This window comes from Bos indicus x Bos taurus, chromosome 10 (assembly GCF_003369695.1).
Source record: "Bos indicus x Bos taurus breed Angus x Brahman F1 hybrid chromosome 10, Bos_hybrid_MaternalHap_v2.0, whole genome shotgun sequence".
NCBI lineage: Eukaryota > Metazoa > Chordata > Mammalia > Artiodactyla > Bovidae > Bos > Bos indicus x Bos taurus.
Genome location: NC_040085.1, coordinates 4657177 through 4729265, shown reverse-complemented (window position 1 = coordinate 4729265; position 72089 = coordinate 4657177). Strand labels below are relative to the sequence as shown.

Here is a 72089-nt window from a genome sequence, read left to right as displayed (position 1 = left end):
TTTACCACAGTTGCAGAATGCTAAAAGTTGCCACTTTGCCCCAGTGGGGGGAAACACTTCCTTCAACTTTAGTCTACTTGTCCATCTTCAGGTTTTTCTGAATTTCTAAATCAAATCCACAAACCACAGAGAAGGGAAAACTCTAGCAGCTAAGAAGCAAGAAGGGTCCAACTCGACGTCCTCGAAGGCCCAGCTAGCAGGATGGGTCTGGCAGGACTTTGGAACTGTGTCTCAGGAAGGAAGGCCCAGGGACGCTGGGTCACCAGGAGGCACGGGGTCCTGGCTTCCCCAGGCCAGTCGAGTGCAGTGCTGATCCCACGTACAGAGCGACCAGTGTCATTCACACGTCATAGTCATCATTCTAAAATGGATAATCTAAATTTTTTCTATTTTCTCCTCTTGGGGAAAAACATAAACATTTAAGGCAACCCTGAAGGACACTTTCAGTTCCAGCTCAGTTATTGCTGCTCGGGTTCCTTGTGAAAGTGACCTGCCGAGGGGAGAAAATCAGGAAACTGAACTGGGCAGTTTTCAAAGTCCTTCTAGCTCTAAGCTTGCCTTCCCTCTACCTTCACCTCTCTGGCCCTGATTCATTTTTGCCACTCCGGGAGAGCCCCGAGTATGAGTGACCCACCTCTAATTCCTATCACCTACTTACTTCCATGTACTCGGCTGCACTTTTAACTTTTAAAGAAACAGACTTGTAGAGGAATGCTTAAAACCCACAATATAGGAAGAGCTTCTCCAGACTCTCTCCCCAATCTGTTTCTGATGATAAATACCAGATGCTTTGGAGGAAGATGAACTGTACAGACAACTTGCATGTAAACTATGCAGTCATGGTAAGACAGGGTCTGGAAGGGAAATGGGGTTTCATTTTGAACTTGGCCATGGCGTCTGCTTCTGCCCCCAAAGGGGAGCAGTTTTGAGGTGCTGTAGGTTCATTCATATATGTGTGTGCATTGTTTCTCTTTTCTTCGTGAGGGAACTGTATAAGCTCTTTTCTTCTTCCCTTTTCCTCTTGGAAGTTCAGCTGTTGTATCTGGTTTGTAGAGATCAGAACTGCCACGGGCAGTTGCTTGAGCCTCCTGTGTGGTGAGAAGGGGTTGGAGAGCTTACTCAGGGCAAATCACTAGTAAACAGCAGGGTGTGACCACTAACCTAACCCTTCAGCAAGCTCTCTAGGTTCAAAACCACCCCTCCCCTCTCTTTCGAGCTCCCCTTACTTGCTCCTCTTCTTGGTCTAATCTCCTTGCTCCCTGATCCCTTTCTTGCTCCCTCTCTCCTTTCCCTAAATATTTCCTGCATCTCCAGTTTGTTCTTTAAAAGTCTATGAAATGCTTTGACATAAAAAACAAATATAAGGAATAATATAACAAATATTTGTTCCTACTACTCAGCTAAGTTTGTTACTACAAATTATTATAGCCAATTCTATCTCTCTCTCCTGATATATCCATCCTCCATTCTCTGTCCCAGGAGTTAAACATAATGCTTAACTTGCAACTCATTTATCTGTAACAGATTATACTATGGAACTTAAAAAAACTTGCTCTCACTGGAAACAGTCTTTGTTCTTGTGATAAGAATCAGGGCATTTAAAACTAATACATTTATAGGGACTTGTCTGGTGCTCCAGTGGTTGAGAATCCACCTTCCAATGCAGGGGACACGGGTTTGACCACTAGCTGGGGATCTAAGATCCCATGTGTACTGATACTACTGAGCCTGCACGTCACAGTGAAAATCCCTGCACCCCAACTAAGACCCAGTGCAGCAAGATAAACAAATAAAATATATTTTAAAAAACCCATATATATAGAATAGATAAACGACATCCTACTGTACAGCACAGAGAACTATATTCAACATCCTGTGACAGACCATAATGGAACAAACAGGGAAAAGTGTGTGTATGTGTATATACACATACATCAAACAGGTCAATCTTAAAGGAAATCAACCCTGAATATTCATTGGAAGGACTGATGCTGAAGCTCCAATACTTGGGCCACCTGATATGAACAGCTGACTCATTGGAAAAGACCCTGATGCTGGGAAAGATTAAAGGCAGGAAGAGAAGGGGACAAAAGAGAATAAAATGGGTGGATGGCATCACTGACTCAACAGACAGGAGTTTGAGCAAGTTCCAGGAGTCAGTGAAGACAGGGAAGCCTAGCATGCTGCAGTCCATGGGGTCACAAAGAGTCGGACATGACTGAGCGACTGAACAACAATGTATACATTATATATAACATATACATTTTATATATATATACATTATATATATATATATTATATATACATATATTATGAATATATGTACATTCTTATATGTCCATATGGACATCACCAGATGGTCAATACCGAAATCAGATTGATTATATTCTTTGCAACTGAAGATGGAGAAGTCTTATACAGTCAGCAAAAACAAGACCATGAGCTGACTGTGGCTCAGATCATGAACTCCTTTTGCGAAATTCAGACCTAAATTGAAGAAAGTAGGGAAAACCAATAGGCCATTCAGGTATGACCTAAATCAAATCCCTTAGGGTTATACAGTAGAAGTGAAAAATAGATTCAAGGGATTAGATCTGATAAGAGTGCCTGAAGAACTATAGATAGAAGTTCACGACACTCGACAGGAAGCAGAGATCAAGACCATCCCCAAGAGAAAGAAGTGCAAAAAGACAAAATGGTTGTCTGAGGAGGCCTTACAAATAGCTGAGAAAAGAAGAGAAGCAAAAGGCAAAAGAGAAGGGGAAAGATATACCCACCTGAATGCAGAGTTTCAAAGAACAGCAAGGAGAGAGAAGAAAGCCTTTTTAAGTAAACAGTGCAAAGAAAGAGAGGAAAACAACAGAATGGGAAAGACTAGATCTCTCTTCAAGGAAATTAGAGACACCAAGGGAACATTTCATGCAAAGATGGGCTCAATAAAGGACAGAAATGGTATGGACCTAACAGAAGCAGACGATATTAAGAAGGGGTGGCAACAATACACAGAAGAAGTGTACAAAAAAGATTTGATGATGGCATGATCACTCACCTAGAGCCAGATATCCCTGAGTGTGAAGTCAAATGGGCCTTAGGAAGCATCACTACAAACAAAGCTAGTGGAGGTGATGGAATTCCAGTTGAGCTATTTCAAATCCTCAAAGATGATGCTGTGAAACTGCTGCACTCAAGATGCCAGCAAATTTGGAAGACTCAGCAGTGGCCACAGGACTGGAAAAGGTCAGTTTTCATTCCAATCCTATAGAAAGGCAATTTCAAAGAATGTTCAAACTACCACACAATTGCACTCATCTCACATGCTAGCTAAGTAATGCTCAAAATCCTCCAAGCTAGGTTTCAACAGTACATGAACTGGGAACTTCCAGATGTTAAAGCTAGATTTAGAAAAAGCAGAGGAACCAGAGATCAAATTGCCAACATCTGTTGGATCATAGAAAAAGCAAGAGAATTCTAGAAAAATATCTACTTCTGCTATATTGACTATGCTAAAGCCTTTGACTGTGTGGATCACAACAAACTGGAACATTCTTAAAGAGATGGGAATACCAGACCACTTTACCTACCTCCTGCGAAACCTGTATGCAGGTCAAGAAGCAACAATTAGAACCGGACATGGAACAACAGACTGTCAAAATTGGGAAAGGAGTGCATCAAGGCTATACATTGTCATCTTGTTTATTTAACTTATATGCAGAGTACATCATGTGAAGTGCCAGGCTGGATGAATCACAAGCTGGAATCAAGACTGCCAGGAGAAATATCAATAACTGCAGATACGCAGATGACACCACCCTTATGGCAGAAAGCCAAGAACTAAAGAGCCTCTTGATGAAAGTGAAAGAGGAGAGTGAAAAAGCTGGCTGAAAACTCAACAGTCAGAAAACTAAGATCATGGCATCCAGTCCCATTACTCAATGGCATATAGATGGGGAAATAGTGGAAACAGTGACAGATCTTTTTTTCCTTGGGCTCCAAAATCATTGCAGACGGTGACTGCAGCCATGAAATTAAAAGATGCTTGCTCCTTGGAAGAAAAGCTCTGACAAACCTAGACAGCGTATTAGAAAGCAGAGACATTACTTTGCTGACAAAGGTCCATCTAGTTAAAGCTGTAGTTTTTCCAGTAATCATGTACGGATGTGAAAAGAAGGCTGAGTGTTGAAGAATTGATGCTTTTGAATTGTGGTTGTTGGAGAAGACTCTTCAGAGTCCTTGGATGGCAAGATCAAACCAGTCAATCCTAAAGGAAATCCGTCCTGAATATTCATTGGAGGGACTGATGCTGAAGTTGAAACTCCAATACTTTGGTCACTTGATACAAAGAGCCAACTCACTGGAGAAGACTCTGATGCTGGGAAATAATTGAGGGCAGGAGAAGGGGATGACAGAGGATGAGATGGTTGGATGGCATCACCGACTCAATGGACATGAGTTTGAGCAGGCTAGGGAGATAGTGAAAGACAGAAAAGCCTGGTGTGCTGTAGTCCATGGGGTTGCAAAGAGTCAGACACATAACTGAGCGACTGAACAACAACACATATATTCATCAGTATATATGTATAACTGAATCACTTTATAGTACAGCAGAAACCAATGCAACATTGTAAATCAACATACTTCAATAAAACAAACTGAAAAAAGAACCAGGGCATTTAATTACATTTTAAAAGAGAAAAATGAAATGAAGTTTTTCAAGGGAATGTACATTGAAATAACATTTCCTCCAGCTACCTCCTGCTGCAGGGGCATGCACTAAAGTCCCCAGCACCATCAACACAGCCGTGTTCAGAAGTCTTTTTTTGAATCTCTGTAATTTTAATACTCTTTTGTTTAGTTCTCAGTCTTTGCTTTTTTTTTTTCTCTTTCGGAATTTCCCCAACTGTCCAAATGTTTCTCGCCTGTCTCGTTATGGGATTCAACCCAGTGACATTTACTGCTTAGACAATTTAATCTCGAATATAAAATTTTCTCTCTGCTCTGCCCTAAACGAATATACTTGACTTTCTTGGCACCTTTCTATTTAAGTCATTTGGTGAAAAAGAATGAAGGCCATTCACATTAGGATGGAGCAGGAGGTCACCGAGAGGGGTGCTTCCAGCCCTCCGGAAGCGGGGTGACTATTAAACATGGCAGAGGTCACAGTCCTTGGGCCCCTGTTCCTTTTTGGGAAATGCTAATGGTTTAGGGGCAGCAGAGTCATCCTTGGCATCTGGGCCTTCCTGACATCCACTGAGGGGATGTCCGTCCCCGATGCCAGCACTGAGAGAGGCCTCTGCTTCCAGCAGTCCCAGCAGAAGTGCCTGGGTAGAGGTGCTCTTGCTGTCAAGTTCTGGTCTCAGATCCAGATTCACCTCTGTCTTGGGCAGCTACTGAAGGCAGTGGCTGGGTGCCCAAATAGCAGAGTGATGGCTGTGGGGTACCCACCAAGGGTAAGCCCAGAATTTTAATGCTAATTACAATTAACAAAAGAGAGTGCATGGTATGGTATAAAATATGAGGGTAAAAGATAGCTAACCAATAGACTCAAAATACAAAAAATATTGGAAGTAGGGTTGTATAACACGGGCTTTTTCCAAGTAATGCTATTTAACTGTTTTCCACTTTTTTTCTCTCATTCTTACCATATGATTTATTGTCATCTTTGGCTAACAGTTAATTTCAAGAATGTCTATGAAGTAAATATGGCTTAGTATAAAAAGCTCAGGCTTTGGAGACAAACAGAACTGGGTAAAAACCCTCACGTAATCACTTTTTAGGACAAGATATTTACCCTTGGTTCCACCGAGTCTGAATTCCTTAGCATGACTACATAGACCTCTGACTAGGCCTGCAGTCTTAATTCTCATTATCATCTACTGCTCACTTCATCCTCCTAAAATGTTGGGTTACACGTCCTCAGATCACAGAATACTGTTTCTTTCCTCCCTGTCTTTACTGGAGTCATTATCTCTGCTAGGAACTACTCCCTGGCCATAAGGGTGTCTGCCTGACCCTGCTTCATCTTCAAGTGCTTTGCAGATGGTGACTGATTCCCTCCCATGCAATTTCATAATACCCTGAACTTATCCCTGTTAGCACGAAACACACGAATGGGTGTTACATGTTTGTCTCCTCCAATATAAGCCATTCAGAAACAAGAATCACGTCTTATTTATCTTGGTATCATTGGTAACAGCCTTAAGTAAACTCAATAAATATTTGCTGGATTAGAAGGGATATATCTGTAAAATGAGTATAATACCAACCCTAGGATTATTGTAAGGAGAAATACTAAAATGCTGGCTGCTAATTCTGTTACCCAGCCTTCTTCCAATGTATTTCTAAAACACAGAAACAAATATATCATACATGCAAATAAAATATATATTGACAGTCACTTCTAGATGTCATTTTTATACTCACATTTTCCATAGAAAAGTATGTGCAACAGAGTTACAACTATATTTGCTAATTTTAAGATACCACTTGGCTTATGAAATCCAATAGCAGGAAGATGCTTATGGACCAGATGAACAGTTTAATTGAAAGTCAACTGGTCTCTCTTAATTTATATAAACCGTTGGCCATATCTGCAAGTAGACATTATCTTGAAGAAGAATAAATGTAAAAATACATTGGCTTTCAAACAGATCCACATACACAGTGAATACATCTGTACTTGAGAAGATCAGGGAGAAGAGAATTTTCCTTCAAGATGGAGATCATTGGGGATATTTCTTTTGTTTGAAAACGTTTCTTCAACAAATTCTGCCATGTAATGCTTCTTTCACCCATCATTGCACACACACACACACACACACACACACACACACACAAGATCTTGGTGTACCACCCCTGGATATTGATGCTGAGCCACTGTTACACACTGGAAGATATACCCAAGAGAACCCCTTCTGCACTTGCCTCACTCACCCTCGTTATCCTGTAGGTTTTCAGTATTTAGTTAGCCTTAGACGAGAGTTCAAGGTCACTTAATTACCTCCTCCAACAAAGAGGGGGAAAGGCACAGAAATTGTGTTTATTCACACAATAGTCTTATTCTCCCATCCTTATAATGGGAATCACAGGTACAGGGTGGAAGGTGGTGGTGGCAGTAACAGAAGACATAAAGTATTTAGAAGCCAGAGAATAGATATGCCTTGTAGAGGCGTGGTCAGCAAAAGGAGGGAGTTTCCAGAACTGGGGATAAGATGCAATTGAAAGATAGAACACAAAAAGCAGAGGAAATCACTATAAGGACAGATAGACATTGTGATACAAGGACAGATAGACATTGTGACAAAAAACAAAGTGTAAGACTGAGATGTTAGAAAAACTGAAGGGCCAGTAAAAACTCTGCTCCTTTAACAGCTGAGCATATTCTGTGTCCCCCTCTCCCCTTTAAGGGAGCCCCCATCAACCGTGTGCATCTATTATCCACTTGCTGGATGCTCTGGGGGATATATTAATAAGACTTAGCTTTTGCACTTGAGGGCTTCCCTGATGGCTCAGACAGTAAGAAAATCTGCCTGCAGTGCCAGAGACCCAGGTTCGATTCCTGGGTCAGGAAGATCCCCTGGAGAAGGAAATGGTTACCCACTCCAGTATTCTTTTTTATTATTATTATAGTAGGCTTTATTTATTTATTTATTTCTATTTTTTTAACTTTACAATATTGTATTGGTTTTGCCATACATCAACATGCATCTGCCACGGGTTACACTGCTCCTCATCCTGAACCCCCCTCCCACCTCCCTCCCCATACCATCCCTCTGGGTCATCCCAGTGCACCAGCCCCAAGCTTCCTGTATCCTGCATCGAACCTGGACTGGTGATTCGTTTCTTATATGATATTATACATGTTTTAATGCCATTCTCCCAAATCATCCCCCCCTCCCTCTCCCACAGAGTCCAAAAGACTGTTCTATACATCTGTGTCTTTTTTGCTGTCTCGCATACAGGGTTGTTGTTACCATCTTTCTAAATTCCATATATATGCGTTAGTATACTGTATTGGTGTTTTTCTTTCTGGCTTACTTCACTCTGTATAATAGGCTCCAGTTTCATCCACCTCATTAGAACTGATTCAAATGTATTCTTTTTAATGGCTGAGTAATACTCCATTGTGTATATGTACTACAGCTTTCTTATCCATTCATCTGCTGATGGACATCTAGGTTGCTTCCATGTCCTGGCTATTATAAACAGTGCTGCGATGAACATTAGGGTACACATGTCTCTTTCAATTCTGGTTTCCTCGGTGTGTATGCCCAGCAGTGGGATTGCTGCTGAAACTCCAGTACTTTGGCCACCTCATGCGAAGAGTTGACTCATTGGAAAAGACTCTAATGCTGAGAGGGATTGGGGGCAAGAGGAGAAGGGAACAACAGAGGATGAGATGGCTGGATGGCATCACTTACTCGATGGACGTGAGTCTCAGTGAACTCCAGGAGTTGGTGATGGACAGGGAGGCCTGGCATGCTGCGATTCACGGGGTCGCAAAGAGTCGGACACGACTGAGCGACTGATCTGATCTGATCTGATGGCAATTCTATTTCCAGTTTTTAAAGGAATTTCCACACTGTTCTCCATAGTGGCTGTACTAGTTTGCATTCCCACCTACAGTGTAAGAGGGTTCTCTTTTCTCCACATTCTCTCCAGCATTTATTGCTTGTAGACTTTTGGATCGCAGCCATTCTGACTGGCGTGAAATAGTACCTCATTGTGGTTTTGATTTTCATTTCTCTGATAATGAGTGATGTTGAGCATCTTTTCATGTGTTTGTTAGCCATCTGTATGTCTTCTTTGGAGAAATGTCTATTTAGTTCTTTGGCCCATTTTTTGATTGGGTCATTTATTTTTCTGGAATTGAGCTGCAGGCCACTCCAGTATTCTTGCCTGGAGAATTCCATGGGCAGAGGAGCCTGGTGGGCTACAGTCTATGGGGTCATAAAGACTCAGAAACGACTGAGCCACTAACACTTTCACACTTACATATGAAGTAGAAAACCAGGACAGAACTTTATGTGTGGGAAACATATGGTGTGAATAGATACTGTTGTACAAAATTAATAATATTAACCAGTATTCATATACAAAGATATTTTGCCAAGTAGTCAACACATAGTCCATTCTTTTATATGTGTTTTGGCTTGATTTTAGTTGCCTTATTTTACGAAGGTAACATCAACATCTAGTTTGATGTTGCCTTAGTAACAAGAGCTGTGAAAAATACAAAGTGCAAAACTGTCCCGTGACACCATTTCAAACTCACTGGACCCTGTCATCACTGGACTCTTCCTAACTCACACCCATTCCTTAAAATATGCACTAAGTAAAATATATGCTTAGTCTGCAAAGCATACATTAACATTAAAACATTGATGTGAGTAATGGTTGACATTTCAAGAAGAGATTTCAGTAAAGTGGGGTATCAGACCAGAAAAAGTATGTTATTTACACAACTGATATGATTGTGCACATAGATATAATTTATGGATATGGAATATTTTTAAATGCTGCTTGCTTAACACAATTTGTGTATAAAGCAAAGAACCCCTGAGTAATGAATCCCTACTGATCCAAATGGCAGGACTTCACAAGACAGAGCTTAGTTGTTCTTCACCATGAAGGGTAGATTATTAATCTGGAAAAGCTAACACAGCTCCCCAAAACTTAACAATATCATGGAATGACTTAAGTTTTGGAAATAACTAAAATTATTTTACATATTCATTTTAAATATTTTATAAAATAGTACTTTTTAACTTTTGAATTATTGCCATTAAAAAATGAGGCAAATGAGGCATTGTGAAAGTCACTCGGTTTTGTCTCTTTGTGATCCCCATGGACGCAACAGAAGCAACTTAGCATGCATGCATATAGTATACACAGATGTATCAGAGTTGCTAATCCCAGACAGCCCGAGTTGTCAGTTCTGCTTGGGGCTTCCCAGGTGGTGATAGCGTAAAGGACCTGCCTGCCAATGCAGGAGACATGAGATGCAGGTTTTATCCCTGGGTGGGGAAGATCCCCTGGAGGAGGGCATGGCAGTCCACTCTAGTATTCTTGCCTGGAGAATCCCATGCACAGAGAAGCCTGGTGGGCTATGGTCCAGATCAGATCAGATCAGATTAGTCGCTCAGTCGTGTCCGACTCTTTTCGACCCCATGAATCGCAGCACGCCAGGCTTCCCTGTCCATTACCAATTCCCGGAGTTCACTGAGACTCACGTCCATCGAGTCAGTGATGCCATCCAGCCATCTCATCCTCTGTCGTCCCCTTCTCCTCCTGCCCCCAATCCCTCCCAGCATCAGAGTCTTTTCCAATGAGTCAACTCTTCACATGAGGTGGCCAAAGTACTGGAGTTTCAGCTTTAGCATCATTCCCTCCAAAGAAATCCCAGGGCTGATCTCCTTCAGAATGGACTGGTTGGATCTCCTTGCAGTCCAAGGGACTCTCAAGAGTCTTCTCCAACACCACAGTTTAAAAGCATCAATTCTTTGGCGCTCAGTCTTCTTCACAGTCCAACTCTCACATCCATACGTGACCACAGCAAAAACCATAGCCTTGACTAGACAGACCTTTGTTGGCAAAGTAATGTCTCTGCTTTTGAATATGCTATCTAGGTTGGTCATAACTTTCCTTCCAAGGAGTAAGCATCTTTTAATTTCATGGCTGCAGTCACCATCTGCAGTGATTTGGGAGCCCCCCAAAATAAAGTCTGACACTGTTTCCACTGTTTCCCCATCTATTTTCCATGAAGTGATGGGACCGGATGCCATGATCCTCGTTTTCTAAATGTTGAGCTTTAAGCCAACTTTTTCACTCTCCATTTTCACTTTCATCAAGAGGCTTTTGAGTTCCTCTTCACTTTCTGCCATAAGGGTGGTGTCATCTGCATATCTGAGGTTATTGATATTTCTGCCAGCAATGTTGATTCCAGCTTGTGCTTCATCCAGTCCAGCATTTCTCATGATGTACTCTGCATATAAGTTAAATAAACAGGGTGACAATATACAGCCTTGACGTACTCCTTTAAGAGTCAGACACGACTGCAATGACTGAGCACAGCACAGCACCTCTGGAATACAGCTTTATCAGTAGTGCAGTGCCGCGTGCAGTTCTTTTTGCCTTTAGTCATACAGATTACACGCATTTCCAAAGCTGCTTAGATGAGGACAGCCCTCCATCCCCTTCAGTGTGGTTGTTCCATACATTTGTAAGAAAGATTCTTTTGTCACAGTCTACATCTCATGGTGGGATCCTCTGAGCCCCTAAATACTTTTTAAAATTTCATATATTAAGGGTCACTTTTTGTGCTATAAAATTCTATGGATTTAAACTAATGGATCATGTTATATACGCACCATTAAAGTATCACACACAATCGTTTCATCTCCCTGAGTAATCCCCAGTGCTCATCTATTCAGCCTTTTCTCCCTCCATCTAAACTCCTGGTGACCATCAATCTTTCTACTGTATCTTTATTTCTACCTATTCCAGAATGTCATGTAATTGGAATCATATAATTTTTCAGATTCACTTTTTTCATTTAGCGGTATGCGTTGTAAGTTCATCCATGTCTTTCAGGGGTTTGATAGGTCATTTATTTTTATAGCTGAATAATATTCCATTGTATGGATATCTCACAGTTTATTTATCTACTCAGCTGTTGAAGGACATTGGTTCTCCCGGTTTTGGGTGATTATAAATAAAGCTACTATAAACATTCCTGTGCAGATTTTTGTGTGGACACAGGTTTTCAAATCAGCTGAATATATACTTAGGGGAACAAATGCCAGATTGTATGATATATTAGTTTCCTAGATCTGCTTAACAAATTACCATAAACAACATAAACTTATTCTCTCACAGTTTGGAGTTTAGAAATGAAGTGAAAATTGAGTGTCAATAGGGCCAAGTTCCCCTGAAGACTCTATGGAAGAAAACTTTCTTGCTTCTTCCTAGATTCTTATGGCTGCCAGAAATCCTTGGTACTCCTTGGCCTCTTGATACATCAATCCAACCTCTGCCAGTCCTTCCACAACCATCTTCCCTCTCTGTGGGTCTGTGTCTCTGTGTCTCTATGTCTCCATCTCATAAGAACATCAGTTATTGGATTTGGGGTCCATCCTAATTCAGTATGTGTGCATGCTAACTTGCTTAGTTGTATCTCTTTGCAACCCTATGGACCATAGCCCCCCAGGCTTCTTTGTCCATGGGATTCTCCAGGCAAGAATACTGGAATGTGTTGCCATTTCCTCTTCCCGATTCAGGGATTGAACCCACGTTTCTTATGTCTCCTGCATTGGCAGGCTGGTTCTTTACCACTAGAGGCACCTGGGAAGCCCCTAATTCTGTACGATCTCATCTTCATTTGTCTGCATCTGCAAACCCTCTATCTCCAAATAAGGTCACATCACAGGTACTAGGGGTTAAGACTTCAACATAATTTGGGGGAAGTGGAAAAATTCAACCCACAATATATGGTAAGAGAGTCTTTAGTTTTGGGAGAAGTTGCCTCGCCAAGTTTGCATTCCTACAAGCAATGAATAAGCGTTTCTGTTGTTCCACAGCCTTGCAAAACATTTGGGATCATCAGCTTTCTGGGTTTTAGCCATTCTAATAGGTGTATAGTGATATCTCCTTGTTGTATTAATTTGCAATTCCCTAGTGACACCCCACTCCAGTACTCTTGCCTGGAGAATCCCATGGACGTAGGCGCCTGGAAGGCTGCAGTCCATGGGGTGGCTGAGGGTCCGACACGACTGAGCGACTTCACTTTCACTTTTCACTTTTCACTTTCATGCATTGGAGAAGGAAATGGCAACCCACTCCAGTGTTCTTGCCTGGAGAATCCCAGGGACGGGGGAGCCTGGTGGGCTGCCGTCTATGGGGTCGCACAGAGTCGGACACGACTGAAGTGACTTAGCAGCAGCAGCAGCAGTGACAAATGATGTGGAGCATCTTTTTATATGCTTATTTCCATCTGTATATTCTCTTTGATGAGGTATCTGTTAACATCTTTTCCCCATTTTTAAACTGGATTGTTTGTTCTCTTGTTGAGTTTCAAGAGTTCTTTGTATATTTTGGATACAAATCCATTAACAGATAGGTGTTTTGTAAATATTTTATCTGTTCATTCACCTAACAGGATATTTTGTATTTTTACTATTAAATTTTATGTATTTTTTCCTTTGAGACTTCCTCTTTGACTCATTGATTATTTACGAGTGTGTTATTTAATTTCCAAGAGTTTGGAGATTTTATTGTTGTCCTTCTATTTCTTATTTCTAGCTTGATTCTAGTATGGTCAAAAAATACTTCCTGTGTGAGTTCATCAATTTTTTTGTTGTTGATATTTGCTGTATGACTTAGGATATGGTCTATCTTGGTGAGTATTCTGAATGTTCCATGGGCTCTTGGAAAGAATGTGTGTTCTGTTGTTGATTGGTGTGTTCTATAAATGTGAATTAAAGCCTGTGTTTAATTCATTGAGATAGTTGCTTATTTTCTGTCCAGTAGTTCTACCAGTTGCTGAGGAGGGAGTGGTAACTATAATTCCGGGTTTGTCTATTTATTCTTTCACACCTATCAGCTTTTTCTTCATGTGTTTTGAAGCATTGCTGTTTGGTACACACACTTAGGATTGGTATGGCTTCTTGGTGGGCTGGCCCATTTGTTGTTATACAATATCTGTCTTGTCTCTAGTAGTTTTCTTTCCTCTGGAGCCTACTGTATTTGATATTAATATGCCAACTCTTACTTTTTTGTGTGATCAATATTTGCATGGTATCACTTTCTCAATCCTTTTCTGTCCAAGCTACCTATGCCATCAAGTTTTAAGTTCCTTGTAGACATTATTTATCTGGGTTGTATGTGTATGTGTTTTTAAATTTTTATTGGCATATAGTTGATTTCTATTGTTGTATTAGTTTCTGCTCTACAGCAAAGTGAATCAGTTATACACATACATACATCCACTCTTTTTTAGGTTATCTTCCTATATAGGTCATTACAGGGTATTGAGAAGAGTTCCTTGTGCTATATGCTGCTGCTGCTGCTAAGTTGCTGCAGTCATGTCTGACTCTGTGCAACCCCATAGATGGCAGCCCACCAGGCTCCGCCATCCCTGGGATGCTCCAGGCAAGAACACTGGAGTGGGTTGCCCTTTCCTTCTCCAATGCATGAAAGTGAAAAGTGAAAGTAGTCGCTCAGTTGTGTCCGACTCTTCTCGACCCCATGAACTGCAGCCTACCAGGCTCCTCTGTCCATGGGATTTTCCAGGAAAGAGTACTGGAGTGGGGTGCCATTGCCTTCTCCATGTTCCTGCTGCTGCTGCTGCTAAGTCGCTGCAGTCATGTCTGACTCTGTGCGACCCCATAGATGGCAGCCCACCAGGCTCCGCCATCCCTGGGATTCTCCAGACAAGAACACTGGAGTGGGTTGCCATTTCCTCTTCCAATGCATGAAAGTGAATAGTGAAAGTGAAGTCGCTCAGTCGTGTCCGACTCTCCTCGACCCCATGGACTACAGCCTACCAGGCTCCTCCGTCCATGGGATTTTCCAGGCAAGAGTACTGGAGTGGGGTGCCATTGCCTTCTCCATGTGCTATATGGTAGGTCCTTATTACGGGTCATGATTTTTTTTTCATTCACTCTGCCAATCTCTTTTACTTGGTGTATCTAGACCATTTACATTTAGAATAATAATTGACTTTGTGAGTTCAAGTCTGTCATTTTATTATTTGTTTTCTATTAATTCCTTGCTAATCATTCTTCCGTTGCTCACACACACTCTTGTGTTTGTTTTTTTTTTTTTTTTTGGTGTAGGGGGTTACTTAAACATTTCTTAGAATACTGTTTTGATTTATTTAATGTTTTTGAGTATATCACTTTGTATTATTTTCTTATTCGTTGCTCTAGGTATTACAATATACATATATAACTTATTACAGTCTATTGGTATATGATGTTTTATCACTTTGAGTAAAGAATAGAAACCTTATTTCCTTTTAGGACCCTCATTTTAAAAATATGATTCCTCTGTTTATACATAATTGATCACTATGTAACATAATACTATTTTTGTTTCACTTAATTCTTAGTCATGTATGGATGTGAGAGTTGGACTATAAAGAAAGCTGAGCACCAAAGAATTGATGCTTTTGAACTGTGGTGTTGGAGAAGACTCTTGAGAGTCCCTTGGACTGCAAGGAGATCCAACCAGTCCATTCTGAAGGAGATCAGTCCTGAGTGTTCATTGGAAGGACTGATGTTGAAGCTGAAACTCCAATACTTTGGCCACCTGATGTGAAGAGCTGACTCATTTGAAAAGACCCTGATGCTGAGAAAGATTGAAGGTGGGAGGAGAAGGGGACAACAGAGGATGAGATGGTTGGATGCCATCACTGACTCAATGGACATGAGTTCGAGTAAACTCTGGGAGTTGGTGATGGACAGGGAGGCCTGGCGTGCTGCAGTACATGGGGTCGCAAAGAGTTGGACATGACTAAGTAACTGCACTGAACCTGTTTATTGTACTTCATAGATACTGCTTTAAAAAAAAAACTGAAGTTTGGTGACAATCCTGTATTGGCACTATTTTTCCAACAGATTTTGCTTATTTTGTGTCTCTGTTCCACATTTTGGTAATTCTCAAAACATTTCAAACTTTTGCATTATTATATTTGTTTTAGTGATTCTAATAGTGATCTTTACTGTTACTATTACAAAAAGATTATGACTCACTGAAGGTTCAGATGATGGTTAGCATTTTTAGCTATAAAATATTTTTAATTAAGTGCTATAAAGTGTTTTTTTAAGTCATAATGCTATTGTACAGATTAAACAGACTATAGTATAGTGTAAACATAACTTTTATATTCATTGGGAAGCTAAATGTGATTCACTTTATTGTGATATTTGCTTTATTGTGGTGATCTGGAAATGAACCCGCAATATCTCCAAGGTATGCCTGTACAAAATACAACAGGTTCACTGCATGGGAAGTGTAAAATGAATCTCTTTCAATATATATCACTCTCTAATAGCCTTGATATCAAATAAATAAATGAAGCTGCGTCTCATTTACATTTCTAGGCAATAAAGTATCATTAGAGGAAGTCACATAATTGTGCTCACTTAGCTAGGCTCCAGGAGAAGGCAATGGCACCCCACTCCAGTACTCTTGCCTGGAGAATCCCAGGGACGGGGGAGCCTTGGGCTGCCGTCTATGGGGTCACACAGAGTCAGACATGACTGAAGTGACTTAGCAGCAGCAGCAGCAGAATGGCTGAACCCCACTCCTATAGGTTTAGATTCCATTTTCTTTCAATTCCAAGGGGAATTCCTAGCATCCCTTCCTTTTTCTATTATCCTCAGGACCAAGCTTTAAAAGGTACTAAAACCCAGGTCTCCACATAGGACTTCTAACAAATAGAATTGTTAAAATGTAAATTGATCCTGTAACATTCTCCAGCTAACTTCATTTCTATAAAATGTTGAATAAATATTTAAAGAATATCTCTTTGAAAGGGCATCTAATTATTAGCCTGCCCGCGGCTTTCACTTGATTTGTCTCCTTTATGCTAATTTAAATTTGACCTTTGCCACCATCAGCAATGCTTCTATTCACCTTTTGCTAACTCCCTGGTATATCCTCTAAATTGCTTTCTCTCTCTCTTTAGAGCCCCAATCTCTTTCCATCATGCTCTTTTGACTTGTTTTCTAATGTAACAGGGAAATTTGAAGGTAATTGATTTGAGCTAACTCAGCACCTCCTGCTCTCCTTGAAACTTCCTCTGGTGTCAGAAAGAAAGCATGTCTCTTCATTTTCAGTGCGAGCTCCACTGCTCAAGCTCCTGATCTCTGCTTCTCAACACTTACAGTAATTCCTAGGACCCCATTCATCTTCTTTCTGTCATCTTCAGATTTTTGCTCAGCAGCAGCCAATTTTGTCTTCATCTGTATGTAGACTCACCCTGTCATCTCCTACAAGAACTATACCTTGAGTCTTCTGCTCCTGTCCTATTCCTTTCCTTCCTTTATCTGGTCATATCTTGTACATTCAGATATTTTCTATATACTTTATCTGATATATTCCTTGTGATATTGTACCTGCCTCTATTCCTAATACCATTTTCTTTAGTAATCATTCAATTTGATTTATAACAGCCTATTCAATGAGAAATGCTCAGTGCAAGGATGCAATGTGACTCTTGTCTGATAATATCCTGCATTTCCTGCCTTTATTTTTTCACACCATTTAAATTTATATAATACAATGTATTAGTTCATAAAACCTTTCCTCCTATCATGTTCATAAAACAATAGAATTCCACCTCGCATCCATGACTATGTGGATCCATTAATATTGTATTAAGACTTAAACTTCTTTTTCACTTCCTCAACTACATATTCCCATACCTTCCAATATCACTAATTCTGGTTCTCAAGTTAATAAACACTCTTCCTGATCAGTCTCTAGCTTATTATCAAATCCCATATCCATTAATTGTCTTAGATGCTTTGCCATTGTCATTCCCTTCTCCAAGCCTTGATTCATGCAGCATAGCCCATATGTAGTGTTGTCTTCTGTGCCAATTTAAACCCAGCGTACTCATCCTTCAAGGTCATCCAAGGTCACCCAAGGCCCTACTTCTTCTCTCAGGCCTTTGCCAAACACAGCAGTACATTATAGACTTTCTCCAAAGCCACATTAGACTTTAGACAAAATTGTGGTCTGCTACATAAAATGGTATCTCCTAACCATCTCTAGTTACCTCAAATATGTAGACCTTATTTTGTCAACTATCCCTTTGAAAGCACAAATACAAGTTTCTATTTTCTTCCTGCCCAGCAGGGTACTGGGCATATAGAAGTTGCTTCACGAACTTGTTTAATAGTTTAATTCTAAACAAATACTAATAAGTATTGATAGTGATTTCACGGCACTGATAATTCTACTCTGAGTGAAACTAGGATTTTTATAGGACTACTTAGAAGGTTACAGGTAGAATGTCCATCTAAGAGTTTAAAAATAGGGGCTTTCCTGGTGGTCCAGTGGTTAAGCATCCACTTTGCAACACAGGGGACGTGAGTTCAATCCCTGGTTAGGGAACTAAAATTCCACATGCTGCAGAGCAGCTAAAGTCCATGCACCACAGCTACTGGGCCCTCGAACCATAACTAGAGTCCGTGTGCCATATGAAAAGATCCTGCATGATGCAATGAAGATTCTGTGCAACTAAGACCCAACACAGTAAAAAAAAAAAAAAAAAAAAGTTTACAAATAATAAATGCTGGAGAGGGTATGGAGAAAAAGGAACCCTCCTTAAAAGAACTAAAAACAGAGTTACCACATGATTCTGTTATCCCACTCCTGGGCATATATCTGGAGAAAAACATAATTCAAAAAGACGCACGCACATCAATGTTCACAGCAGCACTTATTTACAATAGGCAAGATATGGAAACAAGCTAAGTGTCCATCAACAGCTGAATGGATAAAGATCTGTTTTATATATACACTCAATGGAATATTAGTCCTAAAAAAGAGTGAAACAATGCCATCTGCAGCAACATGGATGGACCTGGAGATGATCATACTAAGTCAAGTAAGTCAGACAGAGAAAGACAAATGTCACGTGATATTGCTTATATGTAGAATGTAAAAAAATGATACAAATGAACTTCTTTACAAAACAGAAATAGAAAACAAAATTATGGTTACTAAAAGAGAAAGGGAGCAAGGAATAAATTAGGAGTTTGAGATTAAAATACACACACTGCTGCTGCTGCTGCTGCTGCTGCTGCTGCTAAGTCACTTCAGTCGTGTCCAACTCTGTGCGACCCCATAGACAGCAGCCCACTTGGCTCCCCCGTCCCTGGGATTCTCTAGGCAAGAACACTGGAGTGGGTGGCCATTTCCTTCTCCAATGCATGAAAGTGAAAAGTGAAAGTGAAGTCGCTCAGTCGTGTCTGACTCTTAGCGACCCTATGGACTGCAGCCTACCAGGCTCCTCTGTCCATGGGATTTTCCAGGCAAGAGTACTGGAGTGGGGTGCCATTGCCTTCTCCAAATACACACACTACTATACGTAAAACAGATAACCAACAAGGACCTACTGTATAGCACAGAGAACTATTCTTAATACCTTACAATAAAAGAGAAAGTTAAAAAAGAATAAATATATATATTTTGTTGTTGTACACTCTCTCACACACACATACATCTGAATCACTTTGCTGTACAATCTGAAACTAATACAACATTATAAATCAACTATATTTCAATAAAAACTTTTTTAAAAGATGAAGGCTACAGGCAGAATGACATAGTGTTTTAGAGTATGAGCCTAGAATGCCTGGGCTCAAATCCTGTCTCTATCACCTGTTGGCTAGGTGACCTTGGGAAGGTTAATTAACAACTTTGGCCCTTAATTTCCCTCCCTGAAAATAGGGGAACATTATAGTACTTACCTCATGGAGTCATTATGAAGGTCAAATGTGCTATGTTGGATATTTAAAACAATTTCCGGCATGCAGAAATTGTTCCACGAATGTCAACTATTATTAAATGCTTATCAGACACAAAATGATAGTATCTCAGAACTACTTCCTTTATAAGTGAGTGAGTCAAGGAATATAGGTAAAATAATTGGCTCAAGGTCATAGGGCTATTTAGAAACAAAGTCAGGAAACCGGTTCTGCTGATCTCCATTCAGTATTCGTTATTTTCCTCCCCAAGAATTCCATATCTGAACATGGATGTGACTTATAGAAGTTTAGAGTTAAAAGCAACATTCAAGGATTTCTAGTTCATAATGCATGATCACTTGTTACTGTCATCTTTGCTAACAGCACCATTTCACAGATTCTTAACAACCCAGACAAAGGATCCTAACAGAATCTGTAACATGGCTCCTAAGTTAAGGAACACATGAGGGATAGGAATGGATGCCAAGATCAAGTCCCTGGAGTCCAGATGACCATCACTAGATGAAACTATTTTTAATGTCTATCTTATGAAAAATAAGATTTCTTTTTCAGGGAAAACATTGTCTGGAATACTCATTATAAAGTTGTAATTCAGGTCATCCCACACATACATAAATGTTTTGCAGATATTATGTTTCCTGGTAGGAATCTGAAATTATGATTTTGACAAACTTTGAACAATATTCTTTAGCAGCCATAAAAATGCACAGGGGCCAACTACCCATACCACGCATAATTCCTGAAGGTTTCGGCTTTCTGTGTGGTTCTCTGGAACAATACTTCAGCCTGGTTGTGCAATCAACTGTGCTAGGGTTCTAAAATTCAATCTAGCAAATATAGACTCTCCAGAGGAACTGCAGCAAAAAACAAAAAACAAAACTGCTATTAAATAGATACAAATAAACCTGTGTGTAAAGATTCTCTCATCAAAAGCAATAGCATGCCATTCTCTGTCTCAACGCAATGCTAAGAGATTCAATTTCCCTTTAATGCAAATGAAACTGTCCTTTGTAACAGTAGCAATAAGGGAGAAGGCTGAGCTGAGGAATTAATAATAATTGTGTGTCCACAAAGAATGTACATCCACTTTAACCCCCCTCCCTTCTATAAACAAGACTCAAGCAACATACATTCTCTGTGTACGATTATTTAAAATGCCTAATTGTCGTATCTGGACTCTGAGATTTATGGCTTTGGATTTTAATCCTCTAAACAGGGAGTCCAATTACTTGAATCTGAAAGTTGAATTACCTTCTTTATACGGAAGACTACACAGACAGTTTCTACTGATTCTGCAGAGGATGTATCATTCCTGCTCTCTGCTTCCATAGTATTTTAATCTCCAACTTTTCTCTTGATAATCTGATTTGTTACACCTAATTCTTTGTCTCCTTGGTAGACTATAAACTCCTGAGAATAGAATTAATAACTTATTTATCTCTGTATCATCCCAGAATTTTACAGTGTTTTGGAGATAGCAGCTGCTCAATAAATATTTTGACATGTAATTTTAATGATATTTATGTTACACGTTTTCCAATTTTAAGTATTGTTAATGGAATCTCACCTTTGACATAACTTCTCTACCCATTTCTTCAAAGTTTCAAACTCTTGCTTTTGAAACATGAAAAAGGACTCTAGCAGATTGATACTGTAATTTAGATGGCTGTGTAAACAGTAAGGGACTGTTTAGCAATTACTTGTTGAGTTGTAACTTTATGAAAATTTGCAGAGATTTCTTTTGAGTTTTCAGTTGTTTAAAGGGACCCAATCATCTCAGGGGCATGGAAAAGGAAAGAGCCCAGAGGAATGCCTGAGAGAATATCCCAGAAAGTCTACTGTGCCTTCTAGAAAGACACCTGGTACCCAAGTCCTAATTTCAAGACCCAGAGAGCATGTTATGATCAAGACATTTCCAGGGTCCATCTTTACTTTTTTTCCCTCAGTTTTTCTAAGAAAGTGTCAGTTTGATGTTTAAGAAACATGTAGTTCATGCCCACAAGGCCCACAGACACGACTGATGACATGTTGCAGGGCCCAATTGAAATAAAAAACTCAGGGCCCTCTGTTCAAAAATTATTAAGAATTTCAAAACAATAACACAGGAACATTAAGGCAAGTGTGAGCTTTCTAAGCACAGGTCTCTGTGTAATTGCTGAGGTCTCACATCTAGGAAGCCAGCCCAATTCTGTCTTCCAAGAACTTTCAGTACACTGAAAGGCAAAAAGTTTTTATCAGGTAGAAGCTACAATTCAAGTATGTACAAGAGGCTGCAGGGATCCAGAAGTTCCTGATTTCGGAAAACTGTACCAGGGAGATGACAGTTAAGCTCATCTTTGAGGGAGCAGAGCCAGGGAAGAAAGAAAGATATTCCAGACTGAAGAAGGGCAGAATTCTTCAAACTCCAGGAAACTTGACAAACTCCAGGAAACTTGACAAACTCCAGGAAACTTGCTACTTTTAGAAAAAGTGTAACAAGTAAACATGCAGGTGACTAACTGAGATTGAGAATGGCAAGAAGCAGAAGCCAAATATATGAGGGAAAGGGGTCAAACAATCAGAGTGCCTACGATGTATGTCAAGTTCTTTACCCCCATGTCATAGTTTTAAACAGAACAATCTTGTGACTAAACTACTATGCCTAGTTCTACAAATGGGTTAGTTTAGGCCCAGGGTAGTAATGGTCAAAGGGCTTGGGACACATTGCTTGCTTTAGTCGCTAAGTCGTGTCCGAACCCCATGGACTGTATAGCCTGCCAGGCTCCCCCGTCCCTGGGATTCTCCAGGCAAGAATACTGGAGTGGGTTGCCAGTTCCTTCTCCATGGGACACATTAGGCATGCAATAAGTATCTGGGGACTTACTACTAGCAGGCTATCTGACTTACTGCCCAGGACTCTCAACCCCTAGGCCAAGCCGATTCTAAGCATGCGATTAATCCCTCCAGGGGTCCTTCTCGCATCTCTCCCGGTCCCCAGAGATCTCTTCTCTCCTCGCCCCGCCCCCGTGATTCCACCTGCCGGAAAGTAGGTGGCAAAAGCACTTCCGGGATAACAAAGGTCGGCCCCGGCAAGATGGCGGCCCCCTTGGAACTCAGTTGCTGGGGAGGCGGCTGGGGGCTTCCGTCGGTGCACAGCGACTCCCTGGTGGTGATGGTGAGGCCGTCTCGCTGGCGCGGGCGCGGGCAAGAAGGGGCGGGGCCAGAGGCGCGAGGCTGGCTGGCCGGGTCCCGGCGGCTAAAGGTGGTTCCCGCGCGGCGCACCGGCCCGGGCCGGCCCGGACGCTGCTTGCAGCAGCGATCTGGGCTCCCTCGCGTCCGAGAAGTTACAGCCTAGCCTGTGTCCCCGCCGAAGCCACGGCGGGGAAGTCATGGCTTCACCGCTTGTCTCCGAGTGTTTTCAATCATGCAAAGCTGTCTGGGCGATGGAAAGCCCAAAGCAGGGGGCGCGCGCTCCCTGCTCTGTATCCCCTGATTGTTGGGGTGGGGGTGAAATAAACCCCCAAAGCCCTGGCAGCTGGCGTGCGCAACAGCGGCTAGAAGTCTGGGGAGGGATGCAGCCCCGGAGTCTGATGTGTCTACCTTTCGGGGCACCCAGATTTGAAGTCAAGCTGCTCTGCAGATTTCCTTTAGTACTCAGTCTAAAATGTTTTATTGCAAACTCTCTTTCAGGCTTACGCCAAATTTTCTGGTGCACCCCTGAAAGTCAATGTCATAGATAACAACTGGAGAGGTTCAAGAGGTACACTGTAAACTTTTAAACGCTCCTTTCTGCCCCCTTTCTGCCCCATCCCCCCTCTCATTTAAAGCTAGAAGGCATGTAGCCATGGAGTACCTTGGGGTTTTAGTTCTCACCATGACCTTGATTGTATGTTGCTTATGTTTTGATCATTCTGAGTAATACTTCAAAGGACAAGCCAAATAAGTGGAAATTATGAGAAATGAAATGCTCTCCAAAACTGTGTGTGTGTGTGTGTGTGTGTGTGTGTAACACTGCAAAAACCTAAAATATCTTACTCATTTTTTCCTCCTCCAAATGTGATTGGTGTAGTTTTAAGGGTACTGGGATCTCTTCAAAGGATATCAAAATGCCTTATTGTGTGTAAAATGTTTTTTGATTATAGGAGATGTACCAGTTTTGACAACTGAAGACAATACTATTTCTCAGCCAGCAAAAATACTAAACTTTTTAAGAAAACAGGTGGGTGGTCCTTTTTGAATAAGTAGATTCTCCATCCCTGCATGTTACTTTAAAAAAAGAAAAACATTAAAAATATTTGTTTAGAATTCCTTTTTGGAGATACATGCAATGCTTCAGTTGAGTCCGACTCTTTGTGACCCCATGGACTGTAGCCCACCAGGTTCCTCTGTCCATGGGGATTCTCCAGGCAAGAATATCAGAGTGGGTTGCCATTCCCTTGTCCAGAGGATCTTCCCTGCCCAAGGATCGAACCCCGGGTCTCCTGCATTGCAGGCAGATTCTTTACCACCTAACCACCTTGGAGATACATAGGATTTGATAAAAAAAAAAAAAAAAACATAAATCTGAGAGTCACTGCTCTAAATTGAGTTGTACTGTGATTCAAAAGCCATATAGTGAGTTACAGTCAACTTATATGATCATGCACTTTGCTTGGCTTTTATTGAAGTTTAGGTATAAGTAGATTCAATTTAGCGATCTTCACTATTACACTTATTGATATGATTGTAAATTTAGTTCCATAACTGCTACACATTTTGTTCTTGGTATGAGGTCTGAGTTCCTATCAACTAGCAACTATTTTTTAAAATTACTTAAACTGTGACTGAACTGAACTGATCTGATACTAATACTAATAGTTGCAGTTAAATGTTTCATGAAATAATGTATCCAAAATATCTGAACATGCCAAGGTTTATGTATCTAAAATGTTTAAACATGTAGCAATTTATATAAACGTGAAAGTTATCATCAGTTTTGCCAATAGTTAAGGAAGTCCTATGTCAACAAAATTTACAACTTTTCTAAATGGGAAAGTTTGCTCTTTTCATGGGGAACACAGCTAATTAGAACTTTTCCTTGTTATAAATTAACAAAAATAATAATAGCTTATATTAAGTTTGTACTACATGCCGTGCACTAAACTAAGGTCATTAAAAATCATTGACATAATAGTTAAAAATAAAAATTAAATATAACATTTATGGACCTTACTGTGTACATGACACTGTGCTCAGAACTTTATTTGCATTAAGTAGCATTTGTTACTGAATTTGTATTTCTCTTTTCCCTTTTAATATGTTTGCCATTTTTGAAGAAGAATAGGAGTCCTAGTTTATTTAGTTTCACTGTTTTGGGATGTTCTTGACTTATGAGGTTTTGGGTTTTATATTTTTTAACAGAAATACAATGCTGATTATGAACTTTCAGCAAAACAAGGGGCAGATACGCTAGCTTACATTGCTCTCCTTGAAGAGAAGCTTCTTCCTGCAGTGGTGAGCATTGGTGAATATTATAGTATTTTAGTGACTTACTGAGAATGTACTTAGTCTGCTTAGAAAAAAAATAACGGAAGAGGCGTAAGAGAGGAAATTTCATTTATGTATTATTTTCGATTGTTTCACGTAACTGTGAAACTGGGTTGATTCTGTTAGACATGCAACTAGTATAGGAACCAACAAAGTGAAAGACAGTGTCATTTTGGAAATAAAAATTCTCTGTGAAAGACAGAGTTTGTTGCTCCATGTATAGATTTGGGCCAACTGTAATTCATTCAGAAAATATTCATTAAGTACCTGGTATGTTCCAGGCCTTATTCTGTATGCTTGGGATAGAGCAAAACAAAACTCACATGTTTAAAAACCTTGATTTATCCTTGAATCATCCTAGCTGGAAAATGGGTATGAAGTTAATTTCACTCAGAGATATTTATGAAAAAGTTTTACATCTACTGAATGATCTTCTTTTAATAAAAGAATATCCTTGTAGTGTTTTTCCCTCTCCTTTTGCAGCTTCACACATTCTGGGTTGAGAGTGATAATTACTTTACTGTGACAAAGCCATGGTTTGCTTCACGAATGCCTTTTCCCTTGAGTTTGATCCTGCCTGGAAGAATGTCTAAAGGAGCACTGAATAGGATTCTCCTAACCAGGGGAGAGCCTCCCTTCTACCACCTTCGAGAAGTAGAAGCTCAGGTATGGTTGGAATTACCTTCAGAGCAAGGGCTCTCTGGAGGAGGGACAAGAGAGAACAGAGATGAAACTATTGGGTTGGTCAAAAAATTCGTTCGGGTTTTTCTGTATGATAAGATGGTACAGAAAAACCCGAGCAAACTTTTTGGCCTGCCCAATACTTATCGATGCCAGCCTGAAAAGGAGTTCTCGAGCATCTTTCCTACTTTTGAGATGTAATTTCATCCTTATTAGATATACAGAGATGCGAAGGAGTGCCTAAATCTTCTGTCAAACAGATTGGGAACATCTCAGTTTTTCTTTGGAGATATGTGAGTACATTCCCTTATAAAACCATTTTAATGTTTTGTTCACATATATCCATCGAGCAGTTACTTAAAGCAAGTTCCCTTGCCAGGTCCTTTTACCCCATCCCCAATGAGTTTGCCACTTAAAAAAATACTTGGTGGATTTTTTTACTATGGGAAACTTTCTGTTGGGGTAATCTAACATTGACTTCATATGTTGCATATGTGACTTTGAAACTTTTAAGACTGTTTCCACCCAGTCTGTAGTCTCTATATGATGCCTGTGAGTAAATCTTTTAATTTACAACTTAAATTTTCTTCTAAATAAAATGGATAAGAGTATTTTAAAAAACTGCTAATGAGTAAAACCCTAGTTGTTTCATTTTTATAAGCCCAAATGGGTAATAAACCTTTTAAAAGACTATATTGTATACTGCAGAATTGATAAATGTATTTGAGAAAAAGTTTTTAGCATAATCCCAGATTAATATTTTCTTATGTGCTTTTTAAAAATCCTTAATTTATTTTCAGGCCTTCCACTTTGGATGCCTATGTGTTTGGTTTTCTCGCACCTCTTTATAAAGTACGTTTTCCTAAAGTTCAGTTACAAGAACATTTGAAGCAGCTCTCCAACCTGTGTCGCTTTTGTGATGATATCCTAAACAGTTATTTTAGGGTTAGTCTTGGAGGTAAGTTGGTTCTTCTTCAGCTAATCTTTGTTTGCACAGAATATTTGCATATTCTCCTAAGGAGGTATACACCAAATCCATTACTTATTTAAAACGTGTGTATATTGTCTTTAAACCTTGGTTTGCTGCTGCTGCTGCTAAGGTGCTTCAGTCGTGTCCGACTCTGCGACCCCATAGACGGCAGCCCACCAGGCTCCTCCATCCCTGGGATTCTCCAGGCAAGAACACTGGAGTGGGTTGCCATTTCCTTCTCCAAAATCCTGGTTTATAAAACTTCAAAAAGTGGCATTTTTTCCAACTTTTCTTCCCCCCATGTGTTAGTTCTTTCAATAGAGAAATATTTATTTGCCTTTTGTCTGTTCTTCTGGATTTTATACAGTTCTCGCTTCTTGTTCTTTAAATATTGCCCCTTTGAAGTGGGTCATTTTCTTCTAAAAGTTAACCACAGGTATTTATTATGTCCCTATTGAAAGACAGCCTTTATCCTAATGCAAATGGGCAATTACTTTAAATGTTGCTTCTGACATTTTCCTGCGTGAACAGAAATGAGCAGCAGATTGATTTTGGTGAGGTACATTCCCATGATTCCACTACTTGCAAACTGATTGCAGCAGACTGGAGGTATAGGAAATAGAGGGCACCGGGCACTTAGGTGCTGCTTCTTCCAGAGCGTGGGGCCCTGTGCTTAAGTGATCGGGACACTACGTTTGTGTGGGCAGAGTTGGCAGAAATTGTCCTTTTAAGAAACAAGTCATGAGGACCATTGGCTTAGGAACAGTTTACTTTTTTATATAGTGCGTTATGTGTTTTGTGTATAATACACTTGTATGTAACAAGGGAGAGGTTAGGAGTTTGGAAGTCATGAAACTGAGTAATTTTCAACCTTGTTACTTGGGAGCAGTGGTTAGCAAACCTGACCACAGAACAAATACAAAATCTTAAATCCTGTACCAGATTCACTGAATTAGAATAGAATCCACTCCTGGAATAGATCCCAGAAAACTGTATTTTTTTAAAGTCCGTTCGAGTGCTTTGGAGGCGTGGATACTTGTTTGGCCCTTAGAAAGCTCTTCAAATGCGGTAGTTGTAACTAAAGGCCTATTTGAAATGGGTGGGGAAAAGGTACAAATCAAATTTGAGAAGGCAATGAGGACTGCTGTGCTCTTATTAAAGACCTGGCTGTCTGCCTAACACTTGGCTAACTGGGTCTCCTTAAGGACACATTTAGTCCTTTGGCTTAGGGTTTGGTTTTGGAGTATTACCGTATGTCTTAAGTTTGCCTTTGAACCGAGAATGGTTTTTCACTTTGCCTTTTTGGGGAGGTGGGTGGGGGATGGAGCACTTAGGGGGTGGATAGACTTAATATTCTTTGAATCTAAACAGCTTGTAAGGCTTTCAAAATTTCCTCTTTCTGATTTCTGTCCTGGCTTCTTAGGCATCTCTCCTGCTGGACAAGAAATGGTAGATGCAAATCTACAGAAACTGACACAACTTGTAAATAAGGAATCCAACTTGATTGAAAAGGTCAAGTTTACTTCAGTCGTTATTTTGTACTAGTTCAGCATTTTCCTTTCTGCAGTTAATATTGTAACTTGGGTTATGCATTACCTTTACCCTTTTCTTTATTTTTTTAAGTTTATTTTTTTCAGAAAGTTGTTTAAATATACATTTACTAAAGCGGTACAAAATACAGTGTTTTGAAGCCAGTAATGGACTGATTGGGGGAAAGATCTGATAATAGCATTGGGTTTACTTTTACCACACAATTAGCAGTACTTTTCAAGTTAGGAGACTTTGGCTTTAAAAAAAAAAAAAGAGGGGGAGAGAGAAAGAAACAGAAAAACACTTCTTGCTTGCTTGTCTGCTCCTTTCCGTCTCTCAGGGTTGTTTTCTTGATCGTAAGCTCCTGTGCTTATTCTTTCTTACTAATAGCACTATGGTGTCTTTTTCTTTCTTTCACATAAGTGTTTTTTTTTTTTTTTTTTTTTCTCCTTCCTATCCTCTGTTCTAAATGTTGCTTACAGTTTTGGGCTAGTGTGAATATTTGCCACTTAGGGACTATGCATTTGTTGAGAGAAATATTGAGGAATTGGGCAGGGGAGGGAACCAACAATGGAAATTTCAAGGGTGATTCTAGGTGGAAAAAAGAGAGTTATACAGTTTTCTCCTCAAGTGTTTGATAAACTTGCTTTTTTCTTATACAAATGGATAATGCTTCATTCTTTCACAAACTAAGGGGTCATTATGGCCTAATAACACTGGCTAGAGGTTTGGGGGATTGAGTAACAGGCACTGTATCATGTGAGCTGTATATGAGTTATCTCATTTACTCTCACAGCAACCCTGTGTGTGCAGGTACTCTGTTATCCCCGTTTTACAGATGAGATAACTGAAGCTTCAAGTAGCTTATAACATCATCTGCCTGAGGTCATTCAGCTGGCAAGAAGTGGAGAGAGAATCTGAACCCTAGTAATTGGATTCCAGCATGGGCTGTGTAGTCAGCTCTGTAACTCGTGAATGAAATTATGTATCCATTACTACTGGTGGTAATAGCCAGTTTTACAACTGCCACTCTCTGGAATGACCATTTTATTTCTTTTTATGGTATATTCTTGGGTTTTCCTTGTGGCTCAGCTGGTAAAGAATCCGCCTGCAATGTGGGAGACCTTTGTTGGGAAGATCCCCTGGAGAAGGGAAAGGCTACCCACTCCAGTATTCTGGCCTGGAGAATTCCATGGACTATGTAGTCCATGGGGTCACAAAGAGTCGGACACGACTGAGCACCTTTCACTTCACTTCATGATCCCCTGGAGAAGACAGTGGCTACCCACTCCAGGATTCTTGCCTGGAGAATCCCATGAACAGAGGAGCCTGATGGGCTATAGTCCACAGGGTTGCAAAGAATCAGACACAACTGAGCGACTAACACTTAACTTCTTACCTATGTACCTCTTGTTAAAGTTTGGGTAAGCTGAATGAAAGCCAAGTTTGTCTTAATTCTTAGCCCAATGCAGTAAATCTCATGAGAGGAAATACACCAAGAGTTAAGTGTGGATAATGGAAAAATTATTCAGACTGTTGTAGATACTTTTCTGCTGGATGAAGACTATCCAGTGTAGTTTTCATTTCCATCTGTGGCAAATTCATTTCAGACCTACATGTGCAGAAAGTGAAACCAAGAGGCCCTGCCACCACTTCTGTAAAGTTCACTGTGGCATCATCACTATATGAGCGTCTCCTAGCCCTATGCCAGCACCTCTCCCCACCCCACTTCCCATCTGCTCTTCAGTACAGATCACTGTTCGCTACAAGACAATAGAACGACAAATTCTCTTGACTACCACTGTTCACCATTTAGTCAGAAAATCTAGAGCTTAAAAAAAAAAGAAAAGAGTTATGTTTGAGGAACTTAGTTCTTGCAAGGAAAAAAAGACAACACAACTGATTCAAATAGTTCACTGGGAATACTCTTGTCCATTGGAAAACTGAGTTAGTCTTTTATTCTTTTCCTTTGATTATAAACCCCATGTACCTCTGCTGAAACATTTCCTCTGTGCTTTATAAAAGCATCTTGAAAGGAGAGAGTTTTGCGCTACACATGTTAAAACTCTGAAAAAAACCTGTCTACCAGCTAGGTGATAAGACGCTGTATTCTGTTGGTTTTGGGTCATCGATGGCAGCTGCTTTCAAGACTTTTATGAAGTAGCTTAACACCAGGACCTTGCACTCTGGTTTTGGGGTACCCTGGTTAAAGGTAGCTTTCTAGGGTCTGACTCAGATCTAAATAACCCCTCTTCTGATGTTTTCAGGGATGCTAATGTACTCCTGAAACTCTTGGACATTTTCTAAATGTGCTCCACGTTACTTTGTTTCTCTAGAGCAGACTTAGAACTGATCCATTGTTTGCAGTGCCTCTGGGTGAGGTCTAAAGTATTTATCCTTCTGTCTCTTTTCCTAGCCTTCCTTGGTCTAAATACTCAGAGCCTAAAAGAGGTGATCTTTTTGAGTGGAGTACAGGTCATTTTTACTGAGACATTGAGGTATAGTTGGAAGAACAATAGTATTAGTATAAGACCAGGGTTCACATTTCAGCTCTAATGCTAGCTTTGCTAATGCAAATCTGATAACCTTTCTGAGCTTCCTTTTGCTAATCTGTAAAATAGAGAATGATGGTCTTTTTTTCTTTATAATTGTCTTGGGAAGCTCAAATGAGAACATACTTTGTAACCTGTGGAAAGTAGTCTAACAGAAATGTTGCTTTTACGCTTAGTATGAGAAGGTTTCTTAAACCAAGTTGTACTGTGGTTGAATTCAGACGGTTCATTTTGTGACATTACTGTAATTTTGTGAAGCCATCCAGGATGAGCCATACCGCTTTTATACATACACTAAGTGAAAGTGAAAGTCGCTCAGTCGTGTCTGACTCTTTGCAACCCCATGGACTATACAGTCCATGGAATTCTCCAGGCCAGAATACTGAAGTGGGTAGCCTTTCCCTGCTCCAGGGATCTTCCCAACCCAGGGATCGAACCCAGGTCTCCCACATTGCAGGCGGATTATTTACCAGCTGAGCCACAAGGGAAGCCCCGTACATGTACTAAGTCAGGCAGTATTTAGGTATGGTGTTTAGAATTCTTTGGAGATTATTTGCAAGAAGAGATTTCTCTAGCAGTGCTAGAAACATAAGGTTCTGTACTTGTCTAGGCTATAGTTTGGGTGGGGACGCCACAGTCCGTATTCGTGGTACCACAGCTATTAGTCAGATGTACCTTTTGTACTTTCCACAGATGGATGACAATCTTCGCCAAAGCCCTCAGCTTCCTCCTCGGAAACTGCCAACACTTAAATTGACTCCAGCAGAAGAAGAAAGTAATTCCTTACACCGGCTATCACCCTGACAGTCATCATGCTTTGTGTCCAGAGTCATGTAATTGTTGCAGCAATCTCTTACACTAAGTGTGTGAAGGGCAAAAAGAAAATGCTAAAAATAGGTAGAAGGAAGACTCTAAAACAAAAGAAACTTTCTATGACAGCAATTTTTTTTCGTTAGGAAGCTTCTGTTTTAGCTTGGCAATGCACTTTAAATAACAGCAGCGTGAATGCTAAATGAACTTGGCGGGGGGGAGAGAAAATACATTGTACTGTATATAAAAACCAGCCTTAACCTTGGCAGATTTTTGCCTTTGGTTCACATGTTGCTGGCCCAAAGCTCCACTTCTGTTCTGAATGTGCACACTTAATTTATTCAAGTTAATTTATTAATTTAAGTATCCTTAGACCAGTCTGAATATTTAGTATGTGGCTCTTTGCCTAAGGCCTTTTCTCTTCTCTTTAGAAATTTGATGCCTATTTTAGACACCAGGAAAAATATATTCTAATATTCTCTTTAATAGAAAACCTGTATTTAATGTTAAAAAACAAGGAATGTGTTTCTTAATAATCTCACAAGTCTAACCTTTGGGGGAGTTAGTACCATATATATAAATATTAAAGGTGGTAACATATAATATTTGTCTGACTATATGCACTTCAATATAACAGTATTTGCTGATGTGTTCAGTATAGGTTAGCAAGGGCTGTTTTAATTTATTGAAGCTTTGCCGCTGCTGCTGCTGCTGCTAAGTCGCATTAGTCGTGTCCGACTCTGTGTGGCCCCATAGACGGCAGCCCACCAGGCTCCCCCGTCCCTGGGATTCTCCAGGCGAGAACACCGGAGTGGGTTGCCATTTCCTTCTCCAATGCATGAAAGTGAAAAGTGAAAGTGAAGTCGCTCAGTCGTGTCCAGCTCTTAGCGACCCCATGGTTTGCAGCCCACCAGGCTCCTCCGTCCATGGGATTTTCCAGGCAAGAGTAATTGAAGCTTTAGGCCTGTGTATTTGTAGTACATCTTTAACACTAGTCATCTCTTTCTTGGATTGATTTCAGGAGAGCTGAATGTTAGCATCACTTTTATGTTAGGCTGTAAAGTCTTACAACACTTGATCAGTTGTTAGACACTACTCAGGAGGAGCCCGCTGCCCCAGAACTGGAAGCACCTACTGTGCATCTGATCCAAGTTCACCATGCTTGGCTCAGACCAGTGTTCTTTCCTGAGAAACATACCACATAGTCAGAAGCTTTATGACAACTAATTATTTTCTATAGAGCTTAACTACAGTTGAAGGATTCTTTGGAATAATCAGAAATAGCATATTTTAAGGAACATTTTCCATTTATTGGTTGCTGAACTGTTAAAAGATTTGCTGTGTGGGTAATTTTACTTAGAATCTTGCTTATTTTAGTGGCTGAGGTGCTTCTGCCGTCTTAAAACCACTTCTGGGGTTTTTTAAATATAGGACCATGTTTTTGATTAGTGTCTTAAAAGATTACTATGGTGCTCAGCAAATCTTATCTCATCCTGCTGAAACCCCCATGTTAGGAAAACAGCTTTGGAGTCAGTAGACTTGTCTAATTTGAGCTGAGTGGAGCTCAGCAGTGTTTGACCTGCATCCTCTCAATTTGTTCTGTATTAGGTAGCTATTTATATAGGAGTCTTTAAGTCATCATAAATATTTTTTCTTGAAAGTTTTAATGAGAAACAAGGTAATCTTCAAGGTCTTGGTTGTCTGTCTGGATACACTGAGAGAAAGTCACTCATCTGTTTCACATTACTTCTGCAACAGGTGGGGGAGTGGGTGGGTGGGAGTGGGGGTGGGGGGGGTGCGTGGGTGTGTGAGTGTGTTTTATGTTATTAGTCTTCTGTTAGATTCCAGCAGTCGGAAATCTGTAGAGAGGGTGTGTGTGTGTGTGTGTGTGTGTGTGTGTGTGTGTGTGTGTGTGTGCTATTCTGTGTTAGTCTTCTGTTAGATTCCAGCAGTCGGAAATCTGTATGAATATTCTGTGTTGGAAATCATGACTGTAGGACTTTATTATCCTCTGGGATTAATGTATACTGAAGAAGGGTGGTTAGCACACTAATCAGACATCTGTTTGTGCGTTAGTGGTTAGTCATTTTCAATTATGATTTCTATTAAAGCTTTCAAAAAGCATTTGAAGTGACTTACAATTGTTAAACATGTGTAAAATAGGACAGTTAAAATTGGGTTTTGGAAAAATAAAAAATTTGTAGGAGATAGAACTATACTAACCCAACCCTAACTATACTAACTCTAAAATTGAATGGTAAATTTAACTCCCAAGTTTCCCCATGGACAAAATCAAAGAATAATACGGGGTTATGTCAAGTTTTCTGTCAATAAAGTGACTAATGTCCATGAGTAAGAAAAATGTGTTTACATTTTTAAAGAATGTGGGCATTGTGTTCTTATGACACAAAGATGCAGCTAATAAGCATACTGTAATGTTTAATGTGTTGAAAGTTGAATCAAAAGGTATCATTCTGGAATAGCAAGTTTTGTCCTTTGTTTTAGTAGAAAAGATGAATGTAAATATGATTTTATTTCCTTTCAGTCATTCCTGCTTTGAACAGCCTTTGGCTGAGTGCCATATAGGCCATGATACTTCCAGACTATCTGCTAAGAGGCAAAGTATGAGTTAGATAAGTGAAAATTTATATGCTGGGTTACTTAGTTTTGCTTTTTTGGTAAAAGCTAATGAGATGCTAGGAAGTTATCACTGAGTACAAACCATTCCAGGCATCAGCTGCATATATAGGAAACTCTTGGAAAGAAACAACTTTCAGGACTTGACAGAGAGCTTATGATCAACCTGTCAGAATATGCTTTGGATAAAGTTTGAGTTTGCTGAGATAAATGATCCACAATCTTAAAACACTGTGGTAGAGGATAATATGATTAAAAGGACTGTGTTGGTGTTTATGTTTCTTGGCAGTATAGAATGAGAAAATTGGTCAGATAATTCCCATAAGATAAAGATCTTTCATCCACAGACTGTCATCGGTTGTCCATAAGGCTGACCATTCTCCTAACACCAAAGAAACTGCAAAAGACCTTTAAGGATAGTCATTCCTACACAATATTGTTTCCCCTAAAAGTTTGGCACTGGCAAAGGAATCAAATTTCAACCTAGATATGTTTATTTTTTGAGTGCTAGAGAGTTTACATTAAATCCAAAGAATTTTGATTTCCATTTGTCATTTCTATTCATTTAGTATGGCAAGATACATTAACTTAAAAGAATGGGAAAGCTTATTTCAATCAGAGCTAAGTTACAGTTCTCATAAGTCTACAAAAATGGAAAAAACTAGACATCAAAAGAGGCAGAAATTGGTAACAGTGATAGCATCTAAGAAAACCAATTTTTAAAGGTAGTTTCATGATAAAAGTGGCATTTGAAGTCAACAGTATGTTTTCTTAGAGCCTCTTCCAGGAATAGTCATTTACCAGGTTATTAGATTTTTTTCATCAACTGTTTATTTTTTCATAAGCTGCAAAAAATTGTATCCCTCTAAAACCAAAATGCAAATGCTTACATGTGAATACAAGAAGCTGAGGGATGGTTACATAGGCTCTCTCTGTACTATTTTTGCAACTTCTTTTTGTGAGTCTGTAATTATTTCAGAATAAAAGGGTTTTAAAAGTAAATTCAATAGAGTGAATTTATCTTTAGATAAACTGATTTACAATTTAATGCTTCAGACATAGTATTCAGTTCCAGATGAATAAATGCATATTATAAATTAATTTATTTCATTCCAAGTTTAAAGACAAAAACAAACTCAACTTTATAACATATGATTATCTAAAGATTTGGTTTGCCTTATCAGCAAAGAAAAAACAAGCTAAAACCAAGAACCCCTTTTCCTAAGATAGAAAAAATTCTATGATCTTTATGTTTATAATTATATCTTTTCTCCCTATGGTACCTGGGTTTACCTGGGTTTAAAATATTTTGAAAAAAAGCTCCTCTGTGTCTCCATGTGGTAATCCTTCTTTATTTTGCAGGTGTTCTCTTGCTAAGAACACTAGGACCATGCTTTGATGAACAAAGTGTAGTGTGTGTCTGTGTTTTTTGTTTTAGGCTTACAGGGGTTTAGTGATGTGACTTTGTCTTGGTTTAGTTACTTATCTAATTGAAATCCTGAGCAGAGCCACATAGCACATTTGAGTTGTAATGATGGTATTCTGTATATGTTGTTGGCACTTAGAATTATTTTTTGCCTTTTCTCTTGTTCAGCTCTGTGTAATTTGCATTTACTTTTCAGTGTTTTCATATTTCCTAAGAAATTACTAGATTATTAAGAAATTTATTATGTGAACCAAAGGTCAGTAATCCTAGTCTCAAAGGTTTAACTGAAGCATAATTAAATCTTCAAAATGTTGATTTTCATAGAGACATAGAGTGATTTGCTTTTTTTTTTTTTAAAGCATTTGTAAAATTATTTATCCCAAAACTCATGTTGGGATATAATGTTTGTTTAAAGCCCAGATTATCTGCCCTAGACTTAAAATTATTGTGATTGAGGTGGAGAGGTATTCTCAGAGTCAGTAAGCATACAAAATTTTTTATCCTGATGAGGAGGCCAATGATTACTGATGAGAACTAACATTCTTGAACAGTGATATAAGAAATGGTTACTTTGAGTTGGATGTTTATAAATAGAGAGTGAAATGTTATAATAAAAGACTGTTCAAAGCAAAACAAAATAGTTCCTTTAAAAAATGCAGGAAAATAAGTGTTTTATACCCTCATTATTAATTTGAAATTATATTGTAAGATTTTTTTAAAAAATTATATTTTAGTTTTTTGGAGAAGCAGTTCAAGATATATTTTGGCAGAATATATTGTTATTGTATGAATCGAGAGGTCTTTGGCCAAATAGGTTTGGGAAATTCTGGGTTAGACAAAGTGAAGTTGCTGTAGGCTTCTCAGAACCTTCGATATGCTATTGGTGGTTTCAAACTCCATTGAGGACCTGTATTTGACACACCATTTCCCTATTTTTATGTGGATTTTTTTTAACGTAAGTGTCATGTGGGACTTGTGTTCTGAGAAATACACTTAGAGAAATGCTGCCCTGCGAGTGTTTCTGCTTGTTGGTACTCATTGCAAAGGCTTCCAGCTGTTGGCTGCCCCTCTAGTGAGTGGTGGGAAAACGGGAAGAGACAGGTTAGGACTCCCTTGGACCATAGAGTTGACTGGGAAGTGGCTTTGGGTTTCAACAGGTTGCCGTTTAGGCACCTGTGAGGCCTGTGGTCAGTCCAGTCACTTTCCCTGGAATCCCAGTTAGCCTGGAACAGCTGCACAGAGGTGTGAACTGGCGGTTTCAGAGAACCAGCCACTTCTTAGGCATCTACAAGACAGAGCGAACCGACTTGGGAATCCAGAACAAAGTTCCAAACTGATTTTGGCTGTGCTTTAAAAGTACCAAAAAGGCAATGAGTATTTATAGCATTAAAGTCACATATGAGCTGGTTATTTTATACATATATATATATATATGCATACACAACAGTGTCGTAGAAAGTCTACATTTGCTTCAGTGACAGAAGCAAAGAAAGTTTAATATTTTCAAGTTCTGTTACTGAAGACATTGTCTAGACAAGGATTGCATGTTTGTGTATGCTTTTTCTAGGATGAGTGTTTACAGCTTTTATTCTGAGCAGTTTCTATATCCCCCCCACTCCCATTTAAGCCTCACTAGACCTTCTTAGAGGACCAAATATGTTTGATTTCATCTCAGAGTACAAAATCAGCCTACTCATTGTAAGGAGGCTCTTTGTTTTCTGCAGTGTATATGGTTGCATATTTGGAACTCCGTGCTTTGGATATGAATTTGATAGAAAGCCTGCCATTGCGTTTGAGTTGTGGTGTAATGGTGAACACCTATCCATGTGCAAAGCAGTTGGATCTTTGATTCTTTAGATTTCCTCATGCAAATTCAGAAAAATGCCTTTTAATCATTGAGTTTACATAACCAAGATCCTTGGAAGTCTAGAAAAAATGATTTGCCAGAGTTTGCATCAGTTCTGAGCAAGTCATGCAGAGTGGAGAAGGCTGTGTGCTGGCCATCCATTCTTTGGCCTGTTGGCTGCCTGTGTTGCAGGGCTGGCGTCTCTATTTCTTGGAGAAGGATCGGTGTACTCAAGCTTTTATGTTAATTGCATAAAGATGAGCTTTATTCTTCTTCTAACTTGGTGTTTTATTTTGTAAAATAGGAAATAATGTCTTCTCATTTTTCTGCTCACTCTGAAGTGGAAATTTGAAGTGTTTGTAATGTAACTTCAGCTTTCTTAAAGACTGATGGTAAAGAAGACAAGAAATTTATGTATACTTATATTGGTTTTGTTCTACCAAGCTTATCTTTGAATGGTAAACATTTGAAACATCTCTTCTAGTGTACAACTACTATAGTTTTGTTATTAACAAACTTAAGCATTATTTGTCATAGTTTCAATATTCTAGCCTTGCCTAGTGTGAATATATTTTACTCAGAGATTATGTACAAGTACCCAGAAGTGATGATGATCAATGTTGTAAAGAATTTATTCTGATACACGAGAAACTGGATATTATGTCAAAATAGCTATTTTCAAAATAAAATCTCAAGTTGCTTGAATGTTTATTAACTCTTGGTTTAATGTTATTTATTCTTTGAGGTGAGTATTTCATTGGGAAGAATTTTGGGGTGGTTGAACATAGTTCTCTGCTGGGACTGAGCTACATGTATGGTAAAACCAATACAATATTGTAAAGTAATTAGCCTCCAATTAAAATAAATAAATTTATATTAAAATAAACATTAAAAAAATAAATAAAATAAAAATAAAATGCCCATTCTTTCCATGATGCATTGAGGTCATTTGTGGTTTTCCCAGCCTGTGCTCAAGGAGGGTAGGTGCCTGCTCCTAGGCCATGGTATGTGTGTGACCTCAGAGAGCTCAACTTCTCAGGGCTACAGTTAGCTCATCCCTTCAGCTCTGTAAGTTGCTTTAAAATTTTCTCTTTTGCTCACCTGGGAAGTCCAGTGATGCTCCATATAATTGGATGGAAGACATACACTGAGAAAAATAATTATAGTTAAAGGGGAGGATGTTCATATTTTTTTTGCTGCTTTTTGGGAAAAAAAAGTGGGGGCAGGATATGGAGGTATAGAAACCCTGTGAGAGCTGTTAGTCTAGTAGGAGCAGTTTCCCCGAGGGGTTGAGTCTGTTCGTAGAGTTTTTTTTTTTTAATTGAGGTATAATTTATGTGTAGTAAATGCATCAGCCTTCCAAGTAGAGCTGTTAGGTATGTATTTCTCTCACATGGAAAGCCAACTACATCTTTGTTGATACTTCTGTCCCAAAGAACACAAGTCTTAATTGCATAGGAACTTCGGGTTTCAATTCACTCGTGGGTGGATTGAAGTGGTTAGTAATCACCTGCTTTCCACAAGAGAGCAGGAAAGAAGAGTTGGTATTGGCGGGATAATAGAATTCTTTTGGGGGAAGACAACTCTGAGTCACAAAGCTGGAAACCTTTCACCAAAGACCTTCAGAAATTTTGGTTCTTACCTGCTCAGCTCGGAGCCTTGACTTTGGCCTGGGACAGTCTTGGGTGATGAAGTCTCCTGGGTGCCTACTGCAGTGGGATGCCGCTTGGTGGACAGAAGGCTACAGTGTAAACAGCGCTCTGTTTTCTTCTGGCACGAATAGCAGCTGTCGATGTTAACTTTTGCCACACTGGGATCTTGTCCTGAGGAGACTGAGATAAAGGGGAAAGCGCTAAGATCACTGAGTACTGCCCACACGTTTGAGACAAGTGTATATGAGAACAGGAAGGAAATGGCGGTGGAAAATGGAAGGACTTGTCTTACTCAAGATCATGGTATGTTCCTAGTTGTAAAGCAAAGGGGATACTCATCCCTTCTTGATCTGACAATTTGGGGGGAAAGGATGAGAAAACATAGTACATTTCTCCAGGTACATTAGTCAGCTTCCTGGAATGCTTTAGACATCTGTGATTAAGAAATGAAGACAGCTGTGCATCATCAAAGACGTTTCTAATTTCTAGCACAGCCAACTCGAGGTCCCAAATGTTGTACTTTACCAAATAAGAGAGAGGCTAGGATATTTATCCTGCTTTTTGAGTAAGTGAGTAAAAATAGGGAAATCTTGACATTTATAAATAAAATTAGGGATTGGTGTTTCAGATCTGAGTTTGGGGCAGGTGGTCTTTTCAAGAATTTACATTTTGAAAAAGTTAAGAAATCTTTCGGTATAGAAGGAAGCATGACGCTTTCCAAATATCACAGTTAAGACCAAACAGATTTCAGTTTTATTTTAAATGCAAGAAGCAAGCTGACTTATCTGAGGGCTGTCAGACTGTGCCTGTTCTGATGTGTGTTCTCCCAGTTCTCTCCATGAGTGGGGATTTGCCTTTTTCACCAATGAACATGGTTTGCATTTTATATTACACATAATATCCAGTTCAAAGCATGACTACTGATAAAATGGCTTAGAAAAAGGTGGGATGGGATATAGTAGATGTAGAAAGTAAGAGGAAAAAGAAGCAAAGAGAAAGAAAATCTAAATATGATGTAACCAGCTGTGGGGAGGAAGGGGAATGCAACGTAGAAAGACAGTGGATTTTAGAGTTAGAAAGCCTGGCTTAACAGCACACCAAACCAGTGATTTTAAGCAAGTCACTTAATTTTTTATTTATATTATTCATTACAACGCAATGGAATAACTGAATCTGGATAAATGAATGTTTTTATATGTTTGTTTTTTTAAATATATATATATATTAAAATTTAGAAGCTACCAATAAAAAGAGCCCCATGCCACCTCTTATGAATAACCTGTTTCCATATTGGTATCTAGTCTTTCAGTCGTTTGTTTTCTACACACACACACACACACACAATTCTGTATGCTATAACCCTATAGTATATATTTATACTATTCAGAGTGTGCTTTTTCACTTAATGTTCAGAAAATCTTGTAGGTTATTATATATTCTATATAAGTTTTAAAGGGTGTGTGCAATTTCAGGGTAAGATGTTACATGGTTTATTTCACACCCTTGTGATGAACATGAGGGTAAACTCTTCTGGTAATGGTCCATTTGTATTTGCAGTCCATTTGTATTTCTTCTGTAAGTGGTCTATTCATCCTCTGCCTAAAAGGAAAATAAGTTCACTTCTCTGAAACCCTGGCTTCTCCACTGGAAGCGGGGGTTTCCATGTGGTCTCAATGCAGTAACACACGGCAGATCCAGGCTGCAGCAGGCGTGCAGCAACAGTCTTTCCTTCCACGTGATTTCCTGGATTAAGAGCTCCCAGAGGATAGAGACTTCTTTCTTTATTTATCCCAGCACCTAGTACAGCGCTTGGAGCAGAGAAGGAGCTCAAACAGTTCTTGAGGAAGGAGGAATAGCTGGGATTCGAAAACATTTTGAGCATATCAGGAAAAAGAGTGAGAAAAGTCGAAGCCAAGAGCCAATGAATCAGCAGTGAGAAAACTTAGTCAAAAGCTTACTATTAAAATGGAAGAATTTAGGTTTTATTCTCAAAGCTATATAAGAAATAATTGCTTATAAAGACATTAAATACCTATAAGTATGTAGACTTGAAAAATTGAGGTGTTTGTGTGTGAGCTAACGGGTACATATTTTAAGTACACTAAGAAAGGTGACTATAGAGTCACCTTAATTATAATGAATTATATCATCATAATTTATAATATAAAGATCATAAATTTTATAATTTATTATATTTACTTATAAAGACAATATAAATATTTATATAATACAAAACAATATTGTTATATTACTCATAATTATAATAATATTAAAATTTTGAAAAGTGAAAAACATAATTTTAAAAAATGATTAATTCTGATTTTCGTGTATCAGATTTGCCTAGACTAGGAGTAAATATGCAATAACGACATGACCATATTGTAAAATGGTAATAAAGTGATCCTGAGCTCTGGTGCCTCCAAAGGAAGGCGGTGAACTGGTGTCAGGCTTTGTTTTGTCCAACTCGCCCTGGGATCATGCGGGAGAGAGTCAGTGGTTTGCTAATGAGATTTGCAGATGGCTTTAAATTGAGAGGTATTGTAAACATCAGGAATGACTGAGAAATGATACAAAAGGAGCTGGAAAGGTTAGGAACATGGACAGGAAATCAAATGATTCAGTCTGGAGTAATGCAAGCCAATCTGACATCTGGGGCCAAAGAAGAAGAAATACAGATATGCCATGAAAGTGACAAACACGGAAAACAGTCATCTCAAAGCAGGCTGGGTTGAGGGGCGAGGGGCGGGGGCGTTGCGGAGAGGCTAGAGGAAAACAAGAGAAGTAGGAAGCAGGAACTGAAGGTGTCCAGGGCCCACTACATGCCCAGTACTATGATGTGGCTCTTTACACACTGATTTCTTTTTGACTAAGGTTTAGCAATTTGGTGCTAGGCAAGAAACAGAGATTTGAAGGTTAACTCAGTACCTAATGCCACAAAAGCGCAACCTCTCTTCTAGTTGGTCCTGATGACTGTTAGAGTATCATCAGTATAGAGAAGACCGTGGAAGTGGTCTGGAATCTTAAGTCCTAATAGGAAAGATCACTTGCCATACGCCTACCTGGGCATCGCTCATTCAGTGGGTGTTGCCAAGAATTCTTGGAACAGTTCCCTCCAGGCTATCCAGTTGCCAGCAGCATGAGGGGGCCCTACAAAACCTTCGTGAGTTAGTACAGGATCCAGTTTAAGCAAAACTAAGATGTGAGTCCTCGAGGCAGTCTGTCCATTCCAGCCATGTCCCACTCTCTCTTCCTGTGGCTGCTGTGTTTGCGTCTGCTCATCCGTATCATGGCCTCAACATGCTAACCCTTAGCAGAGTCCCCCTGCCTGTGTTACCTACTATCCCTTATCCTCCTCTCTTGCTATAAACCTCTAGTGATGATTTGTATTTTCTCTAGATGTCAATAAACTAAATCAGATATATTGGTGATATTGGCCCCTTCAGGAATTTCAAACTCTTTTTTTTTTTTAATGGAACCACTACATTTAATTTTTTCAGTTACAAGAACTTGAGGAATTGGGCCACAATGAGAACTTCGTGGAGATGAGAAAGAAGACCAAATAATTCTAGGGAGGACAAACCCTGAGCAGGTAATGTAATGCTTAATGTATCCATTCCCCGCTCTGAAAAGAAGAGCAGAACATCGGTGCAGAGAGTCTATTGAAGGAGTGAGCTGGAAAGGAGAGGTGTCAAAGGCATATTTCTTGTAGTTGCAGTTCCATCTTGTAAGGTATGTTAATGGCTCATATTGGAAGCTCGAAGCTGAATGTGTTCCCTATCCCCAGTCGTAGTTGCTTTCTAACAGAAGGCCCTTAGGCTAAAAAAATTCATCCACTTATTCAACAAGTATTTACTGAGTATCTCCTACGTTCCAGGCACTGTTACTAGAACCGAGGATACATCAGTGAACAAAACACAGGTCTCTGCTGTTGTGGCTCTACATTCTAGAAGGGGGGACAATTAATAATGAACCTAATGAATAGCAGAGTATAGAATGTAGTGGAAAGTGGTAAGTGCTATGGAAAATGGAAGTAAAGCAGGATAAGGGGCTGGGAGTGCTGGGATTGAGGGCAAGTGACAGCAGTAAAGGGTGGCATAGGCTCACTGTGAAGAGGAGCAAAGCCTTGAATGAAGCGTCGGTGGCCTGGATATCTGATGAAAAGCAGGCCAGGCAGAGGGCACAGGTGGAGCAATGGTCCTAAGGGAAGCTTTGTCTAGCTTGTCCAAGAATCAGCAAGGAGGCCAGCGTCTCTGGAGGAGCATGATCAAGGTAGAGAGTGACAGAGATGAAGTCAGTAAGACGTGGGGTGGGGGCAGACCAGGTAAGAGCCTACGGGTATTTGTAAGCCTTTGTTTGACCTTTACTCTGAGCAGAGAAGTGATGCCGCTGATTCCTTTTTAAAAGGACTCCTTGAATTGTACTGAGGATTGACAAGAGTGTGAGCAGAAGGACCGGTGGGAGCATTGCATACTCATCTAGCCAAGAGATGGTAGTGGCTCCGATGGGTTAGAATGGCAGCAGTGGAAGTGGTAAGAAGAGGTTGGATTCTGAATGTATTTTGTGGGTACCAGCAACAAGATTTCTCGTCTGCTTAGATGTGGGTTGTAAGAAAAAGAGAAAAGTGACTTAAGGAATTTTGGCATGAGCACCGGATGGATCGAGTTGCCATCAACTGAGATGGGAAAGACTCTGAGAAGATCAGATTTTGAGAAGACTGGGGGTTTCATTTTTGACATGTTGAATTTGTGGTATCTGTTACACATCCAAGTAGAGATGCTGAGTAAGCACTTTTGTAGACATAAGTTTGGAGTTCAGGAGATACAACTGAAGAGTCATGAGGATGATGTTATTTAAAACCATGAGACTAAATGAAATCATCAAGGGCTTTAGTTGTAGAGAAGAGAAGAGGTCTAAGAACTGAGACCAGGACGCTGAACATCAAAAGACCATGGACAGAAGCAGTGAGGAAGCCTGAGACCAATAAATCTGGAGGAAAATCAAAAGAAGGTGATGTCCTTGAAGCCACATGAAGAAGGGAGAGGGAGAGATTAAACACAAGGACCAGAGTGATAGACTGTGTAGGAGAGGGACCACGTGACTGCTGAATTTAGCAAAATGACCCTGAGGAGCAGTTTCCATGGACTGGGGGATAGAAATTAGTTCAAGAGGGACTAGGAAGAGAGGATTTAGGAAGAGTGAGAAGAAATAAATGACGACTGAGATCATTGTAAACAGCACGACAGAGCTGGGAAAGACATCTAGAGATAAAACTGCCTTCCCTTGGGTCCTTGAGCTACCACCAGGGAGGCAGCCACCTATTTATGTATGTATATTTATGTGTAACTGCAAATCAAGTCAGCACGCAGGCAGCAGTGTTGAGCTAGGTCATTAGGAAACCTTCCCCAGTAACAGAGATTCAAATGGGGTTTAATAGAGTTTGTCAAGGGACTTTTTATTTATTACAAAAATATTGCTACTTAAAACATGGGCTTTTTCTCAAAATGATGAGCCAAATTCTTTTGTGAATAAGATCTAGCATATGAGTAAGTTTATACTTAGTTAAGCCAGAGGAAGCAGAGACCAAGTCAATCACTGGAGTAGTCTTTGTCTAGAGGATTTCAGCTTCTGTGGTTTAGGTAATAGAGTTGGTTTCCTCTATCTAGGCCTGGGGCCCAGAAAACTGAGCCCAAATGAAGTAAATCGGCATCTTTATTTTCTGTTTGAGCTACTTAATGACTGTGCATTCATCAGGGGACAGGATGAGAACACATTTGAAAATTAAAGGGTTATTGCTATAGAAAGCATTGAGAATGCTGTGTGAAGCCTAAGCATGTTTCAGGAAAATTATAATGTTTTAAAGGCACAGACTAGTCTGTGAACAAACCAGAAACCCTGGTGTTACCGCTTCCCCTATCTAGTCACTCACTGAGTCCTGTCTGTTTCTCACTGTGGTTATCACTGGAATCTGAACGGTGCCTACCATGGTTCACTGCCGTCCTGGGTCACTGCCGCAGATACGCCGTCAGCCTCCCACCTTCTGGTCTGACCCTTTCCAAACTGTTCTCCACAGTGTTCAAGAGTGAGCTTTCTAAAATGCATAAAGAACATGTTTCACCCTTGCTTAATACCTTTTAATGGTGCCTTGTGGTGCTGGAGAAGACTCGAGAGTCCCTTGGACTGCCAGGAGATCCAACCAGTCAATCCTAAAGGAAATCAGTCCTCAATATTCATTAGAAGGACTGATGCTAAAGCTGAAGCTCCAATACTTGGCCACTTGATGCGAAGAACTGACTCACTGGAAAAGACCCTGACGCTGGGAAGGATTGAGGGCAGGAGGAGAAGGGGACGACAGAGGATGAGATGGTTGGATGGCATCATCGACTTGATGGACATGATTTTGAGCAAGCTCAGGGAGATGGTGAAGGACAGGGAAGCCTGGCGTGCTGCAGTGCATGGGGTCACGAAGAGCTGGACACGACTGAGTGACTGAACTGAACTGTTGTGTTTAAGCTCCTCAACACAGCGTATAATGCATTTCATTGTCTGGTTCAAGTTCAGTTGTGTCCCACCTTCTGTCCTCACCATGGAAAAATCCAGCCACCGAACCACCTAAATCTCCAAATAACCCCATACTTTCTTTTAAATCTTCAGATGAAGAGGCTCCAGTGAGTCACAGAGAAGCCACAAAATCAACCTAACAAGACTCAACAGAGAATTCTATTTTTAGGCTCCATTAAAATAGAAGTGGAAGGGAGGGTGCATGGTCAGGACACTCAAGATGACTGTTCTCTCGCTCTTTGTTATCTGCTCCGCCAGACCCTGCTTCACCTACTCGCTTCTCACCCAAACCTGCTCACCCCCTGCCCCTGCTAGTGACTGTTCTAACCTTTGGGCCAGAACAGCTCCACCTGCTGGTTTATTAAAGGGGAACATCTGCCCTTGTGACGGTGGGTAACCTGAGGGATGAGGGAGAGGGATGTGCCCAGCTGCCGGTTGCCCTGGTAACTGATAAGCCAACCCGAGGACAATTCCTCCTGCAAATAGTAGCCCTTTGCTTCTCCCCCAAGGAGTAAAGATTACTGCCACATCCTGTCTGCTGGGGTAGGGTGCCTTTTTTTCAGACGTGTAAGATCCCCTCTCCATTAAACCACTGGTGTCTCTGTGCTGGCTCTGGGCTCCTTCTTCAGGCTGGAGGATGGGCAACTACAAGGCTTGCAGGCCTGTGGGGTGCAGCCCAACAGAGGTCCTTTGTTTCCATGTTCCTTACATTCACATTTTACTAGCTGATTCTGTTTCTGCTTGGCTCATGCACATGTGTAACAGCACTGCACCTAAGTCGTGTTTGACTTCTCTACTCAGCTTGGGCTTCCCTGGGGGCACAAACGGGAAAGAATCCACCTGCAATGCGGGAGACCTGGATTCGATCCCTGGATTGGGAAGATCCCCTGGAGGAGGGGACGGCAACCCACTCCAGTAGTCTTGCCTTGGAGAATCCCACATGGACAGAGGAGCCTGGCAGGCTATAGTCCATAGGGTCACAAAAAGTCAGACACGACTGAGCACTACTCAGCTTTGAGAGCTCTCATGGCTTAGTTCTTGGCTATGTTTTCACACTTCACTTCACACATCCACTTTAACACTTTCCCTTGTTTGTCTTTTCCATCTTGGGTCTTCAAATCCTGCCTATAATCTGAAGTCTCACAGACTGATGTCTCCAGCTCAGGCATCTCCTGTGAGACCAGACTCATATTCAAAGGGGATCTAAGAGGTGTGCAGCAATCTCAAACTTGTATCTAAACCTGAACTCTGATCTTCACTCTGCCAAAACCTCTTCCTCTACTGCTGCTGCTGCTGCTAAGTCGCTTCAGTCGTGTCCGACTCTGTGCGACCCCATAGACGGCAGCCCACCAGGCTCCCCCGTCTTTCCCATCTCAATAAACATCGCCCATACTACCCCACTGCTCAAAATCAGAGACCTGAAAATTTACCTCTTTCTTAGTTTGTAAGAAAACCTAATCACATGCCAGGCAATGTCCAAAATGTTTAATATGTAATAACTCTTTCTTTTAACGAATCTGCAAGGTAGCTATTATTATTATCACTTACATCATTGATGAGGAGACTAAGGGACAGAGAGGTTAAGTGATTTTCCCAAGGCCACACAGCTTACTGAATAGTGGAGCTGCGATTTAAACTCAGATGATATGGTGTCAGGGTCTGTGTGCTCAAATCAATTTCTACGCAAACTGTTATTCTTGGAATCTCTTTGTGATTCACTCCTGATCAGTTCACATCCAGCTTATCAGAAGTGCAAACAGTTCAACCTCCAAAAATGCCCTGAATCCATCATTTACTTCTTTCCATCACAGTTGCCATCACCCCAGCCTTTTGCCAAGACTTTCATAATATTGCCTTGGAGATTTCTAATTCTGCTCTTGTCCTTTCCACCTTCCTCAGCTCAGCATCCCCAGCCATTCTTTCCAAAGAAGTCAGATCTTAGCTTGAATGTATGTTTTTTTTTTTTTTTTTCTGAGAAGCATACCTTGACTTCAATAAATGAACTAATCCTCCCAATTATTCTTTCTCTCATCACCCTACTCATTTCTTTCATGGTAAATTTCACAATTGATAATTATAAATGTGTCTTATTTTTACATACCCCCTGAAAAAAGGGCTTTGTTTTATTTGCCACTACCTCTCCAGTACCTAGCAGAGAGCTTAGCCCATAATGGGCTCTTAGTAATATTTGTGAATGATTGAATGGATGAGTGGCTAGTATTGAGTAAGACGTGACTATAATTTTTATTTTATGTGTTACCATGAAAATAACAGTTTCACTTCTTTATAGTGGACCAATGGGAGGAAGCTGTATGATTTACTGAAAAATATAAAAAGTATGATTTTTTTAAATAAAATGTAGTTTTATTATTTCAATGAAGGACTTTGTATAGTTCTAGCAAGCATGCTAGAACATGCTAGTTCTAGTAAGTACTACTTTTACCCCAACACTCCTTTCTAAGAGATTCCACCCCTGCCCTCACACCCCTAACTCATTGGACCAGGGACAGAAACTGACCCAAGCTGAGCTAATGATGAGATTCTCCTTGCTCAGACTTCAGAGTCAAGAAACTAAGGAACAGATTTTTGAGGCAACTGCATTCATTCAGGCTTCAGATATTTGTCAAGCATCTGGAATAAATGATCATTGGGGATATAATGAACAAGATAGTTCTCTCCTTGAAGGCATTTACAGTTCAGAGGGAAAAACGTGCTACTGCAATTCAGTGAGTTACATGCCATGCCATGGGGATTACGCAGGAGTGCCTGGGAGAGGTACCTTAAACAGTACTGCAAAGGCAGAGCAAGCTTCCCAGCAAAGGTGCTATCTCAGCCAAAAGAAGGAGTCACAGATCCAGAAGAGAGCTGGCATGAGGGGAAAGGGTATTTATTTTAAGCAGAGGGAACAGAAAATGCCCACATAGTACATTCAGTCTGGTGTGCAACGACAGGGGAGATTTTCCTGAGACGGGAAAGTGGTCTCCATCATGAAGGTCCTTGTTCGCCTGTACAAAGTCTGGACTCTATGCTGAGGGCCATGAGAGTCCTGAACAAGGGTTTTTAGCAGAGGAGTGTCACATTCAGATGTGTACTCTAATAAAATCCCTGTGGTCTCAGTCAGAGGGAACATGTTGGAAGGAGATATCCCAGTTAGGACATTGTGAAAGAAATCCAGACACAAAATGATGTTGGCAGGAATAAGTCAGTGACAGTGGGAAGAGACAGAGTGGATGGCTAAAGTGTGTTTAGGGTGATGATAGATGGGGAGAGAGGAATTAAGGACAGTGTCCAGGCTTGCAACTTGGGCTCGAAGGAGACTGTGAGGTCATCCTCAGAGACAGGAGACACATGAGGGACCTCAACAAAAAGGTCAGGGCTGGAGCCGTAAATGGGAGTGTTGTCCCTGAAGAATTACTGAAGCTTTTGGATTGACTTTACCCAGTGAGTTTGTGGAGAAGAAGAACAAAAGAGCCTATGGGTGGAATCCCATGTAACTCCAGCATTCAAGAAGGTGAATGAGGAAGAAGAGCCTACAGAAGACTTGGAGAAGATATATTCTGAGAGCCAGTTGCAAACCCAAGGAAGAGTGATGTTGGGGAAACCAATGGATGAGACCCTCTCCAGAAGGGTCTGATGAATGTCAGTGTTCTAACGAAACAAGGACAGACTTCACAGTAACTAAATGCTTAGTGATCTCTAACAGACACGTTTCTCTGGATTACAGAAACGTCATTCTTAACAATCAATGGCGGTATTCATCTCTTTGTCCCTAAGAAGATTCCCAATAGTCCCCTTACCTTCACTGTCTGCAGATTCTCCAAGAGCGGAGTCTGCATTCATGAGGGTTTTCTGAATTTGGTTTTCAAATGTTATCACATGTTGGTTCACGAAGTACATTTGAATGTCAGAGTTGAGAGTGTGGAAAAAAGGAGACATAAGGAAATTTTATTTAAAAAATGTTTTTCAACTTTAAGCAAAGCATCTAACAGCCCACTAAGTTTAGCATTTCGTGTGTGTTTATGACCTGTCAAAAACTGCCAGAACTTGACTTGGGATCAAGAAGGAAAAGATGTTGCCTGTTTGTCATCTCTCAGAGCATCCAACTTCTGAAGGCCACTCTGCAACCAAAAAAGAACTTTCCTTCATCAGGGGACATTTGTCGAAAGAGAGGAACGTTAGTAATAGGATCCAGGCCGTGTTATGTTCATTAAACAATTAGGTGCTGATGCCAGTCAGTAATCGCTTTTTTCCATTTTATTTTCAATAATGTCAGTGTTCCTAAGAGACCTGCATGGGATTGGATCTGGTATTTTAATCAGAATTTTAGTGTATTTTCAGTATTGGTAACATCTCCCTCCCTCCTACTTACACTGAGCAATAGACTCTCCTGGGCCTGGTTTGTGCTCCTTCTTCTGAATGTTTAGTCAATTTAATATACACAGTGGACGTATTCTGGGGGGAAAATGCCAGGCTTCCCAGCAGAGTTATTTTAAAGATTAGGTGTTGTTTAAAAACAAAGCCATACCATTCATCACAATTATAAGGCAGGAAATACAGCACTCTGCAGGGTTTGATAAGAACTTTCCTTTAAGGACGCTTGTTTTCCTGGCCTCACAAACACTCCACTTCTCTGAAGGTGATTTTGTGACATCCCTCTGAAGGTTCATGTCCTGGAAAAACTCAATCCTGTTTACTGAGTGCTTTCCATTTAAAACTGTTTCACTGAATGATTGGTGGAATGGGAAAGGAAGTACGATAGGAAAGCAAGGCTGCCTATCCTCAGGTCCGCGACGGAAGGCCTGAAGCTCACCAAAGGCCTGGGCCAGACCATGAGCACCGTCTTTCCTCTCCTGGGTTCACACAAGAGGTGCACACACAGGTGAGAGGGCTCCGATCTCAGCCCACCGACTCTAGGTTTAAGAATAACTTGCTTCATTTTCTCTAACGGCTAAATTCCCAATGCCAAGCTCTTACTTCTCCCGGCTAGCAGAAAAAAACAAAGAAAAAAAACGCTAAACAAACAGAAAATGCATAACCCCAGTCTTTCCTGCGGACCCCTCCCTACTACTGTTTGTGCCAGTCTTTCTGTTAGGCGGTGCCAAGGCCTCTAGGGTGGGGCTCACCTGCCCTCATCTACATAGTCCACCTCTGAGCCAGCCCCCGGCCCCTGCCCGCCTGCACTGGTCCTCAGGCCAAGCCCCTCTGTGCCTCTGGCTGCGTGTGACTCCCTCCCCACCTAACTCTGCCCCCAAGCACCTCTGTACCCAGCTGACAGCACTTGCCCAGGAAGCAGAGCTTACCCATCCTTCTCCCTGTCACCTCCCTCCTCACTTCCTCCTAGGCGAACAGAATATCGCCCTCGTCTGGGGAAATCGCTTCTTCTTTCCCTATTCAGTACAATCTGCCTCCCCACTCCCACCCCTTTTCTCTTTCAATTGAGTCTTCTTCTGCCAAGGGCTTTGGCTTTTGTTCCCAAAGCTTGGAAGCAATGTCTTTGCTTTATGCCCTGCCACAAACCTCCTGTGAAGCAGGAACACAGAGTCAGCTGTTATCTGCTTGAACAGGAAGGAAGGGAAAGAGGAAAAACAGGACTACCATCTTGGTAGATAGATGGCTCAGCATCTTATCCCACTCGAACACACATCTCCCCTGACCACTGCTCCAGACACCTGGACACCCAATGTTTGTTTGAAGATATCACTGGTGGCTCAGACAGTAAAGCATCTGCCTGCAATGCAGGAAACCTGGGTTCAATCCCTGGGTCGGGAAGATCCCCTGGAGAAGGAAATGGCAACCCACTCCAGTACTCTTGCCTGGAGAATCCCATGGAGAGGAGCCTTACGGGCTATAGTCCACGGGGTCGCAGAGAGTCCAAGACTGAGCGACTAACTTTCACTTTCACTGCAGCCCCGCTGGCCACATTTCCTGACATCCAAGGGCCCAAGAGCCTAGGGGCCTCCTACACAGACATGCGTGCTGAATAGCAGGGAAGAACAGCCTGGGAGAAACCCTTCCCTTCGGCACAGGAGGGATCGCTGGCCCAGGCCACTGAGCACAGCACCCACGGTGTGAACCACTCGGATCCAGCCCTGGAGGCCACCATGCCTTAAAGGGGAGGACTATGGGGAGTGACAGAAAGAATTGTAACCCAGGTAAGGATCCAGATAAGGCTGCGACTGGTCTGCATCTTCCTGCCCCTGCTGCATAGATGCCAAATGAAATACAGAAGAGTGGGACACAGAAGGTGAAGTCCTTTCGCCGCCGACCAGAGGCCGGAGGGTAATCAGAGACATCAAGGACCCCAGGAGCAGCTGGAGAAGGAGGGTGGATGGCGCAAGATGTCCTAGAGGTCCCGGGTAGTTCCGCACCACTGGGTGCTTTGGCAGATGGTTGGAAGTCACAGAGTGAACACCATGCAGCTGATCAGAAGGCCAGCAGAGAGAGAGAAGAGTGGTGCAAGCAACGGCCTGAGTTCTGGGGCCAAAACTTCCTGCGCTATGACTCACATGTTCTCAGAGACACAGGAAAGTGACGAGGAAGTTCTGTCACTGTGCAGGTGGGAACAGGCCCGGGAGGTGCTGCTGTTTTAGCAGAACTAAGGACAAGCTGTTAAAGAACCTTAACAAGGATCTGTAAGCTGAAAGGAGTCAGGAGTTACCCGAAACCACCACCCCCATGTCTCTATATCAGGATTTTAATCTGAGCACCAGAGTGGAATGGGTGAACCTTTCTTCCGGGAGAGACCTGAGTTTAAATTCCAGGCTTGTTTTTAGCTATCAAGTTCTTTGGCAAATTGCAGGATCTCTTTTCCCTCCTCTGTAAGTGGGCACAATAGTCTTATAAAGTACACCTAGCATATTACCTGTTGTATAAACAGGACCAAATAAATGATAGTTGCTACTGCTATTATTATTACTATCACTATTTTCATCTGATCTCTTGATTTTAGTAGTGAAAACCCAGAGCAAGCACCTACAGGGTTTTAGACTGTCTTTGGATTTTTGCATTTAGGTCAGGTAAGAGACCAGAGCATGTGATCAAATGTCCAGTGGGTGACATCTGAGAGACCTTAGACTCACTTTATTCACTCATTAAGGTCACACACTTGGATTGTCATAATTCTCTTGGGATTTGGGGACTGAGTCTGCAAAAAAAGATGGCATTTGCTGAACCTAAGCCGTGAACAGCTGTGCTGGGCTAGAAATAGCTTCCCAAGCAATGGCCTTCCTTGCCAAGTCAAAGGCACAGCTTACAGTGGGCTTGGAACCACAGAACATCTAACAGGAGAGATCCCTTTCTCAAGGTGACACCCAGAAATCTTGCACCTTCAGGACAGGGCAATGACCAATTTCTAGAGCACATTCTTTGCCCTGATTTGGTACAAAGACACAAGAAAAGACTCAGAGGCAAGAGAAGCCTCAGTGATTTATTATAGGGAAGTAGGTTCATTAAATCAAAACCCCAGCAGGAACTGTAAGTTAGAGAACTTCCAAAGCTTTGACTCCCACATCTTCTGTTGCCTGTTGTCAAGCGCATTTGTGGATGTAATAGCCAAGTCTGTGTCCCCAAAATCCAAGCCAACCGAAGAAAGCAATGCATTTGGTGGAAAAATCATAAAAAAATAAAGACACCCTAATAAAGCAGTTGGACTATTCCCACTGCATTTTGACCAGAAAAGGGAGCTATGGAAAGATTCTGTCACCATCTGTGCTCTACTGGCCATAAAATTATAAATCAGAGAAGGCTGGCAATGGAAGGACTTCAGAGGTATAACCCAGCCACTCATCCGTGCCCAGAGTCTTACAGCTAATGCAAGGCAGCTTCGGGACTAGAACCCAGGGCTTCGAGTCCCAGCCAGGGCCCTTTCTACCCTTCAGGCAGCTGTCCCAGAGGTGGCAAGAGCTCACGTTTTCGGAAAGCACTCCAAGCTCATTAACAAAAAGGTGCCGCTAATTGCCAGTTCGTACTTGCATCTGGGGATCAGGGACAAGAATAACACTGCATGTTGAATCCAAAGGGACCAGGAGGCCAACAAGAACACAGGCTGCCTTCTGATCAGACTGTGTTCCAAGTTCATTTCCAAGCCATTTGTTTGGACAGCACAGCATACAATAGAAACAACTGTATAAATGGTTAACTTCCCAGGTCAATCTAGAGAAGCTTATTTAATATATAACTTTATTGTGATACCTGACTACTCCTGATATTCCAACTCTAACAAGCCACCAATTTATGTCTGTTTCGTAAATAGAAAAGACAAGTTCCAGGCTTCAGCTGGGAAGGCAGCAATATCGTGCTCACTTTTTCCTCCAGTGGGAGTGGTTTACCTTGCAGTTGACTGGGACTCCAGGGTCTGGGGGACAAGGGAAGAAGCAGAAACTCTTCCCTAGGCTCTGGGAACTTGCTCTTACACTGACCCGTGGGAGGTGCTGGTCACCAGCAAAGGTTTCAATGGTCTAAGGTAAAATACAAGAATAAAGTTCCAGGGCAGAAAGTTTTTCACAAAGCAAAGTGTATTCAATTTAAAGAACCACCCTTGTATTCTTGAGATGACTCTGATCAATTCTGGGTGTTGAATTATCTTTTTGGAAATGACTGTAGTCAATGGTACTTGTTTTCTTAATATTCTTTCTCGGAAAAAAACCTATGGACAATCCTATGTTGATGGTCTCCAGAACTGCATCCCAAAATTCAGAGAACCCCAATTCTGAGAACCACTGCTCAACACGTCCCCATTTCTCGGGTGAGCTGGGGAAGGTTTTTGCTGTACTGTCCATCCCTCAGAGCTCTGGGAGAGGTGAGCCAAGCCAAAGCGAGCTGATGAAGCTGGGATATCCCTCATCCTTTACCATTAGTGCGTGGAGCCATATGGCTCTCTCATAAATTAAATGTCCCCAAAGAAGGTCTGGTTGGGATTAACTTTCTCTGATGATTTAGAAGACAAATTCTGCATAGGCCAGGGGTACCTCTCTTAAACTTTTAATTGAGACTGTGGCAGGAGATTAGATGGGCCTCATACTGAGCAGCTGGAGTCTGTCCCCATGTGGACAGATAGTCCAAGATAAAGATAATGGCAGGAACAAGGAGGAGCTGAGTCCTGCCTAGATAAGAGAGAGAGACCACATATTTCTCATTCTTGAGGTCAAGGAGACCTTCCTGACTACACCAGCACAGAAAAGTCCCTTGGGGGTCAAAGAGAGAGGGGGTGCCACCCTATAGTAGCTGATATCAGTCATAGGCCTCTTGGCTAGAACCCATGTTGGCTAAGAAATGCATGCACATACATGGGAAAACCCTGATTTAAACCAAATACAGACTCAGAGTCAGGCAAAGCAAGATGGCCGGAAGAAGTGTGGAAGAAATGCCCCATGTAAGTGAGTCAAACTACCACGAGGGTGTTGCTCTTTCCCAGAGCCTGCCTGTGTGCGACTATTCACACGAACTCTTTTTTTCCCCTAAAAAACACGTTACCTGTTTCACTACTTTCTATCTCTTTGTGAAAATTCATTTTCTGCAAAGCCATACAGGCCAGGGTCCTGTCCCTGATCTAGTGGATAGGATTCAGCGCTTTCACTGCCTCTGCTTGATTTCAGTCCTGGCCGGGAACTGAAGCCCTGTTTCAAGTCGCTGCAGGCCAAGGCCACCTGCGATTTAGATCGATTAGAAACCTATGATATTTCAGGCGGAGACTAGTCATTCAGTTAGGAGCTAGCTACCACGTCATGAGGAGTGTGTGAGATGACCAAGCAAATCAAACCACACATTTTCAGGGAAACATTTAATGTACCCAGGAATGGGGCCCTTAAAATAATGTTAAACATCAATCTGACTAAAATATTAATTAAAAAACTTATTATCAGATATTTTTGAGACAGATTCGGTAGGCCTTGTTAAGTAAGCATTTTTTATTTGTGTTGTTCTGCTCTTGAAAGCAAAGCAAAACCAAATAAAAGCAAAAGCCATATTCACATCCCGTTGTTCCCCAAAACCAAATAAAAGCAAAAGCCATATTCGCATCCCGTTGTTCCCCTTTCTGTGCTCGTGGAAATCCCACCTAAACAGCCCTTTACTTCCTTCCTCTCTTGGATGCTGCCTTAATTCAGGCTCTCATCACTTCCTGCCCAAAACCTGGTTTTCAGACTTCCATTTTAAAATCACAGCATACTTTCCTCAAAGTCTATATGGAAATCCAGTTCATAAACAGAAAACTGCTTTACCTGGACCAGGGTGAGGGCTGGTTCCCAGTGGCCTCACCCCTTGCCTCCATCATTCATTCATTCAATGTATTAATTGAAAACCACTGGTCTAGTCTATCGACTTAACTTCCGAACTGGGCCTCCTGCTTGGAGTCACTGGTCTCTATCATATTCTGTCCATCCTGGTAGCAGGACTATTTTTCTAAAACCCAGATCTGATCTTGTCACTGCCATTTTCAGAAACTTTCAATTCTGTCCTTACTGTGTGTGATGTCTTGACTCTATGGTGTCAGCCACATCTGAGCCTTTACCGAGGAAAAGGATCTAGATAGAAGCTATAAGAGTTGATTTTATATTTGCAAATGATGCAACCATCAGGGCTTAATTTTCAAAATAAACAGCTCATACAACTCAATAACAAAATAACAAGCAACACAATTTAAAATGAGCAGACGACCTAGATAGATATTTCTCCGAAAAAAGACATACAGATGGCCAATAGGCACATGAAAAGATGCTTATCATCACTAATTTTAAAGAAATGCAAATCAAAACTACAGTGAGGTACCACCTCACACTGGTTAGTACGGCCATCACCAAAAAGTCTACAAACAATAAATGCTCTGGAGAGGTTGTGGAGAAAAGGGAACCCCCCTACACTGTTGATGGGGATGTAAGTTGGTGCACTTACTATGGAGAACAGTGTGGAGGTTCCTTAAAAGAACTAAAAATAGAGCTACCCTATCACCCAGCAATTCCACTCCTGGGCACACACCTAGACAAAAGCATAACTAGAAAAAATACGTGCACTCCTAGGTTTACAGCAACACTATTCACAGTAGCCAAGATATGGAAGCAGCCTAAATATCCATCAACAGATGAATGGATAAAGAAGACGTGGTACATATTTACAAGTAGTAGAATATTACTCAGCCATAAAAAAGAATGAAATAAAGCCATGCCATTTACAGCAACATGGATAGATCTAGAGATCTTCATACTAAGTGAAGTCAGAAAGAGAAAGACAAATGTCATATGCTCTCACTCATATGTGGACTCGAAAATAAAACACAAGTGGACTTATCCGTGAAACAGACTCAGACAAAGAGAGTAGATTTGTGGTTGCCAAAGGAGAGGGGAGAGTCAGGGAGGGAAGGACTGGGAGTTTGGGATTGGCAGATGCAAACTATGATACAGAGAATGGATAAACAACAAGGTCCTTCTGTAAGCACGGGGAACTGTATTCAATATCCTGTGATAAACCATCATGGAAAAGAATATCAAAGAAGAATATATGTATATATACATGCATAATTAAATCATTTTGCTGTATAGCAGAAATGAACACAGCACTGTAGATCAACTCTACTGCAGGAAAATTTTTAAAAACGAGTTGATTTTATTGAAGGCTCAGTGAGACATGGGGGGACCATGGGAGATACTTCAGTGCAGGTAGTAAAGCGAGACACACAGTCAGGGGACGGCCTCCTCAGCAGCTCCAGAGAGGAGCCAGCGCCGCTGCGTCCTGGTTGGAGGTACTGCAGTGTGTACCCTGGTGGTAGCAGGGGACCACTAATGCCCTGGGGTCCCAGGGTCCAAGGAGGATGTGTGGGGTGAGGGGTGGGCCCATGGCAGAGTGGGGGCAGTTGCACAAGCAGTGGCAGAGGGCTTTTTTGGGAGCATGAGCGAGCCTCTGCGGATGCCGGCGCTGTTTGTAGGACACTCATTTGGAGTGGGTCAGGAGTGAATAAGAGCCTGTGTAATCCCAGTTAGTACCATCACTTGGCCACCTTTATTCCTATGTTCTGATGACAGCTGAGGTTGTCTTGGGTCATATGGGCTTTAAGAAAACAGTTCCTGAGAAAGTTAATGAGAAATAGTTGTCAGGGTTAAAACATATCCTTCCATCACCCTTTCTCAAAGAACTGAGTTCATACCATGTAGAAGATGTTCTGTAGTGGGGACGTTTTGACTGAAGTAGCTAATTAAGGGCTGACACGGAGAACTGGAGTCCTGGGCCCGTCACAAATCTCCCCAAGGCTGTGGTGTCAGCAGATTTATGCTTTGTAGGCAGTTTGCTCCCTTACCTGGTTTGCAGCAACGGGATGGGGTGAAGGTGAACAAGACGAGTCATCTTACAGCGGTGACTTCTGAAGCGGAACATGGCTTGCGGTTCCTTAGGGGATTAGAGGTGACCTGTGTTTAAATCTTGTGTGCCTGAGTGGGGTGTAGCCCCAACTAACAGCTGTTTGACATATGAAGCAAGGATGCCTTCAAAGTGTCCTGGATGGGTCAGAACAGGACTAGCATTGTCTTAACCAAAAGACAGGCCCACATTTTAACCTGCTGTTCCTTGGGGTCCTTCCCTGACTTCAGCACCAACATGATCAGGACCTCCCAGCTGCCCAGGGGGCATGCACAGGCTTCCTACTTTAGCTGCTGGTAGGCAGAAGTTCCAGAGAAGGTAATGGCACCCCACTCCAGTACTCTTGCCTGGAAAATCCCATGGATGGAGAGGCCTGGTAGGCTGCAGTCCATGGGGTCGCTGGGAGTCGGACACGACTGGGCGACTTCACTTTCACTTTTCACTTTCATGCTTTGGAGGAGGAAATGGCAACCCACTCCAGTGTTCTTGCCTGGAGAATCCCAGGGATGGTGGGGCCTGGTGGGCTGCCGTCTATGGGGTCGCACAGAGTCGGACGCGACTGAAGCGACTTAGCAGCAGCAGCAGCAGCAGCAGCAGGCAGAAGTTCAGTTCCTCCCAGGTATGCTTGTTAAACCCCAATCACAGACCATCTGTTTCCAGTGTTTTCCCAGGTTGCCCACTGAATGCAGGGAGGATGGAGTGTTTTGCAAATACTGCAGCTATTAGCTTCCCCGCTGATCACACTTCAGGGCAATGGGACACTTTTCTAATGGTAAACTCTCCTTAAGCTTGAGTCATTTAAAATGTTTGCGATCAGCAATGTTCAGTTCAGTTCAGTTCAGAGGAAGCATATTACAGCTGACCAAGCAGAAAGGCCTCTGTAAGTCTCTGCCTCCGCTCTGTGATCCCATGGTCCAATTCTCCTTTCTCAAAGAAAGAATTTAACCTTCAGGAAGGATGGGCTGGAAATTTTCTCTGAATCTTATCAGTGATTTCATCAAATGTGATCTGGCCTCCCTTGCTTGCTAAATGGCAGAGGATACATTTGTAACCCATATCTGAAGGCTCCAAGGAGGTCTTGGATACTCTCTGTGTAAATAAAGGACAGGGATTGCCCCTCATTCTGAGTGGGCAGAGCTGCCCCAAGGTGCTCTCATCACTTGTCTCATTTGTATGGCTGGCTCCTGCCCTCTTGGGAGAGGTACCTGAAGACCTCCTAGGCTGTGTCAGGAGGGAATTTGATCACTAGCTCTCCGGTGACTTGAGAGACTGAATTGTTTGTGTATTTATCAGCTACTTGCACATTATCTTCTATATATTGCTTGTTCAGATCTTGCTTATTTTTTTGACTCTGCTGTGCTTTGTCGCTTAGTGTCTGACTCTTTGCAACCCTGTGGACTGTAACCTGCCCGACTCCTCTGTCCATGGGGATTCTCCAGGCAAGAATACTACAGTGGGTTGCCATGCCCTCCTCCAGGGGATCTTCCCCACCCAGGGATTGAACCTGGGTCTCCTGCATTGCAGGTAGATTCTTTTACCCCTGAGCCACCAGGAAAGCTTGTGTGTGTGTGTGTGTGTGTGTGTGTGTGTGTGTGCCAGGAAAGCTTGTGTGTGTGTGTGTGTGTGTGTGTAACTGAATCAGTTTACAACATAAATTAACACAACACTGTAAATCAACTATACTTCAGTTGGAATACATTTTAAAAAAAAGAGGCTTGATAACTTTTGAATGAGCGTCTGGAATTCTAGGGCAGGGTCACATAGGAAACAGAGGATGATTCGTCTAAAATATTTACTCTCTAGCCCTTCATAGAAAAAGTTTGCCTGAAAAAACAAAGAAAGAAAAAGTTTGCCGAGCCCTGCCTCCATGGTGCACCTTCTTCTAGTAATAAAACAGTACAAATTGTAACCACAAGGAGATACCAGTTCACATACTCATCAGATTATCAGAAATCTTGAAGTGAGAAATGAAACACACATATTAACAAAGAGACGTGTGTGAGTATGTTTGCTGTAGCCTGTTGGTCAGAATTCTTAAACTGGGCAATTTTTCACCAGGAAAAAAAGATTTTGCTATATGCATATAGTGGAATACGTTTTTGAGATTTTGGCTATAAACCTTCAAAACACCAAACTGAGTGAAAAAAAAAAACTAAACTAAAACAATTTGCCGAATGATGCAAAGCTCCAATACTTTGGTCACCTGATGCAAAGAGCCAACTCGTTGGAAAAGACTCTGATGCTGGGAAAGATTGAGGGCAAGAGAAGAAGGGGGTGACAGAGGATGAGGTGGTTGGATGGCATCACCAACTCAATGGACATGAGCTTAAGCAAAATCCGGGAGATAGTGAAGGACAGGGAAGCCTGGCGTGTTGCAGTCCATGGGGTCGGAAAGAATTGGACATGACTGAACAACAATTTACATAAAATTTGTAAATATGCAAATGTAATCTGCTCCTATGGGTGAAGGATACATAATGAGCTAGATGAGTCTCCAAAGGCTGGTCTAGCCCATGGGTGGAGGGCTAGGCTGAGATCCAGGATGTGTGGCGGGGAGAGGGGACTCTTCCCCAGGCTTGAAGCTCCAGGTTTCAACAGCTTTCGTGCAGTGAAGAGACCCTGAGCGAGAGACCTCTTAACCGTGGACTCACTCACTGTCATGCCCTTTTAGTCTGGAAGTCAATGTACTCTCATATGGGAATTTCTTGCCCAGTTATAAATGCCCACATTTTATTTGCTGAATCATCAGTGTCTTCAAGGTTCTAGTTAAATGGACTGATCATATATAGGATAAATCCATATAAAATACATAAATATCAAATTCAAGAAAAGAGTTACCCCTGAGATGAAGGTGGAGGACAGAAGAAAAGGAGTTAAGAAGACATCCCAGTGGCTATAAGGTATCTATAATGATTTGTCTCTTTATAGCATAGGAATCAGTATGACAAAATGTTATGATCTGATTAAGCTGGGAGAGGGCATGTGAATGGGATCTACAGGGTGAATGGAAGTTGGCGGATAGAGGATTGAGCTTCTTGGTAGAAAATGAGAAACATCTATTTTTATGAGAAGAGGATGGTCAGAACTGGTACCCAATCTAGGCCGCTACACTAACTGTTCTATACTCTACAAACATTTGTTGAATGGAGGAATTTAGCACATTCTTAATAAGCAGCACAGTGGATGGCAGGGGTCCAGCGCTAGGATGAGACACAGCTCCTGCCTTGAAGGCACGCACAGCAGTGAGGGGAGTCCACCCTGCGCCAGGACTGAAGCTCCTGTGGAGAGGGATGGGAACACAGCACACCTGCCTGAGCACACGGCTGTGGGGGCAGGGGGACCACTGATCTGGGGAGAGGAGGGAGGGCGAAGAGGATTCTTCAAGCAGGGAGTGGGAACTTAGCTGCTGAGACACAAAAGCACCTCCTACGGAGGAGAAAGGGCACAACATGCTCAGGGAAGGGGGGAAGCACAGCTGGATGTGTGTGCCAAGTGTGTGTGTGTGCACGCCAGTGTAGCATCATTGAGTAAAAACTAAGGCCATCTCAGATAGAAGGGGTTGGGAAGGCTCTGACTGCCTTTCTAGCTTGTACTTCCTTCCCAGGCATGAGAGCTACTGAGGCTGGAAAGCTTGGAGTGTTAGAAAGGGCAGTGTGATAAGACCTGTCCTCAGAAGTATTTCCCAAAACTGGAGGGAGGAGTAAGTGAGAACAGGAGGCTGGGAGGCGCAGTGGAAGGCGCTGAAACATGCCCAGGCAAGAGATGACAGCAGCCTGTATTCAAAGAGTGGCTGTGGGGATGGAGAGGCAGGGAATGAGTGATGGCTCTGTGGAGGTGAGGCCAGGGGGGGTGTCATAGTCACCCTGAAGGCACTGACCCTCCAACCCTCACGGAGCTGCATCTCCACAGGAGATGCCCTTGGACAGAGGCAGATGGCCACGAGTTGGCCCGGGGTCTCTGTGGCCAGGATTGCATTTCCCCTCAGCACAGCTCCCCACTTCCCCACAGAGGCTGGTACAGAGCTATTTGCTTAGTAGGCGCTCAGTTACTCAGGAGAGCAGAAGGAAGTGATAGGCTGTGTCAGCAACACTGGAGGGTTTTCTTAGCTCTGGGCACTTGAGATGGAAGGAGGCAAGCTTCCAAAGACTCGGGGTCACCATCACCCAGTCATAGAGGGGCAGCGCTGTGACCCTGATCACCAAAGAGGCACAGACAGCCCAGTGGAGCAGAGGGAGTCCATACGGGGCTTAAGGGAACCTGAGCTCTTTGTCTTGCTCTGCTTCCTCCTGACAAGACCCACTCTGGCCCTCAGTTTCCTCACGAATTGAAGGGGGCAGGGATCAGAGGATCCTGAAAAATCCTCTGTCAAGATGATTTGGCTGCAGGCAACAAAAATTGACTTCAGCAAACTAAGGCACAAAAGGAAATCTATTACAAGGATACATAATAGCTCTCAGAATTGAAGGGCAGACTGGAGAACAAGGTTTGGAAGAGGACAGGAAGCAGGACAACTGCAGAGTCCCACTGGAAGGGCTGAATCCCTCGTTTGTCGGGTGGAGGAAGTGGGTAGTGGGGGCCTCTCAAACGCTGGAGCTCAGCCAGCCTCCCCATCCTTGTTTCACTCTGACCGATATTCACGTCTAACTGGCCTCCCCCAATCACAAGTCCATCCCCGCTTGGTGAAGGTAAATGAGGGTGCATGGATTGACACGTCTTCTAAGCCACACGCTGCAAGGAAAGGATAATTCCTGAAAGAAAATGTGATGGTTGTAACCCCAAGAAAGTAAAATGGATACTGACTGCCAACGGTACTTTACAAGTTCAGGGTTTCCATGGGGCTCTAAAATTCAATGACCCAGAGCATGTGGTGGGACATGGGTTGTAGATGGAACCTCAGAATTGAGGGGTCAGAGACCCCTTGCTCTCTCCAGTGGGGTGAAGGGGTGGTGGGGGGTGAAGGGTAAGTAAGGGTGCGGAAAGGGGCATCAAAATGAGGGGCCGCAGCTTGGGGGTTCTGGGAGCTCTTTCCTCTCCTGAGGGCACCTTTCTTTAATCAAGAGCTACAGCTTCCCTGGGGGCATTGTGAAATTGCTTGCTGGATCCTTCTGAAGTCAGAGGATTAGAGGTAATTCCAAAAAGTCTCCTTGGAGTCCCTGCCTCAGACAGCCCAGACTAGGCCTAATGAGGAAAGGGGCCAAGGAGCTAATATTTTCAGAGGACTCTGGGGAGGATCCCCCAGAAAATGTTCTCAAATTCTGGGGAAAAAAGTTTTTAAAAAATAACTGAAACTGGAACCTATGACACATCGGCCAATGGAAGCTGAGTTCTCGTGAGGACAACCACGAAATCAGGAATTATTCACAGTGAAAGGAAGAGCATTTGTGGGTTTTCAGAGAGCTTCAAGCAGGACTGAAACGCAGGTTCTAGTGCCAGGCATGTCTAGGGACATGGAGAGGGCCATTTTAATCATTACATGCCACTCAATCCAGGGCTGCAGTTCCAAGGTCTGGAGGCAGAGCAGCATCATAACCTGAGTCCCACAGACTCCGTTTCTGAGGAGGCTCTGAAGGCTACAAATGGTCCAGCGCATCCCAGACCTAAAAACAGACTCAAGTGAAGGCATGAGTTGGGAAGTGTGGGGAAGAGAGAGCCTAGGAGGTGGTGACTCCAAGCGCAGTCACCTGAAGGAGGGGGCAAGGATTGAACTGAAGAGTTCCAGGGCATCCAGCCTGGGCTACCCCTACTTGCCAAGGAGCTAAATGTGGAGTTGCCTAAATGTGATGTCACCACAGCAGACGGGCTCCATTTGCACATTCTTTTCATCTGGGAAGAGGGAGATCTTCTCTGCCCTCAACTGCTAAATCTTACCCACATCTTCGTCCAACAAGCAATCCAACTTGGTCTACAGACACTGCAACTTGACCCAACACCTAAGAATGGTCTTTGGGTGCCTGAGATCAGTCAGGATGAAGAGAGAGAATAAAACAGGTGGGGCTCGAAACTTCATTCAGAGGAGAGAAGTGGAACGAAGCTGAAAGGCTGGCTCATGTTGTGGAAGCAGGGAACACACCTTGCACATGTAAGAGCTTGGGTGGCTGAGAGCAAGAACTCTGGGCTGCTCATGGTACTCCTCCAGGAACTCTAAGTCAGTATATGCCTCGGAGAGCATTTCACAAAGTGGTAAGCTCCCTGGAAGCCTTTTTGCTTGATTTTTTCTCTTTGTGTGTGGGTAGTTATCGTTTACTTATGTCATTTCCTCTGCATTAGAGTCTGTTTCACATCTGTCTGACAGATCTTTGAGGTCAAGGATGGTGTCTCAGTGATCTTGGCATCCCTGAATCTGGCACCATCCTTCACATGTCATCAGACCTGTCACTGTGGTTGTGTTGGATGGAAAGCACCATGGACACAGGGTTGCTCGCAAAAGACACTGTGTTATCCACTTATGCTGATTTAGACTCTAAAAAAAGAATCCATAATGACCACCTGGTGTTAATTACAGCCAGCTCCTTACTGCGTTTCCCCATCCTAGAGGTCCTCAGAAATGCAGCTCTATCTGCATATCACACTGACTCAGAGTTGTGACCATTTGGGTGGCCCTCTGTTTTTCTGAAGAGGAGGGAGAGGCACCTGCCCTAAGTGGAGGCTACTTGGGCAGCCCCAGTGCCTGCCTCTGAACATTCCAGGTCCTCCCATCCTCCTCGTAAGCTATTGCACACATTTATCTCTTGTTGACAAGCATCTGGCCAAAAAAAAAAAAAGGCATAGGAATTATCAATGCGAATGAAGAAAAGCGCTTTCCCATCCAAGCATTTCAAACTCAGCTGCCTTTGCTCTATTGGCCCAGGACTTAGGGATGATTTGGAGGATAAGGAGCCCGGCCTGGACTCTTACCCTCCGGGGAAACAGTGCCAACAGGGGATTTTTTGGGTAGTCTCTTGCTGACTGGCAATATGAGCTGGACATTGGAATGGGGGGTAAACTACAGTTTTGAGGAATAGATATTTCTTCTACTTAAAAAAAAAAAACAACTAACATTTATCCTTATCTAGAAGGTTGTTGTTGTTCAGTAGCTCAGCATGTTCAACTCTCTGCGACCCCATAGACCGAAGCATGCCAGGCTTCCCTGTCCTTCCCCATCTCCCACAGCCTGCTCAAACTCATGTCCATTGAGTCAGTGACGCCATCCAACAATCTCATCCTCTGTGGCCCCCTTCACCTCCTCCTTTCAATCTTTCCCAGCCTCAGGATCTTTTCTAATGAGTCAGCTCTTCACATCAGATGGCCAAAGAACATATTTGTACCATTTCACTTTCCTCACTAGGACTGTGAATATTCAGGTAAGCCCTTCATCAGTGGGGCCTAATCCGGGATGTGGACAAAGACACACTTAGCCTGGGTGAGCCTGGGGTGAGTTTCTAGGGCTGCAGAGGGTGAGAGGTATCGGCTGACGGGCACTATCTGTGCGTGGGAACCTAGGAACAGTCAAGAGAAATGGGCACATCTACATATTTCTGGTGCTTATCTCTGGAAGGTGAAATAGCTGGTAATATTTATTTATTCTTTGGTTTTTCCAGTGGTCACATATGGATGTAAGAGTTGGACTATAAAGAAAGCTGAGCACTGAAGAATTGATGCTTTCGAACTGTGGTGTTGGAGAAGACTCTTGAGAGTCCCTTAAACTGCAAGAAGATCCAACCAGTCCATCTTAAAGGAGATCAGTCCTGGGTGTTCATTGGAAGGACTGATATTGAAGCTGAAACTCCAATACTTTGGCCACCTGATGTGAAGAGCTGGCTCATTATAATAGCCAGGACATGGAAGCAACCTAGATGTCCATCAGCAGATGAATGGATAAGAAAGCTGTGGTACATATACACAATGGAGTATTACTCAGCCATTAAAAAGAATACATTTGAATCAGTTCTAATGATGTGGATGAAACTGGAGCCTATTATACAGAGTGAAGTAAGCCAGAAAGAAAAACACCAATACAGTATACTAACACATATATATGGAATTTAGAAAGATGCTAACAATAACCCTGTGTACGAGACAGCAAAAGAGACACTGATGTATAGAACAGTCTTATGGACTCTGTTGCAGAGGGAGAGGGTGGGAAGATTGGGAGAATGGCATTGAAACATGTATAATATCATGTATGAAACGAGTTGCCAGTCCAGGTTCGATGCACGATACTGGATGCTTGGGGCTGGTGCACTGGGACGACCCAGAGGGATGGTATGGGGAGGGAGGAGGGAGGAGAGTTCAAGATGGGGAACACATGTATCCCTGTGGCGGATTCATTTTGATATTTGGCAAAACTAATACAATTTGTAAAGTTTAAAAATAAAATAAAATTAAAAAAAAAAAGAAAAGACCCTGATGCTGGGAAAGACTGAAGGAGGAGAAGGGGACGACCGAGGATGAGACAGTTGGATGGCATCACCGACTCAATGGACATGGGTTTGGGTGGACTCTGGGAGTTGGTGATGGACAGGGAGGCCTGGCATGCTGCGGTTCATGGAGTCGCAAAGGGTTGGACATAACTGAGCAACTGAACTGAACTGAATGTTTTTCTGTATCAGTTGGATTTGGGGATAATGAGCACGGAATACTTAGCAATCAGAAAAATTAAACAGTCATTTTTGAAAGGGATATTGTGTGTTCTCCAAACACATCCTACTCAAGGCAGCCCCCTCCGCAACCTGTTCCTTCTTGCCCTGCTGGGGCTACTCGTGTGTTCGCTGGTTCTCAGGGGCTCCCCAGCCCCATATCTCAAGACCTGTTCCTTTGCAGAGCACTCCTGACAAGACCACAAAGATATCCCTCCCTCACACAAAGCTCAGCAATGCCTTCAGGCTGAGACTTTCCCATATCCTTGTATCGATCTCTTCCCAATTGATAATTTATTGATAATTTATAATTCCCAATTTTATAATTGATTTCAGTATATTTGTAATTGGTTTTTAAATGCTCAAGTAATGTGGACTAATTCTCCTTGTGAAAATAAAATTACCCCTGGTTTCCTCCCGCCAGAGAATTTAATAGGGTTAAATGACTGTTATCGTGTGTTTCCTTCCAGTTTTCTCTGTTATGTACTTAAATGCACTCATAGATACTATATCGTCTGTTTTTGTTTTCTATTTTCATAAATAGTATATTTTCAGGTATTCTAATTTGCTTATTTTGCTCAACAATATGTCTTGAATATCTACCCATTCAATATTTTTTTCAGTGCTACATGGTATTCTAAGGTATATTTAGTAATTCTTCTCTGTTGCACATGTAGATTGTTTCCAGCTTTTCATTGTTAAAAGCACTGAATGTCTTAGGAATGCCTCTTTGTGCATAAGGATAAGTGTTGCTTGAGGAGAGTTACTGAGAAATTTTCACTTCTGAGTAGGATGATATGTGATTAAAAAAAAAATTTCTTGCTGTTGTTCAGTCACTCAGTAGTGTCCAACTCTTTGCAACCCCACGAACTGCAGCACCCCAGGCTTCCCTGTCCTTCACCATCTCCCTGGACTTGCTAAGGAGTCACCTTTTCACATCAGGTGGCCAAAGTATTGGAGCTTCAGCTTCAGCATCAGTCCTCCCAATGAATATTCAGGACTGATTTCCTTTAGGATGGACTGGTTTGATCTCCTTGCAGTCCAAGGGACTCTCAAGAGTCTTCTCCAACACCACAGTTCAGAAGCATCAATTCTTTGGCACTCAGCTCTCTTTATGGTACAACTCTCACATCAACACATGACTACTTTAAAAAACCATAGCTTAGACTATACAGACCTTTGTTGGCAAAGTAATGTCTCTGCTTTTTAATACACTGTCTAGGTTGGTCGTAGCTTTTCTTATAAGGAGCAAGCATCTTTTAATTTCATGGCTGCAGTCACCATCTGCAGTGATTTTGGAGCCCGAGAAAACAAAGTCTGTCACTGTTTCCATTGTTTCCCCTTCTATTTGCCGTGAAATGATGGGACCAGATGCCATGATCTTCGTTTTCTGAATGTTGAGCTTTAAGCCAACTTTTTCACTCTCCTCTTTCACTTTCATCAAGAGGCTCTTTAGTTCTTCACTTTCTGCCATAAGGGTGGTGTCACCTGCATATCTGAGGTTATTGATATTTCTCCCGGCAATCTTGATTCTGGCTTGTGCTTCATCTAGCCCAGCATTTCTCATGATGTACTCTGCATAGAAGTTAAATAAGCAGGGTGACAATATACAACCTAGACGTACTCCTTTCCCATTTTTGGAACCAGTCCATTGCTCCATATCTGGTTCTAACTGTTGTTTCTTGACTTGCACACAGGTTTCTCAGGAGGCAAGTAAGGTGGTGTGGTATTCCTATCTCTTTAAGAATTTTCCAGTTCGTTGTAATCCACACAGTGAAAGGCTTAAGCATATTCGATGAGGCAGAAGTAGATGTTTTTCTGGGATTCTCTTGCTTTTTCTATGATCCAACAGATGTTGGCGATTTGACCTCTGGTTCCTCTGCCTTTTCTAAAACCAGCTTGAACATCTGTAAGTTCTTGGTTCACGTACTGTTGAAGCCTGGCTTGGAGAATTTTGAGCATTACTTTGCCAGTGTGTGAAACGAGTACAACTGTGTGGTAGTTTGAACATTCTTTGCTATTGCCTTTCTTTGGGATTGTACTATTATTAATAGTTTGCTTTCCAAAGTGTTGTGCTAATTTTATTTCCACTAGAATCGTGTGAGTATACCTGCTGCTCCACACCCTTGCCAAGCCTGAACAGAATCAAATATTTTAATTATTGCCAATCTGATAGTTATAGTATATGATTGTTCAAAAATTTCCCTAATTATTAGAGAGACTGAGCATGTTTTCTTCAGTTTATTTGTACTTTCTTTTATATAAACTGCTTGATCATATTTTTTCATTTTGCTTCTCTTGCAGCTGCTGCTGCTCCTAAGTCACTTCAGTCTTGTCCGATTCTGTGCGACCCCATAGACGGCAGCCCACCAGGCTCCCCCATCCTTGGGATTCTCCAGGCAAGAACACTGGAGTGGATTGCCATTTCCTTCTCCAATGCATGAAACTGAAAAATGAAAGTGAAGTCACTCAGTCGTGTCTGACTCTTTGCTACCCCATGGACTGCAGCCTACCAGGCTCCTCCATCCATGGGATGTTCCAGGCAAGAGTACTGGAGTGGGGTGCCATTGCTTGATAATATTTTTTCATTTTCCTTCTCTTCAGTTCAGTTCAGTCGCCTAGTCATGTCCGACTCTTTTCGACCCCATGAATCACAGCACGTCAGGCCTTCCTGTCCATCACCAGCTCCCGGAGTTCACTAAGACTCACGTCCATTGAGTCAGTGATTACATCCAGCCATCTCATCCTCTGTCGTCCCCTTCCCCTCCTGCCCCCAATCCCTCCCAGCATCAGAGTCTTTTCCAATGAGTCAACTCTTCGCATGAAGTGGCCAAAGTACTGGAGTTTCAGCTTTAGCATCATTCCTTCGAAAGAAATCCCAGGGCTGATCTCCTTCAGAATGGACTGGTTGGATCTCCTTGCAGTCCAAGGGACTCTCAAGAGTCTTCTCCAACACCACAGTTCAAAAGCATCAATTCTTCAGCGCTCAGCCTTCTTCACAGCCCAACTCTCACATCCATACATGACCACTGGAAAAACCATAGCCTTGACTAGATGGACCTTTGTTGACAAAGTAATATCTCTGCTTTTTAATATGCTATCTAGGTTGGACATATCTTTCCTTCCAAGGAGTAAGCGTCCTTTAATTTCATGGCTTCAGTCACCATCTGCAGTGATTTTGGAGCCCAAAAAAAATAAAGTCTGACACTGTTTCCATGGTTTCCCCATCTATTTCCCATGAAGTGATGGGACCAGATGCCATGATCTTCGTTTTCTGAATGTTGACCTTTAAGCCAACTTTTTCACTCTCCTCTTTCACTTTCATCAAGAGGCTTTTGAGTTCCTCTTCACTTTCTGCCATAAGGGCGGTGTCATCTGCGTATCTGAGGTTATTGATATTTCTCCTGGCAATCTTGATTCCAGCTTGTGCTTCTTCCAGCCCAGTGTTTCTCATAATGTACTCTGCATGTGAGTTAAATAAGCAGGGTGACAATATACAGCCTTGACGTACTCCTTTTCCTATTTGGAACCAGTCTGTTGTTCCATGTCCAGTTCTAACTGTTGCTTCCTGACCTGCATATAGGTTTCTCAAGAGGCAGGTCAGGTGGTCTGATCTTCCCATCTCTTGAAGAATTTTCCACAGTTTATTGTGATCCACACAGTCAAAGGCTTTGGCATAGTCAATAAAGCAGAAATAGATGTTTTTCTGGAACTCTCTTGCTTTTTCCATGATTCAGAGGATGTTGGCAATTTGATCTCTGGTTCCTCTGCCTTTTCTAAAACCAGCTTGAACATCTGGAAGTTCACGGTTCACGTATTGCTGAAGCCTGGCTTGGAGAATTTTGCATGTGAGATGGGTACAATTGTGCAGTAGTTTGAGCATTCTTTGGCATTGCCTTTTTTTGGGATTGGAATGAAAACTGACCTTTTCCAGTCCTGTAGCCACTGCTGAGTTTTCCAAATTTGCGGGCATATTGAGTGCATCACTTTCATAGCATCAGCTTTCAGAATTTGAAATAGCTCAACTGGAATTCCATGAATTCCAGGTGATGGAATTCCTTCCCTTAGGTGGAGAAAAATCTTTTTGGAAGAAGAAATTTGTGTATTTGTGTGGGCTGTTTATATGTTCTAGATAATAATTCTTTGTTATTTACATGCATTGCAGACATTTCCCTCAGACTTCATCTTTTTTTTTTTTTTTTATCTTTGTGAATGGTGCCTTTTGGATGGAAGGTTTTTATGTTTGTTTTTTTAATAGGGTCATGTTTAGCCATCATTTCTCTACGTTTACTTTCTATTGGTTCAAAAGCATTCCTGGGTTTGCCTTATATATATATATATTTTTTCTCAACTTCCTGTGCCACCTCCACCTTACTAATCTTGGCATGCATGTGCAGGGAAGACTGTCTGAGCCCATCACTGCCACAATACATACCACTGAAGTATTCTGAAACCAGCTCCAATGACCTGCACCAATTCGTCCCTTGATAGAGTATTATGAAAAATCAACTTGTTGGAAAAACATAAGTCTTTGGCTGCAGTTTGGAATTATTCATGGTTGTAGACATTTGTCTGTGTGAGGTCTTAGTTATCTTTAACTCCCCACTCCAGAAAAATAAATATTATTATTAGACAATCAAATACACATGGGGTCCAGAAGGTACAGGAAACATAGAAGGAAAATAAAAAATTTTTTTATCCTGCTGGAGCTTGGCTTCACTTACTTGAAACCAAGGAGTCCCAGACCCTGAGTCAGCAAGTGACAGAAGTGACGGAACCAGAGATCAAACCCAAACCACGTCCAGGTAAGTCACCCACTGCCCAGTAGGTCCTGTGCCCTCCACCACTGCAGCCGTATCTCCATTTACAGATGCTGTCACTAAATCTCAAGGATTCTCCTGAGGGTGGTGTGGAAACACGAGAGGAAAACTGGCTACAATAACACAGCTGCAGAGGATGGGTGACAGATGTGCTGCGTGAATCAGATTTATTTGCCTGTAAACACTTCACAACTTCGTGTGTCTAGGTATGGGAAATACACCTTCATTTCATACAAACAGCAACACCAGGCTGCATCCCCTTCTCCATAGCGTGAAGGATTCTAGAGAGGTATTGGATTACAGCAAACTGGAAAATTCTTAAACGAAATAGGAATACCAGACCACCCTACCTGTCTCCTGAGAAACCTGATGTCAAGAAGCAACAATTAGAACTGGACATGGAACAACAGACTGGTTCAAAATTGGGAAAGAAGTACATAAAGGTGACATATTTTGTCACCCTGTTTATTTAACTTCTATGCAGAGTACATCACATGAAATGCCAGGCTGGATGATTCACAAGCTGGAATCAAGATTGCTGGAAGAAAGATCAACAACCTCAGATACGCAGATGATACCACTCTAATGGCAGAAATCGAAGAGGAACTAAAGAGCCTCTTGATGAAAGTGAAAGGAGAGTGAAAAA

The 72089-nt window shown here is 41.8% G+C and overlaps 1 protein-coding gene across 3 annotated transcripts; it reads left to right on the top strand.

Moving 5' to 3' along the window:
- The first annotated feature begins 22540 nt into the window (after positions 1–22540).
- MTX3 (metaxin 3) lies at positions 22541–32150 on the top strand. 3 transcript variants are annotated; one of them, XM_027552956.1, is made up of 9 exons: positions 22542–22653; positions 23169–23238; positions 23621–23697; positions 24879–24971; positions 25488–25670; positions 25902–25978; positions 26486–26643; positions 28079–28167; positions 31431–32150. In XM_027552956.1, the coding sequence occupies exons 1-9, from the start codon at positions 22573–22575 to the stop codon at positions 31539–31541; spliced, it is 939 nt and encodes a 312-aa protein (XP_027408757.1). In that variant the 5' UTR covers positions 22542–22572; the 3' UTR covers positions 31542–32150. The 3 variants fall into 3 exon arrangements, with proteins under 3 accessions (XP_027408758.1, XP_027408759.1, XP_027408757.1); XM_027552957.1 differs by lacking the exon at positions 24879–24971 and having other exon boundaries at positions 22541–22653; XM_027552958.1 differs by lacking the exon at positions 28079–28167 and having other exon boundaries at positions 22541–22653; positions 31431–31523.
- The last annotated feature ends 39939 nt before the right edge of the window (positions 32151–72089 follow it).

What these genes read in the sequence shown, in the direction of transcription:
- MTX3 (XM_027552956.1), top strand. Translation starts at nt 22,573, where the DNA reads ATGGCGGCCCCCTTGGAACTCAGTTGCTGGGGAGGCGGCTGGGGGCTT. An exon ending in TTCGAGAAGTAGAAGCTCAG is followed by an intron (nt 25,671 to 25,901) that starts GTATGGTTGGAA and finishes CATCCTTATTAG; the next exon opens with ATATACAGAGATGCGAAGGA. An exon ending in AATCCAACTTGATTGAAAAG is followed by an intron (nt 28,168 to 31,430) that starts GTCAAGTTTACT and finishes TACTTTCCACAG; the next exon opens with ATGGATGACAATCTTCGCCA.